Source organism: Silene latifolia, chromosome 6 (assembly GCF_048544455.1).
Source record: "Silene latifolia isolate original U9 population chromosome 6, ASM4854445v1, whole genome shotgun sequence".
NCBI classification, from domain to species: domain Eukaryota; kingdom Viridiplantae; phylum Streptophyta; class Magnoliopsida; order Caryophyllales; family Caryophyllaceae; genus Silene; species Silene latifolia.
The window spans coordinates 8255592-8318955 of NC_133531.1; the positions used below are offsets into that span (position 1 = coordinate 8255592).

Below are 63364 nucleotides of genomic sequence, written 5' to 3' on the forward strand. Positions count from 1 at the left end.
TTCCTCTATTATGTTATTGCATTTTTAAAATGCTAGAAATGTTTCATAAATTGCAGGAGGAGCCCAAGGAGGAGAGTGATGACGACATGGGATTCAGCTTGTTCGACTAAGATGCTCTATCACCGTGTACCTGTTTTTGTTAGTTTGTTAGTGCGCAAACAGTAGCTATGTGGTCTTCAGATTTATCTTTAATTTTAGTTCTGTACCCAGAGAAGACACTGTGATTTTGGCTTGCTTTACTGTTTCTGTTTGTTTTTCATTTAATACACGGGTTAAGAAGTCGAAAATTGCTGTTCTGATTCTCCACTTGGTTCGTTGCTTTCTATACGGCTTAATTTCTAGATTTTTTATATCGAGCATTCTAGCTCTTCCCAGCGTGTCTGGCCTTGTGTCACGGTCCGCTACTTTTGCCGGACCGTGGCGCGCACCCTTGCCCGTCTCAAGGCAAGATGCAAGCGACAAGGATCTTCGTACTAGTGAGGGATCGCCCACTAGCACGATACTCGGGTCTCGGGTCGGTGTGTGTCGGGAATCCTAGTCACGATTATCAAGTCCGGCACACGAAAGCAATAAAAGTAAGCAATACGATTATTGAAAGCAAGCAACAAGCAACAACAAGCTTTTGGATGAGAAGCGGTTTTTCATTGACTAGCACCTCTCAAAGAGGCAAATTTGATTATTTGGTCCTGGTAGCAGGATACATTCAATTTGAGTTTAGTTCGAATAGCGATATACCTATTTATGGAAACCTATTCTAAAACTACTAAGAAAATACTTACTACAAATGTACAAGGAAAATGAAATTACATAATCATAAATAAATCTAAGGGTTCAAGTGTGCGGATCGTCACACTCTCCCCCACCTAATCTGTTACCGCCCTCGGCAACACAAAAATCTCGAACGGCGCTTCAGTGAGACATCCTCGGTGAGCTGTGGCCGTCCATGCTGCATTGTGGTTTGGCTTTCTCTTGAGTCCGGCTTGTAGATACTTCTCGGTCCACACCATGATCGGATTCATCGTCCCTTCAAGAATAGAGTGCATTTCCTTGACGGCGAGACTCCCGAACATCATGTCCTCCAAGTTTATCGCTCGCCTCTGATCATTCTGGAAAGTCCAAGTCCTCGTTGCTCGAGCGGAAATTTTACGAGATCGTTCAAGGTGCTCGCTCCATCGCACCTTCACCTTGTCCATCACCACTTGAGTACCTGCATTCAAGGGTAAGTGAGTTCTCCAGACGCCGAATCGCATTTCGGCGCGGCCCCCGATGGTACGAGGCCTTCTCTCTTGGGTCGACCGACCCGCAAACCAGACGTCGATTCAAAGACATCGACGCGGCCCCCGATGGTATGAGGCCTACTTCTTTGGGCATCTCGGCCCTCATTGTCTACTCCTCGGTGAGGGGTTAGACTCTTCTTTCGTCCCCGTGCCACTTAGCATCGTAGTTAGCCTGGGTCTTGTTCGCCCTCGGCTCCACCGAACCTTTAGGCATTCTCCAAGGTCGCATCTCTTGTTTCGGCGTCGGTATCACCCTCATAGCCGAAATTCGATGCTGCCCCTTGTCTTCGTCGCCGTCTACCGTATTCACTACGATAGACCCCATTAGTAGCATCGATCCGTCACTTGGTTTCAATACTACCAATGCTTTTCGAAAGAAGCGCATCCCGAGTACTAACTTGAAGTCATCCGGCGGAACGGTGGTGAAGTCGAGCTCCCCGCCCACTCACCCACTTGGACCGCGACCTTCTTAGCCACTCCTTGAACGCGTCTCATTTTCCCATTGACCGCTTCAGCGGTGTTAGCATCCCGCGAACTAGCCCCAACCGATCCGCTTCCTCTTTCGTAACAAAGTTATGGGAGGCGCCCGAGTCGATCAAGGCTCGTGCTTGCTTCCCATTCACCATCAAGTCCACGTACATGAGCCCGTTGGATTTCTTGGCGGAGGAATCTTCGTATTTCCCCATCGCGCTGATCCGTTGGAGGGAGCCCATCCGTGGTTGGTCTTCACCATCACTCGAGTCTTCGTTACACTCTTGGTGATATTCGGCCAACGCCCCATCAAGACGTTCTTGAGCCCCTTTCGGCATCTGCTTGAACATGGCATTGAACTCCGCTTTGTTCGGACAATCGGCCATCTTGTGAGGACCCTTGCACACAAAACACGCGAACGGTCTCTTCGTTGTGGAAGCGAAGAGAGTTTCCCACCTTAGAAGACGAGCTTGAGGGCGAGTTTGTAGTGCTCGCCGATGGGCTAGACTTCCTTGCGATCGGAACCGACCGTTCCCAACCGAAATGGCGTTGTTTTGTGGCCTTTGTCCATTGTACCCACTCGTGACGCACCGTATTCCCCGTTGGTGCCACCACTCTTGGTGCCTCTCGCTCTCCGTGAAAGTCGAGTAGGCGCTCCGCAGCCGATATGGCCGAAGACAGAGTTTTGGGATTCTGCCTCATGACCTCTTGTTGTGCCCACCTCTTCAACCCGTCAATGAACTCGAATGTCCTATCCGTCTCGGACATTTCGCTAATCTCGAGCATGCACCCTGAGAATTCCCTCACATATTCTCGGATTGATTTGGCGTGCTTGATTTCCTTCAACTTCTTCCGAGCAACAAACTCCGTGTTCTCGGGGTAGAAGTGATCCTTCAAGATCCTTTTGAAGTCGGCCCACGATGTCACCGTAATCGTGCCCGCATCGATTTCCTTGTACCTAGCCCTCCACCACATCTTGGCATCGTCGACTAGATACATGCTTGCCGTGACAACTTCCGAGTCTTCGTTGAGCCCACTTACTCGGAAGTATTGCTCCATATCGAAGATAAAGTTATCCACCGCTTTCAAATCCCTCGCCCCATCGTAGGCACGAGGTGGGGGTGCCTTCACCTTATGGCTCCCCATAGATTTCCCGTCATTGCCCACCGCTTTCACGAGCGTGGCACAAGTGTTCTCTAACATCTCGACCTTTCGGTGCAGATGATTGATCTCTTCCTCCCGATCGTCGGGGATCGCACCACTGATCGCTTGGATGCGAATGTCCATCCCGTCTACCTTCGTCTCAAGGTCACAAACCGTCTTCTGCAACTCCTCGAGGCTCGCGGCCATCCGCATCACGATGTCCTCGAGTTTGGGAAGCTTGACGTCGATTGCGTCCTCTAAGGCATCCACTCGGTCCTCGATTGTTTCGCCCATTTTCTCGATCTCGATAAACAAATGCGGCTTGCAGACGCCCGTCCGAAGACCGGGCTCTGATACCAAATGTCACGGTCCGCTACTTTTGCCGGACCGTGGCGCGCACCCTTGCCCGTCTCAAGGCAAGATGCAAGCGACAAAGATCTTCGTACTAGTGAGGGATCGCCCACTAGCACGATACTCGGGTCTCGGGTCGGTGTGTGTCGGGAATCCTAGTCACGATTATCAAGTCCGGCACACGAAAGCAATAAAAGTAAGCAATACGATTATTGAAAGCAAGCAACAAGCAACAACAAGCTTTTGGATGAGAAGCGGTTTTTCATTGACTAGCACCTCTCAAAGAGGCAAATTTGATTATTTGGTCCTGGTAGCAGGATACATTGAATTTACAAGTTTAGTTCAGAATAGCGATATACCTATTTATGGAAACCTATTCTAAAACTACTAAGAAAATACTTACTACAAATGTACAAGGAAAATGAAATTACATAAGCATAAATAAATCTAAGGGTTCAAGTGTGCGGATCGTCACACCTTGGCATTACAGAGCAGGTAATGATAACTACCTTGTTGAGAGGGCTATAGGTCAAAGATCTCGGTTTTTTTTTTTTTGATTAGGTAAGAAAACTAGGTTGATCCTCTAGGGTAGGACCAACCTATCTCATCCTTTCGAATGAGGGAGGTAAGTTGAAGCCACCGGCTATCAAACCACCTCGAAAGAGTTGGACATGTATGTCCAACTGAAGCCATGAAGTCAGCAACCTTGTTGGCTTCACGAAAGCAATGTTTAATTATCACTTCATCGAAAAAATGAAGGTCTAATTTCACATCCTTGATAATATTAGAAATTTCCCACGGAATTTGCCAAGTACCTCGAATCGAGTTAATAACACATAAGTTATCACCCTCCACAATTAACTTTGAGATTCCTAAGTATTTAGCTGCTAAAATACCTTCTTTTAAAGCAAGTGCTTCCGCAACAAGGATACTATTGGATCCGCACTTTTTTGCTCCCAACAAAACGACTTTACCATTCTGATCTCTTATAGAATATCCTAAAGCAGCTTTATTACCTTCTATTCTCGATCCGTCAAAATTTAGCTTTAGAAAACCGTTTGTAGGTTTTTCCCACCAAATCTCTTCCTTACTAGAATTGTTTCTAGCCGACTCTTCTACCTCGGGATTGTTGAGATCCTTAAATCTAGTCACATTCCATGTCTTAGTGCTATTATTACATAAAGTAATAAGTTTGCTGATACTTAAATTAACATTATTAAAGATAATATCATTTCTATGGAACCATGCATTCCACCAAATAAAAATAATCTTTATAAAGTCATCTTTTGGAATTAAATCCTTGAGATAATAAGTTTCGTTAGAAAACTTTGACTTGTAATAGTATCATAATTTGACAAAAACTCGTTGAAAGTAATAATGTTCAGGTCTTGGATGACAGACCCAATCAAGGGACTTTCGTAAAAGAAATGATCTTTGTTTTCAATAGGATTGTTGCACAAAACACAATGAGGTGGGACATCAATATGACTCTTGAGAAGTCTACTTTTCGTTGGAAGGCCGTCAACACAAGCTTTCCAAAGGAAAAATTTCAATTTAGGAGGAATATTCAATTTCCAAATCCACTGAAATTCACATTTGACAAGAGCTTGATCGAACAAACCTTGCGCTAACCAAGTTGCTGTTTTGGTAGAGAAATTTCCATCTACGGACAACCCCCAAATAAGGGTATCTGGAATATCATTATGTGGCACTGGAATGTTAGTAATCTGATTAACAATATCGTTATTCACTAAACTGGATAGTTTACAAACATTCCATTGTTTGTCTAAGGTTATGAAATCTTTAACCAAAAGATTAAGATCGCGGTTACTATCATCATCAACCATACTGCTTGTAAGTGGGTGTGAAAAAACCCAATTATCAGACCAAAACTTAATGTTGCTACCATTACCTACCTGCCATCTCAGTCCTTTTCTAAATAGAGTCCGAAGACTCATTAGTTTACGCCATTGCCAAGAAGAGGCTGAATTAGGCTTATGATCAAAGAGTGAACAATTTCTCAAGTATTTTTTAGATACCACTTTGACCCAAATACTTTCCTTATCCATAAGAATTTTCCATAAAAGTTTCATTTGAAGAGCTTTATTAGCCGTTTTGAGAAGATTTAATTCCTAAACCACCAACCGACTTTGGTAAACAAACTTTATGCCAGCCAACCAAATTAGGAGAACGCTGGGAAAGATTCTTATTCCAAAGAAAGTCTCTATTAATTTTATCTAATCTATTATGGATCGATGAAGGGAGGAGGAAACTTTGCATCTGAAAAGTTCCCTTCGCGGCTAAATTAGCATTGACAAGAACTAGTCTACCTGCTTGAGATAGAGAATTCGCTTTCCATTTCGATAATTGAGTGCAAGAAGAATGAATAATGTTCTAGAAAGTATTTTTAGTCACTCTGCTATCAATTATAGGACATCCTAAATACTTACCCAAATGAGCTTCCTCGTTCATATGGAGAATGTCTCTAAATGATTCACGAAGAGAACGCTCAATATTTCTAGTGCATTGGAAAGTGGATTTGTCAAAATTAACAAATTGTCCGGAAATCGTGCAAAATTTATCTAAAATAGACTTAATAGTTCTACAACTCTGGTTAGAGGCTTTAGCGAAAATGATAGTGTCATCCGCAAAAGTGAGAAACGGAATTTTCTCCACCCCGGTTGGCACATTAAACTTGGAGGCCTTGCGATCTACTAGCATTCATACAACTTATTCTTTTAATGAAATTTAAAAATTTATTTTTTTTGGTTACATTATGTAACAAAATCTTCGTTCTCATTTTTCTCCTGGGCTTCTTTCAGCCAGTAAGTTTTATGAGACGAAAATATTGACAAGTATCCATATTGAAGTCCAATTCATGGACTATACAACCAGATGTATATGTTGTACGGTGTAGAACATGAACTTTGTGTCAAAGTATCCGAGCTTTATATTAAAGAATATGAGCTTTATTAGAAAGTATTGAGTTCATTCATTTACACATTAAAAACATGAAATTTAAATTAGCTCAGAAAAAAATACACATAAGCTCGAATTCTTATACTTGGTTGTATCATGCTTATGGTACAACTGGATGTATAATCCTATTTGTGATTGAAGTCCCTATTGAAACAACACACTGAAGAATATTTCTGAGAGGTATTGTTTTGACAGAGCAATAAATCGATATGCTATGTACCACAGGTTACGGGCATGGATATACGGAGTATTAAAGTTGAGCATTGAAGTTCTTTAAATCCTAAAATTAATAAAACTACCAGAACTCTTGAAGTTAAGTTTTTGGAAAGCGAAATAAATGAAATAATAAAGCCTTTGATCCTGGGAGTTCATTGAATTGGATGAGTTTCACATATACGGGTACGCCGCTACGGGTGATAAAAAAAAGTTGGGACATTTATAAAGTAGACGTGAAAAAGAGTAAATATTATGTACACATGGACATGGGTAGCTCGGAAAGGTCGCATATCTAAGCGACTAAACTATAGTTATTCTCGCCAAAAATTTACCAGTTACTCTGCCTACATTAATCTGCTATTTTCTTCTGCTTCCTATCAGATGGATTGAAGTTGGGCCACTGATTCTACTGCTTCTAGTAGACCGTAATTCCAGATACCTTCAAAGTTTAAACCCAACAATGTAAAGGAAACACCGATTTTGTTGTTACTATACACGGGTTTTCTCCTTTCCTGCAAAATAAAATATGGGATAAGTTCACAACCAAAATGGATCCTCTCCATTTTCTTTTGTCTAAAAGTGAGCTATTCTCATTCTTTTTTTATTTATTAGGCTAACAAGTAGCCAACTCTAACTAATTTGGGAAATTAGTGTTGCACTCTTTTGAGGTTGGCCGATAAATGAAAAGCAGCGGCTATAACAACAGGAAAGGCATGACATTTAGACGAATCATATGATAAAACATACCGAATATCTTTGATTTAAGTGGGAACCGAATTGATGAACCTTTGGCTTTAAGATCCCGTAGTTGCCTGTTTTTACTCTGCTTTTCAGAAGCCTCACTACTTCCTCCTGGAAAATGGTTTCTTTTGTTTACTTTGTCGTGGTAAACAGCTGGTGGTGCCAGCCTCAACTGTGGCATGGTATCAGTCTGAGTTGCGCTCTTTTTCGTCTGGAGACTATTCAACATTTCAAACTGCAATCTCCCAAGATAACTATTAATACCAAGTATCAAAAATACAAAATTTATTATACTGTATTGGTATTAAAAGGCAAAATCTATAGAGTATGAAATTCCAAAATAAAAAATCTACAGTGAAGGCAACTCATCATCTTCCTCACAAATTGAAATTAAAAAACCACAGTAGTAACCACTACGTCCGCTCTGCTGGTAGAGACTGCGGAAATGAGCCCGAGTCACAAGTTTACATCCCCCATCACTCACTGTACAGTGTACAGTACTTGTGCCTCGTTTCACAAGCTAAAAGAGTACGTGAAATAACACAGCCAAACAATGCAGAAGTACATGACAGAGAAGACATCTTAATCATCAGCATTTTTTAGCTTCATACTTTAATGGATAGCTGAAATTTGACGAACCAAAATGCAAAATAACAGAACTGGCGAAGCAGATGGAAAAAAACAAACAAACAAAGAGAGCTAGTTTCTTACTCTTGAAATTGGATGAGAACTAGTCAAGTTCTCAAATGCATCAATTTCATGTGAGTGCAGACTGGCTGCCCCTTGTGGTCGCCATGACCTATAGGAAGATGTGCTCACCAATCCTTGCTCGGCCGCTTTGCCTTTAGCTTTATTACTTCTCTTTTTAATCACACAGAGAGGACATACATGGGAAGACCTCTGACTAGATGTACCACTCTCCTGAAGTTCACATTGTAGATGGATCGCATGGCCACAACTGAACATTCGAATTCCAGAGCTCGATGGACTCTTGCTGAAAGAAGTGTTGCATATACAGCACAAAAGACTTCGAGGGGCATACCCCTTAGATGCACCCTTCCTTAGTGTACTCATGGTGTAAAACGCATCATCCTCTATCAAACATTTCGCAGTATCCTAACAAAGACAAGGAAATTATTCTTAGAAAACAAGTAAAAGAAATCTGGTACAATTTAAATTCATCAAGTAGTCGGCCCGGAGCTAAATTCTTTGAACTTAAATTTTTGTTCAAACAAAAGCGCCAGCATTGGGATTTATAATCAATACAACTAGATATCTACTTGACGTAAGACAGTAAAAGGTACACATACCAGAATTCTCATTTCAAAACTGTACGTTCCCAACATTCCTAATATTGTTGGTTTAAAATCACCAAATTCCTGACCACCATTGTCGGTGAGAAGCTTTGACATGATAGATGGAAGGCGAACATATCCTATCATTCCCTCAACTATCTCCTTGATAAATTGTGAAAACAAACGCTTCAGTAAAGGGGCATATCTCTGGGACCCACAAATCCTCCATGTGATCTCATCGGCCTCGGAAACTTTCTTGAAGCTTGAAGATTGAGCGAACATGCCAATTTCAGAGTTTCCTTGAGAAATAAGCAAGGGTTTACAAAACCTGAAACCAAGGGAAGCTGGTTAGTATCAACTATCAAGTAATAGCAGAAGCTTTCAAATGAGACGCTCCAATCACTTAGAACCTTAGTCCTTTTTTTCTGTTTACAACCCCCTCCAACCCCAAAAATATAGATCACTGCTAATTCACCCAGATCTTCAAGTAAATAGGGAAAGTCTAAAATTCACTCTCAGTACATTCACATTAGTGTTGTCCTCTCATTTGATGATTTTAATCCTTTTCAACTTGCGTCTTTTGAATTGACCATATTATAAATAAAAAGTGGTCATTTTTCTTGACAAACCAAAACATAAATGGGTACAGAGTTTTTGTGAAACAAACAAAAATAGAACGCAACAAACTTATCCAAGTTAGTAGTCTATAGCACATTGCTTCCTGCAGACTGCATTATTACAAGCCTTAGCATCAGCGAACCATAACCTTCCAACAATGTCAAAAGATGAGAGGACAAAAAATTACGTGTCTAGCATATGGAACCATAGCGATTCAGCCTCATCTGATTCCAAACGTGGCGTGTTACGTTGGCAAAGGCCAATGCATGCACGTAGTATTCTTTCTACATCTTGCACCTGCATGGAGAAGTTGAACGATCGTAAAATAAATCACGATGTCAAGAAAACTATCCTGTAAAAAGTAGAGGGAAAATTTTGACCACCTCTTCCAATCTTGAGGCAGCAGGCAAATGGTCAATATGGCCATTTTTGTCTTTATCCTTGCTGGGAATCAAATTTCCCACTGCAGTATCAAGCATCATAAACTTGTCATTCAGGTCAGACAGGACAAGTAGAAGAGCACTGCCAACATCGCCCACCCTTTCTAGTAGGAAAGCAGCTGCATCAACAATCCCATATTCTTGGCATAGTTGCAAACAGCGGTCCACTCTATAACTTTCGGAAGCTTCTAAGAACTTAAGAACCGAATCTGGTTCATACTTGCATAACATCTGCAAGGAAAAAAAAAATACACCATATGAATATATTCATAGGATAACAAAAAGGCATTGCCATTAACTGATTCACCAAAGTATCAAAATCAATTTCAGAACATTATGATAAACAATCAATGATGATTGGATATGCAATTAAGCTCACCTCAAGATAAAGTTCAATCATATCATCACTCACTTCAACAGGATTATCACGTATAAATTTTGGAAACTCATAAACCCTTTCGAGGTAAGCCTCAAGACAGCTTTTCTCGCTTTTTTTCTGTCTACCCCAGGGACAATCAAGTACGTTGTCCACATATATACTGGAGAAATTCAAACTGCCTGACAAATGAACGTCAAACAAAGTCTTCAGATACAGGAAGAGGCTTCCAGGATTAGATTGGAGCTCAGAGAGAATACGGCTACTTTCTTTGTTGAAGTAACTTCGGACCAAGAAATATGTGCCTTCTCTGGTACACCAGATAGAACAAGTGAATAAACAGTGTCAGATATGGATTATGGAGTAACTTGTTATGATAAAAGAATTCAGAAGCCACACTTTAAAGTGCCCGAAAATTTAAAAAGAGGAAGGGATGATAAGTTCCCGAAAATTTAAAAATCACCTGCTCAGGATAACTAGCTCTGGAATTCGGGAAATAACTGCTGATCGAAAAGCAATGGAGTCAGTTTCACTCAGCTTCAGTAACATACCATCAATAAAGGAAAATGCGTAAACTGGTTCATCTACATCTTTCATATAGCTATCCAGCGCAGCAAGATAATCACATCTGGTGGCATGGATTAAGCCACAAACCTGGCAAATAACAGGAAGGAAGCTATTACAATTCGATCAGCTAAACTGTTTGATAGATGATCACTTCCATCATGTACTTCTTAGCTTTATAACCTTGCTGATGGTAAGCCCCGATGAAATGAGCATTAAAAATGAAATATACCTGATAAAATTGTGCCTTTTCACTCAAATGCAAGACAAAGGAAGCATTCCACTCAGTCGGAGGAACAGCATCCAGCAGAGCTAACACTTTTTTCTCCCTTCTTTTCTTTGATTCATTCACTTGCTCAGAACTACTTAAAAACACATAATTCTCAGACATCAAGTACTCTAATATCTGGCTCATCACGCTCTTTGACACAGAAGCTCTTTTAGTTGCAATATAACTAGCTATAAACTCAATGATCTGACCGATATCTTTTTTTGAAGGCCATAATCCCATGCTGGTATCATTATTGCCAGCAGATCTAACAGTTTGGGAAATATTTACATCAAGAACAAGAACTAGACCATCAACTGTTTTTTGAACCATGATGTTTTTGTTCTCAGGGATTCGATCACTCACTGTTGGATCATCAACAACTACATCAGGCTCAAAATTATCATCCTCCACAAACGCAATCCTTAAAACATCCAATGTAGCCTCCGTATCCAACTCTAACAAATAATACAAATTCAAGTATGCTCCAGAGAATGATACACTTGCACCCGACTGTGACTTTGGGCGACCAAAATCCTCCAGCAGAAATTGCACAAGCTCTGACCTCAGTGACGGCAGACGCTGCCTAGAGATAGTTCCATGTCCTGCAAATTAATTATTCAGTGTCAGCAGGACAATTTTGATCATGATCACAAGATCTTGCAGATACGCAAGATAAATATCCCTAGATTTGAAGCTTAAATACAAGAGCAGCCGTCACTCTGTGAATACCCATAATATTGACAATATCGCCAACCTAACAAACCATACAAGTATGAAATAGCAACAGGGACATTTACAATAGTTAACACTCCGTAGTAAACATGATGGTGATAGCTTGAAAATGACTATGTTTGCTGTGAAAGATAGTTTAGCTATTAATATGCAATAGCCTACCTGGAGGAAAAGCAAGGCCAGAAAAGCAGTACTTCAGATACACTAGCATCCGGTACCTGTCTTTAAAACCTTATCAGTAATCCGAGATGCACAGGGCTTGTACGTACAAAGGGTAATTGCATATTAATTTCCAAAGTCCAAATCACGTACCCAACAGCAGCAGAATCTCTTTCATGATTTTTCAACACAGACAATAGTTCCTCTAGAGGTGTCTTGTAATCATCTAGGCCTTTATTGAAAAGATATATCAGAGCTCCATACAGGCCATTCTCCCGACATAGCCTGACTACCTAAAATGCAGAAGTATTTGAGAAGCCAAACAACATAGGAAAAAATCAGAACTCAGAACTGCATAAGCTAGCAGCATTAAGCACTTTAAAGATATTCTAGTATTCTTCAACGGTAAAATAGAAGCCCAATATAACCTGATTAAAATCCAAGGATGAAATATCCATGTGAAGAACACATTGTTCGACTCGCTGCAACCATCCTTTGCAGTTGTAATGCTCAACCAGTGCTTGCATAACCTTAAAAGTAGACAATATTTAATTAAGATGACTCAGATTTTCTTCTGTCCCTGGAGATCAAATATACAATTTGCTTCTATCAAAGGTACCTCAGGAGGCAGTGACCCAAGCATATCCTTTAATATATATGGCTCCAGAAGCTCCAAAAATGTATCTACACGAAAAAAGAAGGCAAAGAGAAATGCAACATTACAAGGTTTAACCAAATGACCACCACCAGAGACAGAGACTAGATCCTTCTCCTACAGGGACATTTGAATGCCATGAGAAGCAAACCAGTAACTGCGATGATTTCTTTGCTCAGTTATCATCCAAATCATGTAGAGCTTTTTAATATAATTAGCACAGTAATTCTGCATCAGATCCAAGTATAAACAGGTCTCATCTTATTCTGACAGGACATAAGCTATGGTATGCCATAAATGTCATGGTATGTATTTGAATATATTAGGGAGAGAATTTGCCTCATTTATCTTAAGGCAAAGTTCGAATATGCAGCCTAGTCAGCAGTCAAAAAAAATATTGCACTCAGTATTCGCAACACAATTTTCATGGTCATACGAAACAACAGCCTCCTTGTGCTTTGAACAAAGAGGTAAGGCTGCATACACAACCCCCCTTACCTTGCCATAGGTATCAACCTTGTGAGACACTAGGGAATTGTTGTTGTGGCATACATCAAAGTAGAGTGGTTTGACGTGTCCTTGTGCAATAGAGAATAATAAGGTACGGAGTGGTAGTTTTTAGGATGCTACGTCACAAACTGATCCCCATAAGAGAGATTATCATTTTTCTTTCTTGTCCATCTCTGTACAAAGAGTAATGGACCCAACTTGATAGACATAGTTTTTTGGACTTTCAGTCTTTACCTTTTCAATGCCTGAAACAACAGTTTTGATAATTGGGGGATAAAAGGATAATCCAAATTCAAATAATTGGATTGTAATTTATTTCAAAATATCAACTACTCTGTATAAATATAATAAAACGTCGTGAACAACATACCTCTTTGGTGAACGGCTACGAATCTTGAGAATATCTCATCAAAGAGAATGTCTGTCCTTTTAATATGAACACAGAATTCTACTGCTACACCACCAACACGAGTAAACTGCTCTTTAATATTGGAAGATGAAGAGTTGCTAACACTTGTAGCACCATCCACTTGTTCTTCGTCCACATTGTGGTTGGAAAAAGCGACGGAAATGTAGGAGAAAACTTCATCTACATACGAAGTAAGTAACTCCACCAGATAGGGAGCTAAAGTCTCCTGGATAGCATCCAGGCTTCTGGGAAGGTCAATAACACCATGAGCCTGACCATCATATAGTGTCATTGCCATGTTGAAGGCGCCCATCCAGTCACCAGCATCTCTCAAAACCTGAATTCGCTCTCTCCACAACAGTAGCCGAGAGATAACAAGATGGGTAGGTGCAAGTACATAGATAGACGCTCCTCTAACAGCCAAGCTATTTTGATACGCTTTCTCAGGGTTGCCAAAAACATTTGTAAAGCAAGTGTGATAAGCAATCATATCATCTTCTCCAGTTCCATTAATGTCATAACTAGTTTGGTGGATCAAGGTACCATCCCTTGCATACAAGCAAAGTTGACCGGATAATGTTAGAATGACCAACATCTGCACAAACAAAAATTCATTACCTCTTGCAGTTATATTACCAAAAAAAGTCAAAACTTTAGTATGGAGGACAAAAAAAACAATTAGAACAAAGGATGATGAGCAGAGATCTAATAAGAGAATGAATAAAGGTACAAACCTGATCGTCAAGCCATGCCAAACCAATTGCTGCACTTTCAAGAGTCCAATTTCCAAGGAATGAAAGTTTTGACTTCACTAATTTAGCAACTTGAACCTTTCGATCCCATGCAATTGCAAGCAGTGATATTTTCTCCAAAGCTTCATGACTCAAATTATCTGCAACAAGGTAACATGTTAAATAATTGAAATATAGTTCAGTTTCACAAAGCTCAAGACATCTAAGAGCACCTGTGGAGGAACCATGTGACTGTGTAGTGCATTTCCAAGAAGTATATGGCATAGCACCCTCCCGAACGCCTTTTGGCTTTGCAAAGTTTGCATAGACCTCCAAGCCAGGCCTAAGTCTCACCTGAAACACGTAAATGTTACGTCCCAGGAAAATAGACATATTAATAGAAGTGACGGCATATATCTGCAGAAAAATGGTACTCAGAATTGGTACACTTATATGGGGACCTCATACCACCAGAGCATTCTGATGGGTGGCAAAGATGACAACACCTTCTTCAGACAGGGAGGAACCTTCAGCAAATAGTTTCCAGCCAGTAGCTCCCCCAACTACACCACCCATGACACCACCTAGGCTGCTAGTTGAGCCAGTGGTGTTTCCAGGTAAACTAGCAGAAGCACCTCCGGTAATTTGATCAGGTAGAAGGGGTGAGGCACATAGCACTGTGCCCGTCCGTTGTCCATCAAGAAGACACTGTTTGCAAAAGCATACACATTCATGCAGTCAATTAGACAGACCAAGTAGTGACAACTGCAGAATTTGATAACTGTTACAAAATGAAGCAGAAAATAGAAAAAGCTTTCGAGAACAAGAGATTACCTGTGTTTTGTTGATTTGGAACCCGAATAACGTCACCACAGAGATCTCATGCAACAGTAACAGACCTTTAGAGTCACCTGTAACAGCTTTATATTGACGATTGGCTTGAGAATCCTGGCCAAGAAATAAAGCATGCACCACAGCTGCTTTATGTTCTCCAGGGACAACTTTTGCCACTGTTCCCCTAGGTAAGTTCCAAAATATAATTTGACCATCGCCATAGCCTGCTAAAAGCAAATCACCTAGCTGATCGAAACAAATGGATGTTACAGGACCTTGGGATCGATCCCCTTGTCCGCCAAGCATCAACATCTGAAATATAAACAGCAGTGCAGGGAGTTATTTCCTGATCGAGAATACTATAATCAAGTTGTCATAATTTAATCAGTTGAGATACTTTATAAAGGATCAAGATACGATAATATAGAATAATATATTACTCATATAATGTTCAGAGACATCAGACTATTGAATAAAATCCATATTACAACGACGAGGGGGACTTCACCAAAGAAAAGGAGGCCAGGTTTGAGCTCCAGATCAATACGTTTATTCAAGGTAAATTTTTCCAAAATACGACCACGTTACGCCAACTTCAATCGTGATTCAAATATATTCCATATATAAACTGCTGTCTCAAATGAAAGGAGGCCAGACCCCAGCAGACAACAAATGTCCACCGATGACAACTATTCAAGACTAACTATGGATCGCTCTGAGGAATGAACCTTCTAGTGTTGCTTTCAGTAACTAGCTACAACCAATAACAATGTGAATTAGCTACTGGTAAAGTCAATGAGTTTACGTGACGCTGACTGAATCCAATCCATAACCCCCGGAAACGAAACAAAGTTCGTTCCTCTCAATCACTTTTTGACCTGCTAACTTTTGATGATAGCACTCACCATCCATTCACTCGTAATGAAAATTATGGTGAGAATCCAACCGTCCACTCTTACTTGCCAATATAAAGGTGCAAACATTTAGTGCATCATTTTGATTTATTCATCATATTCTAAAAGCACAGAATACTATATTTTTTCGCTCTATTACATATGAAACTTATAATGGCAACAGTCAAAACACCGCATTAAATAGCTTATAATTGCATTTATACTGTGTGGATCTGCTTCAGCAAAGTCCCAATAGTAAAACAAGCAACAATCACACATAACCAAAGGCTTAAATACGATAAAAGCAGGCATGAAGGCAAAGATAACAACCTTCGAATCCATGCGATCACCATGCTGAACTGAATATTTACTGGGCACAACAATGATGACACCTTTCGACATCCCCAGAGCAATGTAGTTGAGATGCACTGCCAAGACCTGTGGTCTACCATAATCACGCTTAAATGCTTGAGATTTTATAGCTCGGCTAATCGCATTATCAGCATTCACGTCAAAGTATCCTAGAACAGTTGACCCCTTGCGCGCACCTTCTAACCTCATGGGTTGGGCAGCAGCTCCCTCCTCCCAATCTTGTCCAGTAGAAGCCTGCTTTTTCTCAAGTTCTTCAGCTACTTCTAATGGCGTCTTCTTAGCCTGCAACTTCTCCTCCATACTTGCACTATTGCTCTGTAATTCCCCCGTTTTATCTTCAACTAACTCAGCCACTAACTCCCTCACATCATCACTTCCCGAACTCGAATCAGCATCCCTCCCAATACCAAAACGCTCATCTCCATCTCCATTGATTTTCTCTACATTTCCTACCATTGTCATCATACTCTTCTCATTTTCACTCTCATTAACATCATTACTCGTCTCAACATCCTCTGTATCCTTAAACACACTCTTATCTTTATCACTCTCATCTACATCATTACTCATTTCTACATCCTCCGAATCATTAAAAACACTCTTCTCTTTCTCTTTCTCACTCTCATCAACCTCATTACTAGTTCTGACATCATGAAACTTCGAAATTGTACAATCCTCTTCAACCTCATTCCCTCCCTCTACATCATCCAACAGCAAACTCAAACTCAAACTCAAACTCGTCTCTTCCGTCTCCTCAATCTCATTCCCATTCTCGACAAAGGAATCCGCCCTAGAAACTTCCTCATCACTTCTTCTCACCTCATCCCCTTCGCTACACTCTACAACAGTCTCACACACATTACCTCCATCACCACTATCATAACTCGTCAATTTCCCCTCAATCTCACCAGAAACCGACTCAATCCGATCCGAAACATCAAACAATCCATCACCATCACTATCAGATACCTTCCCAACCGAACTCAAACTCATCGCTCTCCTCGACTTAATCGACCGCGACGCCGCAGCCGCAGCCGCAAGCGCCGCACCAGGCTTCCCTGCCGCCCTATATCCGCTGCCAAAAACCGACGCCGGCCGTGAATTCGACGGTTTTCTACTAGTATATCCGGAATACTCATCCGATTTAAACCGCTGAATCAAATTATACTTCACTTGATCGTAATTAGACGAATTTGATGTCGAAACTAGGGTTTGAGAATTAGTGCTTACCGAAACGATGTCGTTGTCGTCACTGTCGTGATCGGAGTTGTTGAGAAGGTCATCCACACGGCGGCGATCATCGTCGTTGTCAGAGGAGGTGGAGGAAGAAGAGGTGGAGTCAACGGCAGCGTTGTGTCTGCGGAGTAATGAGTCAAGGTCGAGTTCGTCCGCCATTGATGTGGGTTTTAGTGGATTGATAACGTTCTTAGTCATTGTTGGTTTTTTTTGGTGCGTGGTCATAGTTGGTATGAAGAGTGAAACTGGAAGTTTTATTGTTGTTTTCGGATCACTCTCTTCCTACATATATCCGTCTTAAGTTTTTGACGGGTTAAATAATAACCATTTGTATAAATAAGATAAATATTTTGTTATTCCTCCAACATTTTGTTTTTTATTATCCGTTTTTTATTAGTATCACAACTTCTAAAGTGGTTGTTGACTTGTTACTCTAGTGATTCAATTGGACTCCTACAGTTTTACAAATGAATGTGCGGTATTAGAACAAATCCATAGAATTAGGCGATTTAATCCTATCACAGGATTAGCAATGGAGATGTAGAAGGACAGTGAGAAGGGGATGGTTACTATCAACACTCTAGAGACGAGAATACGAAAATATTAACAACAATTACTTTAATTTTAAACCAAAGTTGTCAAAAACTATTTTTAGTAGCCTTAAATTTGGTCAATTAGGGGAGTAGTTGAGTAAAATCGGTTATTTTGGAAAATAACTAGTCTTAAACCCGTGCAAATTGCACGGGTAGGCTACTTCAGGTTTTGTTATCTTATAATTATTCTTTTAAAATGTTATATAATTTTTACGTTAATTAGTTATATCCTTTTTAAGGTAGGTATCTATAGTTGCTTTTACATAATTAAGAAAATCTCTCTATTTTTTGTTAAAACAATTATAGATTACAAATTGAGTTATAAATAAGTTTTTAGATATTTGATTATAAATCTCAATAGTTTTAAACCCGTGCAAATTTGCACGGGGTTTGCTATTTCAATTTTGTTATTATTGAAAATCGTTTCGATATGGTTTCTTTGCTGATACGTGTCTGACATGGTTGTTTTGTTTTTAAACCCGTATTAAGTGTACAAGAACTTGTATAATTTATAAGAAATCCGTATTGTATACTTTTATTGACCCGTACTATTTATGAGCTTGTGAAAAAATACGTTTTGGGTTATATACGATAATCCGAATCGAATGTACAAAAACTCGTATAATTAAAGTTGGATACCACTTCATCCTAATAATTATCACTTCATACAATATTACTTTTGAGTTGGTCCATGTAATTGACCCATATGGTGTAAGATCCGCGTATAATTTCTTGCAAAAATCAGCTAAACTCCTTTAAAACGGAGGCATCCGTCTTAATATTAAAATAGGTTGAATATAACTCCAGTCCCCACAATGTGTATAATGGAATATTTTACTTTTCCATATGCATTTTGTTTTCATCCCTTATAGACGTATTTGACTCGCCTTAAACATAAGACATATATACCCGTCTTAAATGAGAATTTACCTTCTCTCTTAAGACGGATATATCCGATTTTAACATTAAAACGGGTCAAATATCATCCCACAAGTGCATAATTGCATATAAGCAAATTTATAACTTTTTTCTATACATTTTACTTTTATTTATTTTAACTACTTCACAGCCTTAAACTTAAAACAAATATACTTGTCTAAAATGAAAAAACATTAAGCGTACATTTTAATCTACCAATTTAGCTCATATAAAAAACCAATCCCTTGCCCCATATAAATACATCTAATCTCTATACTTTTAAACCCGTGCAAATTACACGGGTTTGCTTTTTCAGATTTTATTATTATCAAAATACTTATTTATTAATCTTTTATTTCGATTATGTGTTTCTTATATGTTCTATTTACGTCTCTCTTTTTTCATTTGTTTAGCTTTCATGATTGAAAACATTTATAAAAGTTAATTTGATCATCTACTATCAAAATTATTATATTAGTCTCATTATTCCGGGTTTATTTTTTTTGATGTTTTAATTTTTACCAATTTAATATGTGAAATATCATGTATCTATTAGTAAAATTACTATATTTTAATAATATAACTTACCAATGTAAATAGTTTGTATGAACAAAGTATAAATATTTTAGTTATTTGTAATAGCTCATTTGTCAACACCAAACAATACTACCTAAAAATGCCAAATAATACTACCAATTTGTATCTTTAAGTGGCCCATCTAAAACAATTAAAGAACAAAAATCCATTCATGTTCAGTAAGCCCATAATGTAAATGGTTAATAAACCCAAGTTGGAGTAGATTAAAAGAAGTCTTTCATCTGCAAAATATTACCCTAGCAACTCCACCTAATCACCTCTCACCGCCCCTCTCATTCTCTCCCTCAATTTTTTTTTTTCATTTTGTACCTATTCAAAATTCGTCTTTTATGGATCTTTCAATCTTCTAAGTTAAATATCTCTATATTGTCAAATGATTTCAAGACCTTTTACACAAAATATCCGATTTGACGATGTTAAATTTTTTTTTTTTGTGTTTGATGAACTCATCAATTTGGTAAGTATATGCATGTATGTCAAACTTATAAGATTTGTTGAGCTTAATTGTTTGTATGTCGGATTTTCTATTTTTGAGTAAATTTTCACTCGTTTTAAAATTATTTGTGTTGTTATACTCTTTAATTTAGGAGATCTGATGCTTTCATTAGAATGAAGTTATCCCTAAATTTATTTTTTCCAAAAAAATATTCTTATCTTAAATTAATTTATGTTCTTTAAGTAATTTTCATTTTTTATTGGGTTTTTATTATTCAGATTTTTTATATTGATGAATTATTTTTGTAATTTTTTCAGTTTAAATAATTTTTTGAATATTTTTAAACTGTTATTTTAATTACTTCTCATAATTTATTTTTATTGGCTCTCACAATGTACATATTTAAAGATTAAAGATGTAAGATTGTATATCAATGAAATTTGGTTTTTTTTATGACATTTATTTCGTTTTTTTTTTCCAAATATTTTAAGAAAGTAATTTTTTCTTAGTATTTCAATTTTTTAAAATTATAAAGTAGGTGGTCATTATTGATTTTGTTATTTTTAAATCATGGTTAAGTTGTTAATTGAACAATCTAATAAATAGGAGGATTGGAAATGCAGATAGATATGAAGATTTACAATAGTTGTATAATTTAATTGAGATCAATGTTGTAATTATATTTTATAATTTTATAATGTCGTAATTCAATTGAGAACAATGTTGTAGTTTGTGATTGAACACTTTTGGATTTGGAATTAAACATTAAACCATGTGAACAATACTAAGTCGTAACATTGAACAATTAATTCTCAAATAGTTAGTGGCCCTAAAAATTAGGAAATAAAAATCTGCACTTGACTTATTGACTTTCAACCACAGGCTGACAACTCAGCACTATGGTTGTTCTTTTAATGAATAGGATAATACTCCCTCCAAATTTTTAGACTTGTCTCCTTTGCTTTTTGCACCAAAATTAAGAAAAACAATAAATAATAGTTTTATAAGAATTGTCATTTTGGCAAAAGACTCTATTTTCTACTTGTTTACGCTTGTTCTAATACAATTGTACGTATAATTGTTATTTTTATTGTGATTATTTAAATGCAATCACAGTGCATACATACTCGTTATCAGATTATTTAAAACATCCTAAAATTTTGTTGTGTAATCCGATCTTATATGAATATAATTTGTTCATCCACATTTAAAAAAACTTATTTTTTAGTAATTACACCATAAGCTGGGACCATCATATAGTGTCATTGCCAGCATCTCTCAAAACCTGAATTCGCTCTCCCCGCAGTAGTAGTCTCGAAACGACAAGATGGGTAGGTGCAACTACATAGATAGACGCTCCTCTTACAGCCAAGCTATTTTGATATGCTTTCTCCGGGTTGCCGAAAACATTAGTGAAGTAAGTATGATAAGCAATCATATCATCTCCTCCAGTTCCATTGATGTCATAACTAGTTTGGTCGATCAAGGTACCATCCCTTGCATACAAGCAAAGTTGACCGGATAATGTTAAAATCGCCAACATCTGCACAAACATAAATTCATTAACACTTGCAGCTGTTTTACCAGAAAGTCGAAACTTTTGTATGGAGGACAAGGAAAGCAATTAGAACGAAGGATGAATAAATGTATAAACCTCGTCAAGCCATGCCAAACCCTACACCGCACTTTCAAGAGTCCAATTTCCACAGAATGTAAGTTTTGATTTCACTAATTTAGCAACTTGAACTTTTCGATCCCATGCAATGCGAGCGGTGATATTTTCTCCAACGATTCATGACTCGAATTTTCTCGCAACAAGGTAGCATGTTAAACGGTTGAAATATAGTTCAGTTTCACAAAGTTTAAGACATGTAAGAGCACCTGTAGAGGAACCATGTGACTCTGTAGTGCATTTCCAAGAAATATATGGCATAGCACCTTCCCGAACCCCTTATGGCTATGCAAAAGTTGCATAAACCTCCAAGCGAGGTATAAGTCTCACCTGAAACACGTAAACATTACTTCAACAGGAAGACAGACATATTAATAGAAGCATCAAAGCATATATCCGCATAAAAATGGTACTCAAAACGGTACGTTTATACGGGGACATCATACCACCAGAGCATTTTGATGTGTGGCAAAGATGACCACACCTTCTTCATACACGGAGGAACCTTCAACAAAAAATTTCCGTCAAGAGCTCCCCGACTACACCACCTAGGTCTGCTAGTTGAGCCATTGGTGTTTCCAGTAAACTCGCGGAAACACCTCCGATGAATTTGATCAGGTAAAGAGGTGAGGCACATAACACCGTGCCTGTTCGTTGTCCATCAAGAAGACACTGTTTTGCAAAAGCACACACACATTCATGCAATCAATTAGACAGACCAAGTAGTGACAATCGCAAAATTTGAGAACTGTTACAAAATGAAGCGAGAAAATAGAAAAAGCTTTCGAGAACAAGAGATTACCCGTGTCTTGTTGATTTGGAACCCGAATAACGTCACCACAGAGATCTCATGCAACAAGAACGGGCCTTTAGAGTCACCGAGAATGACTTTATATTGACGATTGGCTTGAGAATCCTGGCCAAGAAATAAAGCATGCACCACAATGCTTTATGTTCTCCAAGAACAACTTTTGCCACTGTTCCCCTGGGTAAGTTCCAAAATATAATTTGACCATCGCCATAGCCTGCTAAAAGCAGATCGCCCAGTTGATCGAAACAAATGGATGTTACTGGAACTTGGGATTGATCCCCTTGTGCACCAAGCATTAACATCTGAAATATAAACAGTAGAGCAGGGAATCATTTCCTGATCGAGAATGATATAATTAAGTTGTCATGATTTAATCAGTTGAAATACTTTATGATAGATCAAGATACAATAATATAGAATAATATATTCCTCATATTATGTTCAGAGATTTCAGACTATTGAATAAAATCCATATAACTACGATAAGAGGCAAACTTCACCAAAGATAAGGAGGCCAGGTTTGAGCTCCAGATCAACATGTTTATTCAAGGTAATTTTTTCCAAAATACCACCACGTTACGCCAACTTGAATCATGATTCAATGCAATATATTCCATATATAAACCGCTGTCTCAAATGAAAGGAGGCCAGACCCCAGAAGACAACAAATGTCCACCGCTAACAACTATTCAAGACTAACTATGGGGCTCTGAGGAATGAACCCTTCTAGTGTTGCTTTTTAAACTAGCTACAATCACTAACAATGTCAATTAGCTAAACAGGTAAAGCCAATGAGTTTACGTGACGTTGACTGAATCAAATCCATAGCCCTCCAAACAAAACAAAGTTTGTTCCTCTCAATCACTTTGTGACCTGCTAACATTTGATGGTAACATTCGCCATCCAATCACCCGTAATGAAAACTATGATGAGAATCCAACCGTTCACTCCTACTTCCCAATATAAAAGTAGAAACATTTTAGTGCATCGTATTGATTTATTCATATCATATTCTAAAAGCAAAGAAGCCTATATTTTTTGGCTCTTTTAAAATATGGAAACTTGGTCAAAACACTGCAATAAATAGCTTATAATTGCATTTATATTGTGAGGATCAGTTTCAGAAGACTATGTGTGATTACACATAACCAAAGGCTTAAATACGGTTTAAAAACAGACACGGAGGCAAAGATAACAACCTTCGAATCCATGTGATCACCATGCTGAACTGAATATTTACTGGGCACTACAATGATGACACCTTTCGACATCCCCAAAGCAATGTAGTTGAGATGCACTGCTAAGACCTGTGGTCTTCCATAATCGCGCTTAAATGCTTGAGATTTTATAGCTCGGCTAATCGCATTATCAGCATTGACGTCAAAGTAAGCTAGAACAGATGACCCTTTGAGCACACCTTCTAACCTCGTGGGTCGAACAACAGCTCCCTCCTCCCAATCTTGTCCAGTAGAAGCCTGCTTTTTCTCAAGCTCTTCAGCTACTTCTAATGGCGTCTTCTGAGCCTGCAACTTCTCCTCCATACTTCCACTATCGCTCTGCAATTCCCACGTTCTATCTTCTACTAACTTAGCCACCATCTCCCTCACTCCATCACGTCCCGAACTCGAAGCAATATCGTTCTCAATACAAAAATCCTCATCTCCATCGTTCTTCTCTACATTCCCTCGCATTGTCCTTGTACTCTCCTCGTTCTCACTCTCAAAAACATCACTACTTGTCTCAACATCCTCGGTATCCTTGAACACGTTCTTCTCTTTCTCACACTCATCTACATAATTACTCATTTCTACATCCTCCGAATCATTAAAAACGCTATTGCCAGCATCTCTCAAGACCCGAATTCGCTCTCTCCACATAATTAGTCTCGAAACAACAAGATGGGTAGGTGCAAGTACATAGATAGACGTTCCTCTTACAGCCAAGCTATTTTGATACGCTTTCTCTGGGTTGCCAAAAACATTTGTAAAGTAAGTGTGATAAGCAATCATATCATCTCCTCTAGTTCCATTAATGTCATAACTAGTTTGGTGGATCAAGGTACCATCCCTTGCATACAAGCAAAGTTGACCGGCTAATGTTAGAATCACCAACATCTGCACAAACATATTCATGAACTCTTGCAGCTGTTTTACCAGAAAGTCAAACTTTTGTATGGAAGACAAGGAAAGCAATTAGAACATACATATTCATGAACTCTAGTAAGAGAATGAATAAACGTATAAACCTGATCGTCAAGCCATGCCAAACCTATAGCTGCACTTTCCAGAGTCCAATTTCCACAGAATGTAAGATTTGACTTCACTAATTTAGCAACTTGAACCTCTCGATCCCATGCAATTGCAAGCAGGGACATTTTCTCCAAAGCTTCACAAGGTAATATGTTAAACAGTTGAAATATAGTTGAATTTCACAACACTCAACATATAAGAGCACGCACCTGTGGAGGAACCATGTGACTGTGTAGTGCATTTCCAAGAAGTATATGGCATAGCACCATCCCGAACCCCATCTGGCTTTGCAAAGTTTGCATAGACCTCCAAGCCAGGCCTAAGCCTCACCTGAAACACGTAAACGTTACGTCCCAGGAAAATAGACATATTAATAGAAGTGACAGCATATATCTGCAGAAAAATGGTACTCAAAATTGGTACACTTATATGGGGACCTCATACCACCAGAGCATTTTGATGGGTGGCAAAGATGACAACACCTTCTTCAGACAGGGAAGAACCTTCAGCAAATAGTTTCCAGCCAGTAGCTCCCCCAACTGCGCCACCCATGACACCACCTAGGCTACTAGTTGAGCCAGTGGTATTTCCAGGTAAACTCGCAGAAGCACCTCCCGTAATTGATGCGAAATGAAATACGGAAGCGGATTTGTTTGGCTGAAACAGTCGGAGTGACTGTTCGTTTTATGAACTTGAGGTTCCATTATCGTAAAATACGCAAATAAAGAGTAGCAAGGATAAGCAGACACCGAATTAGACCTATAATTCGATGAACGAGATTGGCTAACCAAGACCTATTGGTTCCAATCGAGCGATAGATAGGAAACGCGTCCTAAATAACCACTATTTTTGAGTTATCGCAACAACCCGATGAAATTTGTTTAACACAAACAAAAGTCGATTTTCTTTATAAAATTCTTGTCTATCTTAATACATGGTTACAAGGCCATTATATAGCCGAATTCACTACCAAGACATTGTTAATTAAATAAAACTACAAATGAAAGGTCATAATTAAATATAGCCGCATTCAACGTAACCATTGGAACCGAACAGCCCTTCAATTAATTGTCATTGATACGTATACGTGTTGGGTTACGGGTCAATGAAGGAACGAGTTCTTTGAAAGTCGGAAATCAGTTTAATTATTCTCGAGAATAGTTAAATGTATTTCGAGCTTTCATTAAAACGAGTAAGCTTCATTGGATGATACGAAATTAATTAGTTGCTCGGAATATGGCTGCTCGGCTGGGCATTAATAAACTCCTAAATAAATAATAGTTTCATTTGATATGCCATCTCCATTTAGTTACTCTAAGCATGCATGACAATTAATTGAAGGGCTGTTCGGTTCCAATGGTTACGTTGAATGCGGCTATATTTAATTATGACCTTTCATTTGTAGTTTTATTTAATTAACAATGTCTTGGTAGTGAATTCGGCTATATAATGGCCTTGTAACCATGTATTAAGATAGACAAGAATTTTATAAAGAAAATCGACTTTTGTTTGTGTTAAACAAATTTCATCGGGTTGTTGCGATAACTCAAAAATAGTGGTTATTTAGGACGCGTTTCCTATCTATCGCTCGATTGGAACCAATAGGTCTTCGTTAGCCAATCTCGTTCATCGAATTATAGGTCTAATTCGGTGTCTGCTTATCCTTGCTACTCTTTATTTGCGTATTTTACGATAATGGAACCTCAAGGTCATAAAACGAACAGTCACTCCGACTGTTTCAGCCTAACAAATCCGCTTCCGTATTTCATTTCGCATCATATGGTATCAGAGCTTCGGCTCTTGATGTCCTCTCCTCAAGACGATCCAATGGAGAGGATTTTCAATCCTGATTTACCTCCTATTTTCGATGTTTATCAAGATGAAGATACGTATTATTTTAAACCGGAATTACCACCTGTTTTTGATGAGATTCAAGTCACGGAAGAGCCTGTGGAATTCTCATCTTATAGCTACTATAATTGTCCATTGGAAATTCATATGGCTGCAACGTTTCATGGCTACTCTCAAAAGGACTTGGCAAATAACGTTGTCAAAACATGTTGCTCGTTGTTTTGCTGTTCTTTGGCTTCGTTCAACTCACCTCAATCACACGCTCAACCTCACCATTTCTTTGGATCATTCAAAGCTCGTTTCAGCTCGGAGTTTTTAATGAAAATGGCAGCCTATGCATACGTCGAGGCCTTCAAAAGAGGCGTTCGAACCAAATTGGTATTCGATCCCGGTATTGACCAGAGAATGATGGCCATTTACGAACAGCCCATCTCGACATTGAAAGCACAAGAATCGGGTCGATTCTTTTTGAAGAAAGGGAGTATGATACGTATACGTGTTGGGTTACGGGTCAATGAAGGAACGAGTTCTTTGAAAGTCGGAAATCAGTTTAATTATTCTCGAGAATAGTTAAATGTATTTCGAGCTTTCATTAAAACGAGTAAGCTTCATTGGATGATACGAAATTAATTAGTTGCTCGGAATATGGCTGCTCGGCTAGGCATTAATAAACTCCTAAATAAATAATAGTTTCATTTGATATGCCATCTCCATTTAGTTACTCTAAGCATGCATGACTGATACGAATTTGCGGAAGCGGTTTAATAGAAAATAAAATAAAAAGGATATTTGCCTTGAATTCTTATGCCGAATTCAAGTCAATGGGATATTTGCTATGTTAGACCTATAACAATAGCAATGGGGACCAAACTCAAGACCTATTGAGATCAGACAGGTTAATATTCAAAGACGCGTTTGAACAATTAACGGAAAAAATGCCAACAAGCAATTTGTGATTTTTGATTAAACTTCAGAGTGAATGAAAATGACCAACTACAAGACTATAAATAGCCTCAAGAGGACTACCGTTACAGCCAAATGAAAGACTCCTAATGACAATTAAACTTGCTAATTATGGCCATTAATTCTAGCAATTTAAGGCCTACTAAATGTAGTAATAAAACACCAAAATGAATGACAATAAACAACTCATTAAATAGGGTAATAATCACCCTTTATTGGCTAGATAAAATGGAACTAATTGTTTTGTAGGAGCCTTGTACTTAGACGAATCCAAGGCAAGAGCCTAGGCATACGAAACGAACCATTGAAGCTATCCATTATCGGATCATCCCCTCCCTCTTAGAAGAGAATTGACCTCAATTCTTGTAGTAGAAGCCCGCCTGGATAAAAAATGAATATTACTAACAAGAGAGGAAATATAATGACGATTCTAAGAAAAGAGCTCAAACCATCTTCGACACATAGCCGTGTTTCATTTCTCCATTTAAATTTCAGAAATCCCTTGTGCCAAAATGAACTAGACGATTCTAACATAACCACGATACTCCCTTCTGTTTGAAAATCGACCAAATAACAACTTGGTTGATCTTGGAACTCGATCGAGTCTAATTTCTCTTCCTCATGATAGTCATCGAAAATAGGAGGTAATGTCGGATCGAATTGAATATGGTTCTCGTAGATGCTTTCAAAATCGAACAACCACATATCTTTTTTCTCTTTTTTTTTTCGCGGATGAACAGTACTTTATCCGTGAACAGTTTTTTTTTTTTTGGTTTGTTTTTCTGTCCCGCTTGGTATAAAAGTCACTAGAAACTCGCCCCTGAGATGCAAAACCGATTAACCCTCAAACTACCTGCTTGAGTTAAACCTTTGAACTCCAATCGCAATCGGAAATTCAACTAACAACTTGGTTTTGATATGCCTAGGACCGTCTAGATTTAGGAAAATCAAGAGCCGAAGCTCTGATACCACTTATGATACGAATTGAAATACGGAAGCGGATTTGTTTGGCTGAAACAGTCGGAGTGACTGTTCGTTTTATGAACTTGAGGTTCCATTATCGTAAAATACGCAAATAAAGAGTAGCAAGGATAAGCAGACACCGAATTAGACCTATAATTCGATGAACGAGATTGGCTAACCAAGACCTATTGGTTCCAATCGAGCGATAGATAGGAAACGCGTCCTAAATAACCACTATTTTTGAGTTATCGCAACAACCCGATGAAATTTGTTTAACACAAACAAAAGTCGATTTTCTTTATAAAATTCTTGTCTATCTTAATACATGGTTACAAGGCCATTATATAACCGAATTCACTACCAAGACATTGTTAATTAAATAAAACTACAAATGAAAGGTCATAATTAAATATAGCCGCATTCAACGTAACCATTGGAACCGAACAACCCTTCAATTAATTGTCATGCATGCTTAGAGTAACTAAATGGAGGTGGCATATCAAATGAAACTATTATTTATTTAGGAGTTTATTAATGCCCAGCCGAGCAGCCATATTCCGAGCAACTAATTAATTTCGTATCATCCAATGAAGCTTACTCGTTTTAATGAAAGCTCGAAATACATTTAACTATTCTCGAGAATAATTAAACTGATTTCCGACTTTCAAAGAACTCGTTCCTTCATTGACCCGTAACCCAACACGTATACGTATCAGTAATTTGATCAGGTAGAAGGGGTGAGGCACATAGCACTGTGCCCGTACGTTGTCCATCAAGAAGACACTATTTGCAAAAGCATACACACATTCATGCAATCAATTAGACAGACCAAGTAGTGACAACTGCAAAATTTGAGAACTGTTACAAAATGAAGCAGAAAATAGAAAATCGAGAACAAGAGATTACCTGTGTCTTGTTGATTTGGAACCCGAATAACGTCACCACAGAGATCTCATGCAACAGTAACGGGCCTTTAGAGTCACCAGTAACAGCTTTATATTGACGATTGGCTTGAGAATCCTGGCCAAGAAATAAAGCATGCACCACAGCTGCTTTATGTTCTCCAGTAACAACTTTTGCCACTGTTCCCCTGGGTAAGTTCCAAAATATAATTTGACCATCGCCATAGCCTGCTAAAAGCAGATCGCCCAGTTGATCGAAACAAATGGATGTTACAGGAACTTGGGATCGATCCCCTTGTGCACCAAGCATCAACATCTGAAAATATATACAACAATACAAATAATCATTTCCTGATAATACTATAATCAAGTAGTCATGATTTAATCAGCTGAAATGTTTTATGAAAGATCGAGAATTCAAGATGCAATAAAGAATAACATATTACTCATACTTGTTTAGACTATAGAGACTACAATAGAATGAATCCAAATTAATGACAACAAGAGAGAAACTTCACCAAAAGATTGAGGGGCGTGGTTTGAGTCCCTGACCAATACATTTATACACGGTAAAATTTTCCAAAATATTACCACGTCGCACCAACTTCAATCATCATTCAAGGCAATAAATTCCATATATAAACTGCTTTCTAAAATGTGCGGAGGACAAGCCCCAGCAGACAACAAACGTCCACCGCTAACAACTCTTCAAGACTAACTATATTGCTCTACGGGACAACCCCTCTAGTGTTGCTTTCAGAAATTTCATAATGAATGATACCAACCATAACAAAATGCCAACTAGCTAAACTGGTAAAGTCACCTAGTTGTGGGGCAATCACACCCATAACGAAAATTATGGTGAAAATCCAACCGTCCAATGCTAGTTACCAATATAACAGGCGCAAACATTTTAGCGTGTCATTTTGATTTTTCACTATATTCTAAAAACAGAGTAATAGGAATAATTATAATAGTTGTGCCTCAACCATCACCTTAAGGTTTTGGTTGAGATGGTTCATCTATCATGGTATCAGAGCCAGCGTGACCATAGGTCACGGGGTCACGGGTTCGAATCCTGGCAACCTCAATAACTCCTTGATACGAATATGGCTACCATTTCATCTTAGATTATGTTCAATGTATTTTGTTCATTGTTTTTGATGTTGGACTATGTTCAATGTCTTTCCTTCAAGCCTTTGTATTTAGACTACAAGTAGCAGGGACTAGATTCAATATTAGTTGTTATTTCTTTTAGTATAAATAGAGGTCATCATTTGTAATAGAGATCGAGGAGAGAATTGAGATGACAAAAAAAAAAGATCGATGCGTTCGATAAAATTTGTTAGAGTTGACGCGATCAAGCTTTAGCCCGAGTAATATTCAATAGGTCTTGAGTATTCTCACCCATTACTCGTGTTATAGGTCTAACACCGAGTAAATATCCCATTGACTTGAGTTCTACACATGAATTCAAGGCAAATATCCCTTTTATTTTATTTTTTCTATTAATCCGCTTCCGTATTTTCGCATCATATGGTATCAGAGCTTCGGCTCTTGATTTTCCATCATCGAGACGGTCCTAGGCGTGTCAAAGCCAACTTTTTAGTTGAATTTCCGATTGTGATTGGAGTTTAAAGGTTAAACTCAAGCATGTAGTTTGAGGGTTAATCGGTTTTGCATCTCGGGAACAAGTTTATAGTAATTTGTTATTCAAGGCGCGACGGAGACAAAAAAAAAAAAAAAAAAAAAAAATCACTGTTCACGAGCCGTGTCACTTGTTGTAACGGAGGCGTCCCGTTACCCAAACAGTTAATTGATAAGGCGATAAGAACAATAAATAACGAATGTAAATAAAGTTGACACAAAGATTTACGTGGTTCACCAGTAAAATAACTGGCTACGTCCACCTTGCGAGGAGATCAAATTTCACTATTGTGGAGAACATAGTACAACAGTAGACCGGTACACACGCGCTCAATATGAGCCAAAAGTATACCCTATTCTACCAACAAATATAGTAGTCTCAAAGGAACAAAAGAGACTACCCCAATAAGACGAAGGACAAATAATCTTGAGGCCTACCAAGATCTGAACAAACTCCTCCGATCTTCAAAGACAGACGAACACCAATAATAGAGCCCGGAACAAACTGAGTTTTCTTCTTCAGAAGGAACCTCACAAATTGACCCTCTTTATTGTGCTCTCAAATCTCTCTCTTAATTAACCTAGAATAAAACTTGGGTCTTTATATATTTATTTCACCCAAGATAAAATATCTAGTCTAATTAAGAAATATAGACTAATAGGAAATTATTTAATAATTTCCTAATACAAACAAATCCACGAGACCACGAGAAACAAAGTTACCAAAACCAAGAAGTAGAAGTGCTGGGCAAATTCTAATTAAACTAGAAGAGACCAAGTGGGACCCATACCCACAAACTCTCCTAAAAACAAAACCACGCACTAAAGTCAATCTTCTTGTTACAGTAATTCGTGCGTGTTACGGCTGGCTGCATCTTACTTATCCGTCTTCGACACAAATTCAAGGCACAATTTCTAACAAATCTCCACCTTGACTTGAATTATTCAAACACGAACCCAACATAGAAGAACCAAACCCAAAATCAGCTTCAATAGAGTCGATCCTCAAATCACTACCTGTCCCGGTAGTCTCCACTTTGACTTGAACACAACTCCCAAAACGGACAAACGAACCAAGTGTGCAACAAATGTGACCAATATACGAAGTACCCAATGTAGTAAGCTGAAAAACTACCAATTGTACTAAGTACCGAACATATCTTCATACCAATAGGAAGGCCAAACGCAGCAAACTCCGAAGAGGACAAAAGCTACCAAAACGCCAACACAAATATATGAGATACCAAACGTCACTAAGATGGAACGGTGTACCAAAACAACACACACAAGACTCCAAAACAAAATCTCCTCCAAACTACATGGCTAAATGTACCGTCGTACCAAACTGTCCAAAAAGAACACAAACGCCATGAACAAAACAAATGTCTCACTTGAGTATACTAGGTGTCATGACCACCACGAAAATGCCTACACCAAGGCAACAAAACTCAAGTCGAAACCAAACAAAAACAACATTCTAAGCGAGCACAAATTACCTCCATCAAGGTACAAATTGTTAGACAAGATAGTCCAACCCAAAAGCTCCAAAGAATAAACTTCCGTCGAAGTTTCAAATGACCTCTTACGAGGTCCCAAACGACTCTCTTTCAAGAGCACAAATGACTCCACTGGAGCCCCAAACCGCCCCACCTCTTGGGCGCGACCGCCCATTGAGGCGAAGAGACAAAAGTAGATAGCTTGTCTTGAGAACCCCGTAGCTTAACCCTGTACCGGAATAGACTCCACCTTACTGTCAACACTACCATTCTCACTAAAGCTATCCAAACCCGAATTATCCAGAATATCACCAAGTGACCCAAGTGACCCAAACTGGATGTGCTTCAAAGTATCATTCACATATCCAAGTTGCATATGCCCCAACTTAGACTCGAGAGAGACAGAAGAATGATTACCTGATGCTCCAACAGTCAGCACAGTGCCTTGAAGGACATAAATAGTTCCTTCCTTAACACCCCTCCAAGTAACAGAAGAACCCTTACCAACGCACAACGATCCACCATCACCTTGAAAACTGTAGCCCTGATCAACTAACATTCCAAGTGATACAAGATTTCTCTTCAAACGTGGAACATGCCTAACACCTTCTAGAAAGATAACAACACCATCACATGTCCTAACCCGAATAGTACCAACTCCAAGCACCTCACAAATAGACCCGTCACCCATAGCAACATTAGCCCCATGTGAAGCTTCATAAGAAGTAAACCATTCCCTAAAAGGACACATATGATAAACGCATCCCGTATCCAAAATCCAACTATCCGAAGAACGTGGAACAACATCAACAACGAGAGCATAATCTTCCTCAGAATCGTATTTAGCAACCTTTTGTGCAACAGCAGAAACACCAGCTTCCTTCAACTTAGGACACTGATTTTTCCAATGACCGGGTTCCTTGCAGTAATTGCAGACATTCTTACGAGGACCCTTAGACTTTGCTTTACCCTTATTAGAACCCTCCGAATTCACAACAAGCCCTACAGGACTACTGTCTACAACACCACCAGACGCTACTCGGCGCAAATCCCTAGTGTGAAGCGCTGACCTCACTTCCTCTAGGGTCAAAGAATCTTTACCAACAACAAATGACTCCACAAAAGTCTCAAACGAATTTGGCAAAGAAACTAACAAAATCAAGGCAGCATCCTCATCATCTACCTTAACATCTAAATTACGAAGATCAAGTAAAATAGAGTTAAGACGGTCTAGATGGTCCTTGAGAGACGTACCTTCTTGCATACGAAGACCAAACAAACGCTGCTTAAGAAGCAACTTGTTGGTTAGAGTCTTTGTCATATACAAAGATTCCAACTTCAACCACAAACCTATAGCAGTTTCCTCATCGGCAACCTCAACCATAACATGATCAGCTAAACATAACAGAATTAAAGAATGAGCCTTCTCCTCCAAGACTACATCTCGCATCTGTCTTTTGCCGTCTTTCTTTGCATCGACGAACTACTATTTGAATTTGCCTTTGAGATAACGGACCACGCCTTCTTTGTCTAAGCAAAGCTCTCATCTTTAATCGCCATGACCCAAAACTATTTCTCCCAGTGAACTTTTCAACATTCAAAACATTCGTAGGCGACATCTTTTCACCTGAAAATCAAGAAACCCAAATAACGCCTAAAACACAACTAACGCGGGAAGCGCAGATCCCAAATCAAAACCTTAGCTCGGTGCCAATTGTTGTAACGGAGGCGTCCGTTACCCAAACAGTTAATTGATAAGGCGATAAGAACAATAAATAACGAATGTAAATAAAGTTGACACAAAGATTTACGTGGTTCACCGAAAAATAATCGCTACGTCCACCTTGCGAGGAGATCAAATTTCACTATTGTGGAGAACATAGTACAACAAAGACCGGTACACACGCGCTCAATATGAGCCAAAAGTATACCCTATTCTACCAACAAATATAGTAGTCTCAAAGGAACAAAAGAGACTACCCCAATAAGACGAAGGACAAATAATCTTGAGGCCTACCAAGATCTGAACAAACTCCTCCGATCTTCAAAGATGCAGACGAACACCAATAATAGAGTCGGAACAAACCGAGTTTTCTTCTTGAAGGAACCTCACAAATTGACCCTCTTTATTGTGCTCTCAAATCTCTCTCTTAATTAACCTAGAATAAAACTTGGGTCTTTATATATTTATTTCACCCAAGATAAAATATCTAGTCTAATTAAGAAATATAGACTAATAGGAAATTATTTAATAATTTCCTAATACAAACAAATCCACGAGACCACGAGAAACAAAGTTACCAAAACCAAGAAGTAGAAGTGCTGGGCAAATTCTAATTAAACTAGAAGAGACCAAGTGGGACCCATACCCACAAACTCTCCTAAAAACAAAATCACGCACTAAAGTCAATCTTCTTGTTACAGTAATTCGTGCGTGTTACGGCTGGCTGCATCTTACTTATCCGTCTTCGACACAAATTCAAGGCACAATTTCTAACATCACTGTTCATCCGTGAGAAAAAAAAAATTGGTCCCAAACGTTCTTAAAGCTTGTCAAAGTCAAGATGTTGGTTGAATTTCCGATTGCGATTGGAATTCAAAGGTTAAACTCGAGCAAGGTAGTTCGAGGGTTGATCGACTTTTGATAACCCATATCATAAGTTCAAGAATCGGGACGATTCTTTTTGAAGAAAGGGAGTAAATGATACGAAATGAAATGCGGAAACGGATTTGTTTGGCTGAAACAGTCGGAGTGACTGTTCGTTTTATGAACTTGAGGTTCCATTATCGTAAAATACGCAAATAAAGAGTAGCAAGGATAAGCAGACACCGAATTAGACCTATAATTCGATGAACGGGATTGGCTAACCAAGACCTATTGGTTCCAATCGAGCGATAGATAGGAAACGCGTCCTAAATAACCACTATTTTTGAGTTATCGCAACAACCCGATGGAATTTGTTTAACACAAACAAAAGTCGATTTTCTTTATAAAATTCTTGTCTGCCACTAATACAAAATGAAAGCCTTTAAATAGTTGAATTGGCAAGGCAATTCAACGCCTAAATGCTAATTGTAACAGCTAAATTAAAACAATGATGACCCAAATTAAAGACCCATAATGACTCTTTAAATCTAGCATACTAAAGGTCTTCTAAGAGCAAATAATAAGTATGAATTTAAATGGTATCAACCCAATAACTTAAACGTGCTAATTAACTACCAATTTCATGACCGACCCGTATCATATTCGTATCATACCCTCTCCCTTATAAAGGAATTGTCCTCAATTCCTGCAGACTCCCTTGCCTGTATACCACTTACTTGACTTGTTTGTGACGACGGGTTGTGTGCCCGTGCTATCCTCTTCACTTGAGTCGACCCTATTACTTCCAACGGACTCGACTCGACTAACCCAAAAATTTGCTGTTCCGCCCCTGTTTCTCTTTGAATATGGATTCAAACCAACCCAATTGGTGTTCGGGTTGTAATAATGGTTGACATCTCGGCGTTCCGGATTAACCCTTTTAAGGACGAATTTCATGCTTCCGGTTTTAATAAGCCGATACTTAACTTTTGCCCTACATTTCTCGACCCTTTTCGTTGCCTCTGCTTGCTTCCTTCCGACAATGGAGCTTTGATTGTATGGCCCTGTAACGCTGGACTTGGAAACACCCCTGAAGGCGGAAGTCGGGGGTGCGGGTCATTAGTGTCGAGACCAGAGACGAGCCACCCTCCACGGCAGTTCTTTCGGACAGGCTGCAGCTCAGAGAAATGGAAAACCCCATCTTCATTACTCCTTTTGACGCATGGATTCAACCCAATCCAAGGCGGGTGTGGCCAAGCTTCGGACTCCCTCCATTCTTTGTCCCAGTCTATTGGTGACGAAATCAACCAATTCGACGGACAATCTTGCGCTAAATGGTGGCCATCGCATATACGACACCCAACATTTTACATGGCTTGTATATCATTATCAAAGAGATTTTCGCTCTTAACCCGCTTAAGAACAAACTTGAGATCGCTATCTCGTTGAGGAGTGTCTCTAAACGCCTCACCCTTTTCTCCAATGCCTTCAACCTCTTCTCGGCATTGTGACGAGTGACCATGTTCTACGTACCCTGCCATGGAAGCCCTTCGAACTACCCTCGGGCCGCGGTTCTCCTCTACTCCTGGTTCGTCGTTGCGCTGTAATGGCACAGCCTGGTTGTGCACACTGAGTCGCCCCATAATGGGTGGTGTCCCATCATCGTAAATATCAAAGACAGGAGGCAAATCGGGATTAAAAATTCCCCCCTTTGGATCGTCTTGAAATGAGGTCATCAAGAGCCTTGGCTCTGATACCAAATGATACGAAATGAAATGCGGAAGCGGATTTGTTTGGCTGAAACAGTCGGAGTGACTGTTCGTTTTAAGAACTTGAGGTTCCATTATAGTAAAATACGCAAATAAAGAGTAGCAAGGATAAGCAGACACCAAATTAGACCTATAATTCGATGAACGGGATTGGCTAACCAAGACCTATTGGTTCCAATCGAGCGATAGATAGGAAACGCGTCCTAAATAACCACTATTTTTGAGTTATCGCAACAACCCGATGAAATTGTTTAACACAAACAAAAGTCGATTTTCTTTATAAAATTCTTGTCTGCCACTAATACAAAATGAAAGCCTTTAAATAGTTGAATTGGCAAGGCAATTCAACGCCTAAATGCTAATTGTAACAGCTAAATTAAAACAATGATGACCCAAATTAAAGACCCATAATGACTCCTTAAATCTAGCATACTAAAGGTCTTCTAAGAGCAAATAATAAGTATGAATTTAAATGGTATCAACCCAATAACTTAAACGTGCTAATTAACTACCAATTTAATGACCGACCCGTATCATATTCGTATCACTCCTCAATAACTCAGGAAGTGGAATCTCAGCACACGGTATGGGGGAGCCTGTGCACTAACCACTCTTCAGAATACTATGTTTTGTTTAGCTCTATTACATATGGAAACTTATAATGGCAACTTCGTCAAAACACCACAATGCATGATAAAACAGGCAACATGCAACAATCACACATAACCAAAGGCTTAATTACGGTTTAAAAGCAGACACGAGAGCGAAAGCAGCAACCTCTGAATCCATGCGATCATCATGCTGAACTGAATATTTACTAGGCACAACAATGATGACACCTTTCGACATCCCCAAAACAATGTAATTAAGATGCACTGCCAAGACCTGTGGTGTACCATATATAATCGCGCTTAAATGCTTGAGATTTTATAGCTCGGCTTATCGGATTATCAGCATTGACATCAAAGTATCTTAGAACAGTTGAAGCCTGCTTTTTCTCAAGCTTTTCAGCTACTTCTAATGGCGTCTTCTTAGCCTGTAACTTCTCCTCCATACTCGCACTATCGCTCTGTAATTCCCCCATTTTATCCGCAACCTTCTCAATACCAAACGGTTTTCTACTAGAATATCCGGAATAATCATCCGATTTTAGCCGCTGAATCAAATTATCCTTCACTTGATCGTAATTAGACGATTTTAATGTCGAAATTAGGGTTTGAGAATCAGTGCGTACCGAAACGACGTCGTTGTGATCGGAGTTGTTGAGAAGGTTGTCCACACGGCGGTGATTATCGTTTTTGTCGGAGAAGGGGGAGCAAGAAGAGGTGGAGTCAACAGCGGCATTGTGGCGGTGGAGTAATGAGTCAAGGTCGAGTTCGCCCGCCATTGATGGAGGTGATAGTGGATTGATGAGGTTTTTAGTCATGGTTTGGTTGAAGCTTTTTGTTTTGTTGAAGGTTGGTTATGTGAGTCGATCACGGATCACTCTCACCGTCAAAAACAGAAACGTAAACAATTCACTGAAACACTTAATACGAAAATGTAAAAAATTGACCGTCACAGACGGACTAATATAGGAAAGAGAGTTTGTGGACAGGTGGGACTCGTGGGAGTCAGATTGAAGAATCGACTACAACACGGATTAGGAATTAGGAAAACGTAAAGAATTGATCTCCTAAAAGAAAAGAAAAATAAATCGGTAGCAACCCTTACTGACTAGAGTAGTATAGTAGTATGAGACAAAGAAGAGTTTTTTGAGAGGTGGGAGACAAATTGAAAAACGAATATAAAAATTTTTAAAAAAAATTGGAGATGCGGGGTATCGATCCCCGTACCTCTCGCATGCTAAGCGAGCGCTCTACCATCTGAGCTACATCCCCATTGTTGATAGATTATTTCACTGACATTTTATAAAGTCATTTAGCCGTATAATACTACAAAAAATAATAACTATGAATAGGGCCCAACCGGGATCGAACCGGTGACCTATTGATCTGCAGTCAATTGCTCTACCACTGAGCTATGGACCCCTGTTGTTGATACAACAAAGTATACTAATATATATCGTTATATTAGCTTTGACGTTTGGAGAGGAGAAACGTCAAAATTTGTATCTATTTCAACAAGATTGATGATTGATTAATACTTACTTTGAGATTGACCAAAATAACTTCAATTTTATTAACAATATTTTTAAATTTTCTAGGAAAGGTGATGCATTGAAATTTTGTAAATAAACTGTGCCGAATACATATCCCCAATTGCTCGACCATACAACCGTGCTACATTTTACCCAAATGAAATAAAGAGATAAGACGTTCTTCATCATATACCTTTTATTTCCACACACAACATTAACTCTGACTGCCAAAGAAAAAAAAACGTTAATTCTAACTAATTCCTATATAAATGTTTGTCAAACCGATAACATCAATAAACCAAAACATAACCTATGACATAATGTCAAATACATATCTAATTATGCAACTACCAACAAGAAAATAACTAAATAAGCCAACAAGAAAATAGGCTTTTACTCGTCTTAGTTATGTCGGTTATTGTTTGGAGTTTGTTTAGCTAGTCTTTCACTCTTTCTTTTTTTATTAATGTATTTCCGTTCCTCTTCTTAAAAAATATATATATACAAAATCAAACCCAAGTACTTAACCATTACCCCAACTCTTCTAAATCAAAATACTCTCCATTTTCCATCAAACGTTAAGATTTGTCCGAAGACAAAATAAAAGTTGGAAATATTTAACACACTTGAATCTTCACCTCGGTTTTTGAACAATCCAATTTCACATGAATTTGTTACTTTTCATTTAACATTAATCATACTCTGCATCTGCTTTTTTTCGGGTATAAAGCAAGCCACAAGGACAAAATCTGATACTGATAGAATTAAACTCAAATCCTGAACACCATGTCTCATAATTTAACCTGTTAAAGCTACCTGACATCCGCACTCCTAATCGCTAATACCTAATCAATAGTCTAGGAGACAAAACAATGATACACAACTTCTTGTTTACGACAAACATATCCATCTTAAACAATAAAACAAATCATAGATATATGAGACAAAAACACAATGCCTAAAGAATGACATATTGTCGTCCCATCCATGATCCACCTAAAATTATATTTAGGCCTTGTTTATTTGAATTTAATTTCAGCTTATTTCCTCTATTCAATTCAGTTTCATTTAGTTGAGTTCAAGTGTTCAACTATCTATTTACTAATTAACTCTTATTCCAGTTTAATTTAGCTATTTTTAACCAAAAAGAAAATGACTTAATTCGTTTTATACTCGAAACGGAGATATCCATTAAGCTAACTTATGGGATATTGATAACTTGATAAGGATTTAATTCACCTCGTGACCCACAAATGTCCAATATTTGTGGTTGAGTTAGTTCACTTGTTTTTTCTCCTTTATTTTCCCTCATGCCAATTATTATATGATCAAATTCATCAAAAACTCATTTTTTTCTCACAAATCTCAATTCCTTCCTTCATTCCTCATTGTATTCTCCGTCCTTTTTTTTTCCACCCTTTTTATTCCCTCAAACACTTCATTCCTCTCCCATTTTTCCTCCATTTTTCCACAACATTGTGAATTGTATAATTTCAAATTAAAATATTAACTATGGTTACTTCATTGGGTGCTCCAAAAATCATTCAATCTCTCAATATTAGATCTTGTTCTAATGAAAGATCACATTTTGATCATGTTAGATCAATACCCACTTCTTCTTTTCTTGGATCTGTTCAAAAACTTTGTGTTTCTAAATTACCCAATTCGAATTTGAATCAATTTCGATCTGTTTCTTCCTCTGTTAATGCTGTTTCTGAGGTTGTTAGGGAGAAGAAGTCCAAATCTTCTGCTGGTTCTGCTTCTAATCTGGTAATTTGCTGTTCATTTGGTTAATTTTAATTAAATAACACTTAATTTGTTGTTTAAATGTTGTTTTACTTGCAAATTGTTTGTTTTTTTATTAAGAAAAAGAATGGATTTTGATGCTTATTCATAGCATGCTTATTAAAACTGTAAAATTGCGTGATACCCTTCATTGAATACTCCCTCCTTCCCAATAATTTGTTTACCTTTTTATTGTTTGTGAGCGGTATTTAATCAGAGTTAAACAAATGATTGAGACGGAGGGAGTACATTTGAGTCGCGTACCCATCGTTGGTGGAACCATTGTACAGCCCCCTGAACCTCATTTAGTGATAACACTAGTAGCTATATATTGTGTTGCTAACACAAGGGTAAGGCTGCGTACATTTGGCCGCCTTACTCCGCAATTTGGGGAGCCATTGAGGCACTGTGTTGTACACAATAGAACCGTGTTATGTAAGACTAACAAGAAGTGATGAATTCCTTCTACTTTTAATTATAGTGGGTGAAGTTCGAATCTTTTCGATAATATCGCTATGATTTTCATGCAACTGCGATTGGATGAGCTTGATTGTTACTAAAATGGAGTAGAGGTGTTCAAATGCGGGCTTGGGCCGGGCTCACGTTTAATTTTTGGCCCACTGACAAGCGGGTTAGCGGGTTCGGGACGGGTTAATGGGTTGGGCCTTTGTATTTTTCTTAAAATGCCTTGTCCGTACCCGCTTTTTTAGCGGGCGGGATGGGTCGGGTTCAATGGACGGGACGACCCATGAACAACTCTAAAATGGAGGTAGTTTGTACATAACTTTGCGTATCATTCTGGGTAGAATGACTATTTTTTGCTAGTTAAGCTGGGATAGAACAAGATTTCTGAAGGTTTTTAGTGATTTTTGTGTAGCCAATTACAAAGTGAATGACTTATAATTCATGTGGATGGCTTTTGATAGAGTTTCGAGGATTGGTTATTATTTACCCAATGATGTGGGATGATGTGATAATGGTGGGGGGTTGGGTTGGGTTGGGGTTCCTACCGCTGTGGTCGTGTTGACGCCCTTATGGCCTCTTTTACCTCTTTTACTAGTTGTTACACGGTAACTATTTGCTTGTACTAGATCCCCTTGCCTCGCCACAGGCATAAGCTTTTGAGTCACATGGATACGTTCTTCCATTATTAGTTCTAGTGAGTCAAGTTTGAACTTTTTTTGCTTATACCCTTATGCAGTAGCGGAGCTACGGGGGCTAGCCCCGTCACCCCTGACAACAATATTAAAATATGACTTTCTTATAATTTTCGTATTTTTCTCTCGTTATTCTACAACATCACTAGTTTTCCATAACCAAAGTTGGTTGGTGTGAGCGCTAAGAGCTCTCATCTCTTAAACAAGTGGTCAGGGGTTGGGGTTCGATTCCTGACTCTTGCGAATGAAAAAATCAAACTTGGGAGGGGTCTACCCATTAAGTTGCCTTTAGTACCCCGAACGAGACCTTTGATTCCTGGTTGGCCTTATGACAAGTAAGCAATTGGCTAGCTTGGTTCATATTAAATGAAAACAGTCTGAAACTATTGTCGTTAGAGACCTTAGAGTTATTGGTTTTTGTAGTTAATTGGGAAAAGAAAAGAGTTTTGATATTTTAATGATTTCTGTGTGTAGCTGATCACAAAGGAGGAAGGGCTTGTGCTGTATGAAGACATGATATTAGGTAGAGTGTTTGAGGATATGTGTGCTCAGATGTACTATAGGGGAAAAATGTTTGGGTTTGTCCATTTATACAATGGACAAGAAGCCGTTTCAACTGGGTTTATCAAACTATTGACGCAGAAAGATTCTGTAGTTAGTACTTACCGTGATCACGTTCATGCACTTAGCAAGGGTGTCCCGCCACGTCAGGTAATGTCCGAGTTATTCGGGAAAGCAACTGGTTGTTGCCGTGGTCAAGGAGGGTCTATGCATATGTTCTCCAAGGAGCATAACCTTCTTGGAGGTTTTGCCTTCATTGGGGAAGGAATTCCCGTGGCAACGGGCGCTGCATTTACTAGCAAGTATAAAAGAGAATTAGGGGAAAACTGTGATGATGTCACCGTCGCCTTCTTCGGGGACGGGACCTGTAACAATGGGCAGTTCTACGAGTGTTTGAATATGGCAGCGTTGTGGAAATTGCCCATTATCTTCGTAGTGGAGAACAATTTGTGGGCAATTGGTATGTCCCATTTGAGGGCAACTTCAGATCCAGAGATTTGGAAAAAGGGGCCCGCTTTTGGAATGCCAGGGTTCCACGTAGATGGTATGGATGTTCTAAAGGTCAGGGAAGTGGCTAAGGAAGCAGTCGGCCGGGCTAGGAGGGGTGAAGGCCCAACTCTGGTGGAATGTGAAACATATAGGTTTAGAGGGCACTCTTTGGCTGACCCTGATGAGCTTCGTGACCCTGGTAAGACTCTAGATTCCTCAATTCAATTCTTTTGGTCTGTCACAGCGGAATTGTTAAATTACATGTGATCTTTTTACATGGGTAGTCATATATATAGGACACTCCTGCATAATGTATTTGACATTACGTTATGCATAATGTCGAGTAATTGAATGGATGTTAATGACTTAATGACAGCATCAAAGCTGTCGCGGTTGCTCTCTTCATACCAAAAAGGCAAAAAATATTAATTGTGAATCACTTGTGTTTTTTACAGCTGAGAAAGCTCACTATAGTACTAGAGATCCAATAGTAGCCTTGAAGAAGTACATACTGGAGAACAGTTTAGCCACAGAAGCTGACCTAAAGGCCATAGAGAAGAAGATAGATGAACTAGTCGAAGAGGCGGTTGAATTTGCAGATGAAAGCCCAACTCCTCAACGATCCCAGCTTTTGGAGAATGTGTTTGCTGATCCCAAAGGCTTTGGTATCGGACCTGATGGTAAATACAGGTGCGAGGATCCCAAGTTCACTGAAGGCACTGCCCAAGTCTAACCGTTCTTTTGGATCTTTTTCTACTCCGTATGACTTCCCCTTAGGTTTTACCTTTTGTATTACTGCTGAATATTGTCCCTGCCATTCGCAATCCTTTATGTAATGTTTATTTATTTATACAGGAGGAATGTCTCTGTTAGGTTTTTGGTATTCACATCAGTTCTTTTATCTCCTGCAATGTATGAGTTATGCCATTTCTTTTTTGCTGGATATTAATGCATGTATTCAATGCAAATATCTCTAATCTTAGACCGGACGAAACAGCCCCAACCCAAGGCCGAATCAAACCTGAACCGGCCTAATAGAATATGACCTGGATCTTGATTTGAACTGATCCAACACGTACATGGCCTGAACTTTGTTGAACCCGATAATAAAATGCTCAAAATAATCCTACCTGACTTTATCAGGCTTGAATGACTTATGTGCCATGTCTACGTACTCTACACCGTCTGCTGTCCATGCTGCTCAGTAAGATCTTTCATTTAAGTGGTTAGCTGAGAATACACAGCTGAAATAGTACAGGATCTTGGTGACTCAGGCCATCGAACCATGGCCAAATACTGCTAGTTGTTAATGCAAGAGGAAATGTAATTGAATATTTGAATCAACCTTTGCATCTTATATTGGATTCCACTGGCTAACAAAATAATAGGGAGAAAACAGTAACTAGATTACTAATACAATATGCACGAAATGACATTAATTTCTCAGGTTTCAAATGAGCACTCTTCGCAGTTCCTACACAAATATGCGTCCATTTCACAAACAGGGATACATATCGTTGCAGCATGATCTGTTTCACATGCCTATAGATCCAAAATGTTTCGACTTTCTGGTGATCACAAAAATTAAGACGGCCACAATTGGTGAAACATTTGTCCTCCGACTTGAGGACTGCTGTCATACAATCTAAAGCTGAAATCCGCCATAAGTTGATGTTCCACTAGGCAAAAACCATGACTGATTGTTTAGAGTTTGTAGGGGAGTCACCCAGCTTTACACTTTCACTAGAGTGCTCGAATTTAGAGGGTATCATGCAATGTCAATACAGAGGGATAGTCTTTCTGTCCTACACAAGTACACAGTCCTACCGGTTCAAATGGTGACAGTAAATTCTCGCCCAAATATTCACAAGACACGGAAAATTATAGATCTAACAATACCAACAGAGTAGTGTCTATCATATATTCGTATGAGACAATTTCGCATGCGAGACCAATCCAAAGTTCCAGAGTTGTGCACTCTCTTTTAACTTTTTTGTGTACTCAGGCTCCCATAATCAAACTTTCCTCGACTTGGCCTGTATCTTCTTGACAAGATATTCCTCCAAAGCGACACCAGCATCGACTATCCTAGTATAGGGTGTAATCTCAACTTTCAAAACCTCATCCAACAAACGATCCACTCTATCCACTTCCTCCACCTCGAAAATCTTAGGTACCACTTCCTCCCATGTACCGCCATATGGCGTTTCCCCGTGTTTTAACAACTCTCCAAGCACCCCACAAGCTTCCTCTATCCTACCCACATCACACAAACCTTTAATCAAACGATGAGCAATCGAAAAATGAGGAGAAAAACCTTTAGACATCATCTCCACCATATACTTCCTTGCCTCATCATACATCCCTTGATCAACCAATCCACCAACTAAAGTCCTATACGACTCCAAATTCGGCAAACAACCATTCAAATACATATCATCCAAAACCTTAATCGCATCAAAAGCACGCCCCTCTCTACACAATCCCACCACAACCGTATTATAATGTATGATATTCGGGTTACACCCTTTAACTTTCATTCGACAGAGCAACTTATACGCTTCCTTAAGCTGCTTCTTCCTGCACAAACTATTCAATAAGGTCGTGTAGCTCAGTGTATCAGGCACAAAGCCTTTATTCAACATATCATCAAGTAAATCAACCGCTTTCGAAACCTGACTCTTCCTACACAATGCCTGCATCAAAATCCTATAAGATTCAACATCAGGCATAACATCTCGTTTAAACATTTCATTGAACAGCTTATATGCAATACTAATTTGATCATTATAACAAAATGCTTTCATCAAAAGATTATAACTTTTCACATTAGGGTCCACACCATACTTATGGGCAACCCTAAAAACATCGTAAGCCGGCCGAAGAAAACTCCGATTAGCTACAAGTATAGTAAGAAGATGATTAAGGTGTTTTGACGTCGGTTTGCAATTATACCCAACAATGTTATAGAACATATTAAGCGCTTTTTCGGGCAATTGGGCATCACCGTAAATGCAAATTATACGCGAAAAAAGACCCGGAGTTGTCGGATACCCATGTCGTTTTAGCTGCATTAACACATCCTCCATGAATGAAAAATGGCGGGAATTTCCGAGTTTTAAAATTAGGGCATGGAAGGTGGAGTAATGGTGACGGAAATTGGGTTGGCGGGAAGCTAAATCGAAGATTTCTTTGGCTAAAAGAGGATCGGATTGGGAAGAGATTAATTTGTGGATTCGAGATGGGGATGAAATTAGGGTTTTTGGGAAAATATCTGGGTTGTTGTTGATTTGGGGATTTAGGGTTTTGGGTTGTTCTTGTTGTTGTGATTGTGATTGTGCTTGTGATTGTGATTGTTGTTGGTCGATTTGTGAGTGGAAATTAAGGGTGAAATTATGGGAGAAATGTTGAATTGTTCTTGTTTTTGTGTGTAGAAGAGAGCTGAAGGAGAAGAAGAGAGATCGTTTCATTTTGGAAAAGTATTTGAAAATGTTGTTTGATGATCATTAGTAACTTATGTCAGTATGTTAATGGGTGGATACAAGTAGATCCGACAAAGGCAGCCCGATTTAATTGATCCGATCTAAAAAAATTGACCCGAGTTTTGAAATAGACCCGAACCCGAACCTGAATTGATCTGACCCAACCCGAACATGACCTGAACTTTCTTAACCCAATAATTAACCCGACCTAGAAATGACCCGAGCCGATACCGGCTAGCCCGAAAATGACCCGACCAAACATAACTCTAATTGAACCGAAAAGGTTTGAAATAGCTTTTTCTCTATTATCCATTGACCAGGGAATGACCCGAATTGAAATAACCCGACCCGCTTGACCCAAAAATGACATGACTAGCATATCAAAATAGACCCGAAACCTGAAATAACCTGGCCCGACCCAACCCCGACCTGATTGACCCGTTTGTCAGGCCTAGAACAAGTGGATATCGTATCCGTTATAGTCCGGATTCCAGTCGGGTAGAGCTACTAGTACTAGGGCAGTAAAGCTCTCTCTCATAAGTTTTAACACTGATGCATTTCCTGAGGGGTTGAACACGAGACCTCTCATGGGTAAAAGAGCTCTGAATGTACATGTCGCTACTCACTACTAATGACGTGTCTCTAGTATAAAACACACCACTATTAGTGACATGTTTAAGTAAACTAGAGGGAAGTGGACGTTGGATTACATATGCAATAAAACTGAACAGACACGTCACTATTAATGGCGTGTCTTTAGAGGAAAAAAGTGTTGTGTTTGTTTATCCTACAGATACATAGATAGTGACTTATATTCCTCAAAGTGTTGATCAGACACGCTACTAGTAGTGACATATTCCTATATACGTCACTATCAGTGACGTGTTTGTTTATCCTGTAGATCAATAGCTGTTAACTTTATGGTCACGAGTGGCGAATACACACGCTACTGTTAGTGGCATGTCTCTGGAACACATCATTGGTAGTTGTGTGTTCAGGATGACAAAGTTTTGTTTTCTTCTATCTAGCTACAACAAACACGTCATTACCAATCCTGAGTGTTTAGTCCGGTCTCGGCTTCTTAAGAACTATAATTCCCCGCCAACGTAAATACCAATTTGGCAAAAACTTTCAAAATTCGAACCAAAAAACCAAATATCTTATTTTTAAGTACTACTGTACTTTTTTTATTAAAAAAAAGAAAAAAGAAAAAAAAAACAGATTCTCGGATTCTTACACAACCACTTGACTTAACAAAGTTATAAACACTTCGAAACTATTCTTCTTATCGGATAATTGTAGGTGCAAATGTGGCCAAGTTTGCACAAGTTTCAATTTTCAACACTTATGAAAACGAAAACAAACTTATACCTATTCCGAAAAAAAGGGCCGCAACTCTTGAATTATTGGGCAATAAAATGTGGTGGTACCACACTAAGGACCAATTATAAAGTAAAGTAGCATAAAGGCCCAAAACGACAGCAAACGACGGCAGCATCCCCATAAGCCACAATTTATGTCCAATTGCAAACGACAGCTTGTGGGTCGGGTCAACAATAGGTCCATCAAGGTACGGGTCAAGTCGGTTTATTTGGGTTATTTCCGGGTCAGGTAAGTCACTTTTTAGTCTCAAATCATCCTTATCAGATCATATAATTCAGGTCGAGACAGATTTACCAAGTCTAATTACACTCCTAAAACGTTATTCAAATCAATTATTTCCCTAAAAACTATTAAAATTACGAAATTTTTCGTTTAATAGTAGAATATTCCAACTTAAAGTCTACAAATAGTATTTTGTTTTCCAATTTATTTTTGTAAAGAGAGATACAAAGACGAATATGAATATATGTTGCCAACGAAATCTACTTCGACTGGTCTTCTATAAAACCGTCATACTCCGTATATCATAAAGTCTCGTACTCTCGTTTTAAATTCAGGACCCTCCTCAATAATTACCCTCGAGAAAACTGTCTTTCCGCAAATACCCTTTTTGCCAAAAGAATCCGACTGGCCAAACAAATTCATGCAGTGATTCAGTATTTCAGTCCTATAAATTGCATTGCATACAGTCTGGCACCAAAACAATTTATTGACCAAAAATCATTAAATTTGTTACATCTTTCTATTTTATTTTACTTTTTTCAACAACCCATCTTTCAAAAACACAATAAAACCTTGATTTCATTCAACAAGTTTCAATCTTTTTCACCAATTATTAAACCCTTTTCCGCATTCTTCCTGTAAGTCATCTTTTTCATTATTTTTCCGTCTCGTATTTTAATTAAAGATAAACATATGACAGAGACGGCACGAGTATCAAATTTAATCTGCCCCGTGCATGTTTAAGTTTTGCTGTGTAAAGCCACCTTTTTGAGTCATTAATTAATGATGTTTTAATATGTGTCATTGATTGATTTGACAATTTCTGTATTCCTATCCTTGTTGAATGATTATTATGTTGTTAATTATTATTTGGGTTCGAAGTGATGTCCATGTCTTTTGATGTCCTTTTCATCTTAATCTTTTTGTAACTTTTTTGTCATTCTGTTATTAGATACTCCTATTCATATTCATTGCCCTTTAAATACATAAATTCTCCGTTTAAGACGGACATATTCGTTTTAAAACTTAAAACGGGTCTATTCATCATTTGCTTTAAATATATGCTCCTGTGTACAAGTCTAATCATATCTTACTGAAACATCAACTGCTATTGCTGGTAAATTTGTGTTTTTTTATTTGTTTTGATATCTGCTTTGTTTTTATAATTATGATGAATTGCTGCCTATTGCTGATAGACAGTCCCTTTGTGTTGTTAGTACATGGGTAAGGTTGCGTACATTCGACCCATCATTACCTAGCAATTTGCGGGAGTCTAGGGCAATGTTGTTGTTGTTGTTGTTGTTGTTGTTGAGGCATTAGGGTAACCTTATTATTGATGATGAATTGAATTGCTGCTCAGTGTTTTTTTGGCAAATTGATCAAAAGGGTGTGTTAATTTGATTGTTTTGGGAAGTAGGCAGTCTGCGCTAACTAGCAGTCCTTCGATACAATTCTCAACTTAATTTAATCTTGGGTCATTCAGAAACAACCTCTTTGTGTTGCTAACACAACGATAAGGATGTGTATATCCGACCCTCTTTACCTCGCAGTTTGCGGGAGCCATTAAAAAACAGCATCTAAATAATTGAAATAAGGTGGGAAACAAAAGCAAGTTGATTTATTTGATTTTTTGTCATATTGCATCAATGGCTTTCTGTTATTGGGTACTTTTTGGCTGTTCATTTTGTATGGTCTTTTGAGATTCCACTTTCGGTTGCTTGCTAATTGCTATCTCGCAATTATGGCTTGCTGTTACTATATGTTGGCATAATGGCATTATACATTGATGGATCTTGCTTTTGTGATCCTTTAATATTCGTTATGATTCATGTGATTACCTAACATGAGTAGGTTTTAATGTTCAATACTACAACAGCAAAATACTGTGTGTGGATGTATGGTACTGTGATCAACAGTTTTAACTCTGTATTACTCACTTAATGTTAGGATTAGTGGCTTGATTGTTGCATACAACCGTCTCACACAAACCTCGATGATTATATGTAGCTCTGCGTTGAAAAATGTCAGATAGAAGTTTGATTAGGTCTTTCATTCGTGTTTTATGAGCCTTGGAATGGGTATAAGTGCACTTTGCTTGTGTGGTGGTGTGTTAACAAAAATTACACTAAGTGCATGTGGCTTGTTTATTGTTGCATCATTCTATGATTTTCTCAAGGAAATATATTTATTGCCATGTTTACTTTCTTTAGAGTGGAGGTTTCCCCTTTTTATGACGGTTTGTTGATGCTGAGATGTACCTAATACTTCAAAGATAAAGGATGTAAGACATTGGGCTGTGTGATGTTCAGGACGCGCATAATGTTAAATTTTCAGATTTTCTGGTTTGATTTCTCTGTTGTTTTGAATAGATACATACTAGCTAACGCGATTTTTATTGCGTTAGGAGTGGCTTATGCTTACAGTGTTTTACTGCATTTGCATCTTAATAGTGGTTCTGACTTCTGTATGACAATCCATATTAGCTGACGGCCTGACGCCAAATCATTTCTCAACCCATAGCTCTTTCTTTGTCTTTGTTTTATCACTTATGTTTGATTATGAATGCTCTTTTTAATTATATGGATGTAAACAAAGAGGATAGTCTTTTTTCTCTTTTTAACCCGGAACATCTTATTAAAAATTGTTTCTTAGTCATAGATATAAAAAAGAACTTAATGTTAGTTGCTGGTTTCCATTATCCTGGTATAGTCTCATCGGCTTTGGAATCTTTCTTTTCTGTCTGACTTGGAAGCGTACATGCTTCTACTAACAGGAAGCATACAGTCTTCTAGTGTCCTATTATTATAAATAGCTCATAGGAAGGTGTCTCAGAGAAGCCTTGTAGAGCTGCGCAAGTTTGTAATCGACTCCTCCACTAGTAGGAGAAATGTTAGTGGTAGGTCTAGGACTCCGCCCTTGTACCAATAGCAACGGGTTTCGACTGCACTAGTTATATTCCAGTGAGCTGTTTAAGTAAAAGAATTGACCTGTTGGTGTTATTTATGGGAGTTTTTTTGGCGTTCTGCCACACAATTAAACTTTCTCTTATGTGTCGGAATCATCTTTTGGTGTTTGCAACATATATGTTTGTTACAAATAATGAATTTCTCGTTCTGTTTAAAAAGAAGCTCCAGTATCTAAATTGTTTGCGGGTAGTGACTGTTTACATTCCCATTGCAAATAAATATGAATGTTTTGAGTTATCTGGAACACGTAGTTTATATGACAGTAATTTCTTTTATGCAGTAGATCCTGAATCCTGAACTTTTGCTGAGATGGAAGTACACAATTCTCATGACACACACATTGTTGAGATACAAAGAGACGCTGCTAATGGAAAGAAAGAGGTTGCAGGAGGAAGAAAGTTCTGCGGTGAAGTTCACTGTGAATTCAAAAGTGCCGGAGCAAGCTCAGAAGACAATGCCGAGCGATCAGCTTCTATGAGGAAGCTTCTTATAGCCGTTGCACTATGTGTTGTATTCATGTCAGTAGAAGTTGTTGGTGGAATTAAGGCCAACAGTCTTGCAATTTTGACTGATGCCGCCCATTTGCTGTCAGATGTTGCTGCTTTTGCTATCTCTTTATTTTCTTTATGGGCCGCAGGCTGGGAAGCTACTCCGCAACAATCTTATGGATTTCTCCGTGTTGAGATATTGGGTGCCCTCGTATCCATCCAACTTATATGGGTTCTTGCCGGAATTTTGGTTTATGAAGCCATACAAAGGCTTATAAATGAGACTGGTGATGTTGATGGCTTTCTTATGTTTTTAGTTTCTGCCTTCGGTTTGGTGGTCAACATAATTATGGCCCTTGTCTTGGGTCATGATCATGGTCACGGTCATGGTCATGGTCATAGCCATGGGCATGAACATGAACATGGTCACGGACACGGACACGGACACGGACATGGACACAAGCATGGGAATGACCATGGACATGTCCACAAACATGATCACTCAGAGCCACTTATAAAAGACTCTCATGATAGCGATGAACACAAAGTAAATGGCGGTCAGGGAAAGAAAAGGAGGAATATAAACGTCCAGGGTGCGTATTTACATGTTCTTGGCGACTCAATTCAAAGTATTGGTGTGATGATCGGAGGCGGTCTTATCTGGTACAAACCAGAATGGAAGATAGTTGATTTAATATGCACCCTTGTATTTTCAATCCTTGTTCTCGGAACAACTATCAAAATGTTGAGAGATATACTAGAAGTCCTAATGGAGAGCACACCTAGAGAGATAGATGCATCCAAGCTTGAAGAAGGATTATTAACAATGGAAGAAGTTGTCGCAATCCACGAGCTTCATATATGGGCCATCACAGTGGGAAAGGTTCTATTGGCCTGCCATGTCAAAGTCCATCCCGAAGCAGATGCTGATATTGTCCTCGACAAGGTGATAGATTACATAAGACGGGAGTATAACATCAGTCATGTTACAATACAAATTGAGCGTTAATCTACTCTTTGATGTCTCGGGGTTAACTAGCTAAATTATTAATCCAAGTAGTTTTATTTTTTGTTTCCTAATTAGTTTGCCTGTTGATTAGACTTAACAATCTCTCTCCCTGGGAGGATGTTTGCTGTGCAAGTATGAATGATAAAATCTTCTGTTTGCCCATATTTTTAAACGTAATTTTTTTGTTCCGTATCTTCTCCATTTTCTGTTTTCTTCCCTTTAATGCTGAAAACGTTGCAGTTAAGTAGTTTTAAAGTGCAGTAGGCTGGGAAGGAAGAATCAAGTAAATGCTCATTTTGCAGACATCATTCCATTGATGTTGAGGGCTATACATCATCTATTCACTAATTCCGCAGTTCGTTGCAAGAACTTTGTCAGGTACCTTCTTTTCAGTTAGCGGTCACAGCTAATTAGATGTCTGCTTTTTTGTTTGAACCTCGTCCTGGCATATATTTGCTGGCATTGAATATCATCTCTAGTGATCTGTGTTCTGCTTCACGGCTGAGTTTCTTGCCGTGTTTTTGTCATGAAGGGTTGGCGGATAGTGTCAGGGATATGCATGATATCTAATACTCGCATTAGGTTAATATACTATATCAGCCTAAGATACACATTATGACTTTGTTTGGATAGAGAGATTTGGATAGAAAGGAAACGGAAAGAAAAGTAGTCGGACTAGTTCCAAAACTCAATTGTTTGGTTAGTGAATTGGGTTAGAAAGTATCGAGGGAAGCGAAATATAGTTATTCATTTTCCTTCCTACAAACCAAATTAGCGGGTTTGGATAGTGAATAGATTTGATTTTTGAAAGGTATACAACCCCTTCCTTCTCTCGTAGACGGGGTACACCGTACACTAGGTAAAATATAGTCGTAGGTGTATAAATTGTGGATGATTGCTTGTTTTAGTTATTATGTGATTATTCGATGGGGTTGACAATGTATATTTTGTGTAGATTAATAATCTTCCCTGTTGGTTCCTCGGACAGGAAATGCATAGAGACGGAGAAAAGAGGATACGAAGCCGAAAGTCACACCCCTCTTGGATAGAAGATAAGATTTATGGTATGCTTTCGGCTTTCCAACAATATGCAGAAATTCACTGTTCTTGTCAATAAGGAAATAGTGTTCCCTTGCCTATTTATCGCAGGTGGGCTGCGGACGTGGGGCCCTGAACCGTCTCGGGTCTAGAAATGGCTTGGTGAGGTCGTACATTCACTTATGACTTGTTTTTACCAGAAAGCTAGGTTTTACTACCGGTGTCGTCACTGTCAGGTGTTCCTGTTCCTGTAACCGACCCCTTTAGTTCTATGGAAATGTCTCGTTCGGTTTGGGCACATGTGTTAACGTATGTGAATGGATTACGAGTTGGACAATATAATGTCCGTCAAAAATGAGAATTTGTGTACAAACCACTAAACCAGGTTACGTATAGTTAAATTATGATGAAGCAAAGTACAAAGTGATTTGATAGAACCTAGTATCGGGATCTACAAGAAAGTGTACAGTATTATTTATATGCCTTTGTTTATCAGCTAAAGACCATACAATGCATTATGCGTAGTCCCATCACGTAAGCCCTCAGGTGTATCAGGTCCGTCCTTCCAGACATGTTCATTACAGAACAAGCCCACAGCTTCTTGTCTTTGACTACACCTCCCCAATTTCGACCCGACCCATTTCGCTTAATTGACCCGTTTTGTATTGAACAGAACATAACTTATAGAATAAATTCGTCTTATGGTGTGAAACAGTCATTTTATTAGTTGAACACTCATTTATTGATATCAATAATGTGTTTTTATAAATGAAATGAGTGTCTAACACGGTAAGACGATTTTCTACAACATTTATTGTTTTTTTTGGTGTGTACCATCCGGCTTATTCTGAATTTAGTTGGGTAAAGTTCTCCCTTTTGAGTTTTAACATGGTTGCATCCTCCTCAAGGCTCGAACCCGAAACCTTTACTTGCCCTGAATTTTTTCCTCTTTGGAGTTTTAACATGGCTGCAGAACAAGCCCACAACTTGTTGTCTTTGACCACACCTCCCCAATTTCGACCCGACCGATTTCCACTTAAATTGACCCCTTTTGTATTGAACCGAACATAACTTATAGAATCCGACCGTCTTATGGCTGTAAAACGGTCATTTTATTGGTTGAACACTCATTTGTTACTATCAATCAATAATGTGTTTTTATATATGAAATGATTGTCTAACACGGCAAGACGATTTTATACATCATTTATTGTGTTTTTTTTTGGTTACCCAAGGGAACACCAGAATACCTTGCAAACCCGGGACCAGGTAAGTCATCAAGGTTGCCCTTGATGGCAGGTGGATACCGTAGCACTCCCGTGTAGGGAGTCGAACCCGGGATCTCTCAATTCGTTGCCATTTTGCAACACTTTGAGGCACTCCCGCGCTCCACTACACTCAAGCCACTACATTCGTTGCCATTTTTTGTGTGTGTACACCATTCTTGTTTTGTCTGAATTTAGCTGGTAAAACCCTCCCTTGTGAGTTTTAACATGCTGGGTTCTAACCCGAAACCTCTACTCAAGCAAAAATAATCTCTACGAGTTGATGTAAGAGCATCTTGATGGTTTGGGCAGGACTTGCTTTTGCGATTTCATAAAATCAAGTAGTCAAGAAATTTCAACCATTGGAGTGGCCATGTAGACTAGCTTTGCCCAAAAAATTTTAAGCTAGTAGCTCCATGAGCTACTTGCTTAAATGGACCCACAAATGTAATTTAACCAATAGGAAAATAGTTATCCTATTAATAAAGTTTTAATTTTTTTTTGGAAATTTGGAAATTGAATAAATAAATAGAGAAGTATATTAAGTGGGTTTAATTAAGCTAGTAATAAGTTGGTTAAATCATTGGAGTAAATTAAATTTTTAAAATGGTTTGTATTTAAGAAAATGATATGTGAAAAGGTAAAGTTTAGTGGCAGTAACTAACAATTGTAGATCTTTCTAAGTCTTCGTGAATATACATTTATCATTTTATTCTGACTAGAATAATTTGAATTATGCCGAAAAACTAGACATAAAACATCCCAATCTAATGTGACTTGGCCGGATTTTTTTCCTCACTGGAGTTTTTTTCCTTCCTTTTTTCTGGTTGTAACCTTTTCGAAAGCACTTGAATTACAAACGTTTAAATTAATACTATATGTTTTTTCAATTGTATGTCGCTTTCGCTTTTCAAATTAAGATGCTGAATTTCAATGTCAATTTACTCAATAGTAACATTTCCAAAATTCGCATGGAAATGCGGGTCTGAGAAATTTGTCATTTACATGAGTACATGACAAAAAAATCAAGTACTTTTTTTTTGCAATAAAAAAAATAAAATAAAAAAAATCAAGTACTTAAACAAGTAGAAACAGTAAATTTGAGGAGCAAATACTTCGTACAAGTGAAGAAGGTCTAGCGCACATGCTACTTCCTGACATAGGTTAAAAGTTGAATAATTTCTTCAGATGATGGGAAAAAGTTACCGTACTAAATTACTACTCCGTAACAAATATGGGCAACGTTAAGATGTGGTAAATATCAACAGTGCAAGATCTATTCTGTTATAGAAGTGTACCGGGACTAAAGAGATACTATGACATACTCCAATATAAACATGACCAAATTTACGAGTCATTTGAATCGGGAACAAATTGTGTTAGTGGCGGAGTTAGGGGAGGACTAGCAGAGTAACAGGGATGCTCGACGCTCGTTTCTGCTGAAGAATAGAAACTTCAAGGTTTTTAGTAGAAATCTTCGAACTTTTTAATTTTCAAAGTTTACTTTCTACAATGATCTATTTATCCCCGTTGAAAATTTTCATCCCGTAAGTTCAAATCCTGGCTCTCCCCTAAATAGGGTCATTTCAAACTGGGTTATTTAAGTTTTGATATGGTACGACTGTACGAGTATGTTATTATTATTGAGCAATTTATAAGGAAGCAATAAAATTTGGGTTATATCAGATCAATTCGAGTTGGAGTAGCACCCCGGGCCGAAGCTCGGTTTACTTATCATTGAGCCATTCTAGATAGGGTAGAGAGTATATAGAGAAGTGTAAAGAGTCCCTACAAGTGTCTGTCCTCAATGCTGGACAATCCTGGCTCACCAATAATGCTTAGGGGACCTTTGCATGTCTCTTTAATTTTCTTCATCATCTTTTGTTAGATCATCCATAATATACATTTGTGTTTGATTCATTTGAAAAAACCGATACTCCGTATAAACGAAATCGTTACGTTAATTATCCGACTATACAGAGTTATCTGTTAGCTTAGTTGTTAAGGACGAGCTTAATGAAATAGTGAAAACGATAGGTTGCAAGTTTAAATCTCATTCAGTGTAATATCGTACATGCCGAGAGCCCTTCTTTTACGAACAAAAAACATTAGACAACTTATTATAGATACAATCAGGGGTGGAGTTAGGATTTGAATTCAGCTGGGGTGAACAGATAATGATATAAAGAAAATTCGAAAAACGATGGAAAATTTAATCTAAAGACTTTGGAATTTTCATCTGTCAGCGGGAGCTAGCACCGCTCTGTTATCTCCTAGGCGAGGGATGTAATATCTTTGATAGCAGTAACAAAGTTAATATTTTATTTTTAGGTCATGTTCTTTTTTACTTAATTTCAGCTCATTTCAATTCAGCTAAGCTTTGTTCAGTTCAGTTTTGTTCACCTTCAGTCAGTTCCGTTCAGCTTTTCTCTTCACAGAATTAACTCTTACTTCAGCTGAATTCAGTTCACCTCAGCTCAATTCAGTTCAGTTCAACTCAACTCAACTCCATTCAATTTAATTTAGCTAAAAAACAGGGCCTTACTATACTATACTATATTGAGTGAGTTTGCATTTTACTATACTAAAACATTGTAGGAATGTTGGTTTTCTTGGAAAAAAAGCAGCAAGTCTTGCTATAGACGGATATATCCGTTTATAGCAAAAGACGGGTCAAATACCCTTAAAGTGGTGATATTTTTGGGCCCCATCACGCAAGTTGTTGTTTGTCTTATGTGTAATGTGGTATGTTACTTGGTCCGTCTTTAGTTATAGACGGATAGTTGCCGTCTATAGTGAGATTTTGTGGAAAAAAAGAAAGAAATTTTCTAAAGGCATTATATATAGAGAGTGAGAGAGTATAGTGAGAAAGGACTTATTTATTGCTTCACTGTACTTTAGCTTCACCAAACTCATTGCTTAGGTTTTAATGGAGAAGCTCCAAGGTCCCATTACTCCATATGTATGTTCTCTTACCATAAAGTCTATTTTCATCAGTAATTATTCTGTGAGACGGTCTTACACCGTCAATTTGTGTATGTTCATTTATTTGCATTTCTTATTGAAGATGTAGCTTTCTTGCATTTACTCCACCTTCCCCTTCTTCCTTAATTCCTTCATTTATTGCTTCATATCTTTCTAGAATTTGGAAAATATTCCTACTTATAATTATTCCTCTTTTTATTCCTTGTGTGTTCCATGACAACCATATTGATCTCATGTTCTCTATTTCAAGATGTTTTTCATACTTTCCACATTTTTCACCCTGTGCCCGACTCTCAACACTCTGATATGGATATGACACTTGAACACTTTAATTTAAGCCAATATAAATAGCCGAGTCTGGCACTTTGACACGTACCTGTTTAATTTTGATTATATTTCTCATTTCTTGGTTAAAACAGTTGATTGAAGAAGATTTGGATGTGGGTTGGTTGGAAGAATTTGTAAGCAACTTTGGAAACAATTATAAGTTTGAAGATTCATACAATAATGAAGGTTCATTACCAAATTTAGAAGATGAAATGCCATTTTTGCAAATGTTACAAGAAGTTGAAAATGGAGGATCATCAACATCATTTCAACAAATGCAATTACAAGAGCCTAATTATTTCCAACTTCTCTTGAAATTACAACACCAAAAAATGTCACTCATGGAAAACCATCATAATATCAACTATGATGTCGAAAACCCGGCTAAATTAGAGAGTTCTAATTTGAACATTGACCTACACTACCCTGTAAAACCCGAAACCGGCCTAGAAGAAGAACATGTACATGTTCAGAACTCCCCTAAAGGAGAAACACCCTTGGCAAATGCTGGTTCAAAAGAAAGGAGAAAAAGGAAGAGACCAAGTAAGAGTAATAAGAACAAAGAGGAAGTTGAGAATCAAAGGATGAGCCACATTGCCGTGGAGCGAAACCGCCGTAAACAAATGAATGATCATCTTAATGCCCTCCGTTCATTAATGCCTCCTTCTTATGTTCAAAGGGTTAGTCCATTTTTCTTTAAATTTGTTAAAGAGTTAGTCTTGTCTATTAGCGCGTAAAAATGGTTACTAAATGATCTGTTGTCTGCGATAAATTTGTGTGAAACCGTCTTTGCCAAGTCTAGTATGTTTTTTAGAAACCCTATGCATTTCTTGGTTTTCAATGTATCAGATTTTACAGTACTTGTGTTTTTTCCTTGATAATCTTGTAGAAAAGGTTTCTTCTTTTTGGCATTTTCTATTTGTAATTATTCTCATTGGTAATCACTTTAGATTTTGTCTAATCTATTAAAAGTTTAAAAAGTGGAAAGAGCTAGTTGATTGAATTCAAGATGGAGTATTACTTTTATATGTGATGAGTCAATTGGTTAATTTCCGACAACAGGAAAGATAACATTTCCCCGGTGTCTCAATTGTTTTTGAAATATAGAGAGACTGTTTCTAAATAATCCATAATTGAATATTTTTATTCTATCGAAGTTAGGAATTACGACTTCATAAGGTAAATTATGTACAATGCAGGGTGATCAAGCATCAATAATAGGAGGGGCAATAGATTTTGTGAAGGAAATGGAACAAATGCTACAAACTCTACAAGCTGAAAAGACAATGAGGCAATTAGAAGAGAATAATGGCAATGCCTCGGCCGCTTCCTCCTCTACCTCGTCCTCGCTCGTGACATCTCCAACATCGACATTTCAGTTTAGTAACTTTGACGAAGGGTATAATGGTAATTCCACACAAGTTAGAAGAAATAACAGTAATGAGGAGTTTACTGCAGAAAATAGGTCAGCTTTGGCAGATATTAAAGTGGTTGTGATTCAAAATCATGTCAATTTGAAGATTCAATGTCAAAGGAGACATGGTCAACTTCTTAAAGTCGTTTCGGGTTTCGAAGAACTTGGGCTCACTATTCTCCATCTCAACATCACTTCCTTGCATACCCTTGTCCATTACTCCTTTAGTTTAAAGGTACATTGTCTAATCCCTTACATCTTTCGTTCTCGATTAACTGAAGACGTAGTGAATTTATCGAGATTTTAGCATGAAGTTTTGAGGTTGTCGGGTTTTAAACCAGAGTCATGAGTATGAACGCTCATTGACTTACCAATTGAACTGACTGACATCAGCAATCATGCACATGGTTTAGTGGACCTAAAAGGCTGTAACTTTTGTAACTTTAGTTAAAAGAAGACGTAGTGAATTTATCAAAATTTTAGCTAGCTTGAAGATTTCGAGGTTGTCAAGTTTTAAACCCCGAGTCATGAGTATGAACGCTCATTGACTTACCAATTGAACAAACTGACATCAGCAATCATGCACATGGCTTGGTGGACCTAAAAGGTTGTAACTTTTGTAACGTTAGTTAAAAGAAGACGTAGTGAATTTATCAAGATTTTAGCATGAAGATATCAAGGTTGTCAGGGGTTAAAACCTCCGAGTCATGATTCATGAGTATGAACGCTCATTGACTTACAAGCTTAACTAACTGACATCGGCAAACATGCACATGGCTTGGTGGACCTAAAAGGATGTAACTTTCGTAACGTTGTGGCAGTACCGTGGCAGGGTAATTCCAAGTGGTCACATATCATAATAATGTACAATTAATTGCCACACAATTATTTTGATTTGTACAAAAAATTATTGATATATTTTGTTTATATTCAGCATAATTACAATTATTGTTTTGTAAATGCAGATTGAAGATTACTGTAAACTCGGATCAGCTGATGAGGTAGTAAAGGCTGTGCATCACATATTCAGTTTAATCAACCTCGGTTAAACCCGGTTAAGGAAGTTCTTAGTCTAGTTTCTAATTATGTAGCTTTAGTGTAATTTCTGCATATAATTCCGAGAAAAGAGAAAATATTTTATGAAATTTGATTGAATTTAAGGAACAATACACTCCATGCTATTGTTGATGCCTTTTTTTATTAGCTTAAGCTCGATATAACTTTTTAAATCGTACAATTTAGTCCAAATTCAAGCTTAGACCCGACATTATTTATATGTGAAAGGCAGATACTGAAACTCGATACCGTTTACTGACTCCATCTCATTTTCCGTATGTGTTTTTTCACGAAGTTTGATTGTTACTAATCTCATCATTACAAGGGAATGATAGTTTTTTTGTCATATTCAATTATTCATGGGAGTTGTCTACATCCCAATTTTTTTCTTTTTCATACTTCATTATTTCATTATTTTAGATTGTCTTTACCCCTTAAAAGCCATAAAGACTTTTGAAATATATTCCCCTATGCCCCTACTAGTTATTGTGGGGCCATTATATAATACAACAGATAAAAATTAACCACTTTATAATTGTTAGAGTTTAAAACCGATTTTAGAACTTCAATCATCGGCTTATGACTTTTAGTTGAGATGGTTTCTTAACATGGTAGCCAGTATTACGAATAAGTCACGGGTTCAAATCTCACCCCCTCAATAGCAACACAAATTGGAATATTAACCCCCTCACCTCCTTTACTTGCTTTCCCCTCTTTGATTTTTTGTTTGGTTTTTAGTCATATAGTGTGTCTAGTCAATTTCTTCCTATGTAGTACTAATATTCTGTTTAATTTTGGGTATATTTCACATCCCACATCCTACACCCTTTCATTTCCATTATCCATATTTGGTGTGCAAACATCAAGTTAGCTATGACTCTATGAGATAGATCATAGTCTCATAGATCCCCCTTAGACACAGTATTTACCTCACCCATCAAAACAAAATAGCGGAAATACGTTGTTTACGCGAAGGTATTGTAGGATATTCGGTCGAGAATGATGAATACCGAGAATTAATACATATCATGAAATTTTTTATTTCTCGACCATTTTATATCTTAAGTTAACATAACAACCGCATGCCGTTGTACAGCATACAATGTCTTCAGAATCGCTCCCGTACTATTTTGACCAGTAAGTAGCCTATACAACCAGTCGTACTTGTTGTAGACTGGTTATATAGAATATAACCCGAGCTTTATAATATGTTTACTTGAACTTAGACCTATAGTTCACGAGCTTTATTTGAAAGAATCTGAACTCCATTATAAAAATATTAAACTTAAAAAAATTATAATTACTCAAAAATAATATATATGCACTTAATTAGATTTTAATTTTTGACATTAAAAAATTAAAATATTAATAAAAAAATTATAAAAGCTTGAAAAAAATATACATAAGCTCAGTTAAATTCAAACATATCATGAAATTTTTTATTTCTAAGCCATTGCAAATCTTAAGTCAACATAACAACCGCATAATGTTATACAGTATATAACGTCTTTATAATATGAGTAGCTCATAAACTTCAATTTTAATGACAATATAGAAAGTCAAAGAAACCATGTGCAATTATGCATGGCGCAATGTTTTCACTCTTTAGCTTCTATGTCTCGTCACAATTTTGTCCCCTCTTCGTTTTTGAACCGTGTGTATCCAATTTCTTACGCAATTTGTAATCCAGATGAACAAAATAATTTTAATCTCAGTTGACCTCTTTTAAAAAGAATATATTTATTCCTGATCAATAATTTCAACTTTTTTAAGTTTGAGATTATGTAGTTATTCTTATGTACTCGTAACTAACTGATACGAAGTATGTCTTTGTTAAGTTTAAGGATAGAGAAGTATGACCCGTATGAGTCACCCTCACCCTACATGCTACCTCTCGCTGGTTTTGGAATTCAACATTATCATCAATGATCGTTCTCGAACAGACTCGGTTTGATCGTTTACTCATCTATCTTAATTTGTCTTAATCAACGATGTACGTTTCTAATTTAGATATTTTGGGCATAAAGAAATGAAGAACCGATATGAGATTCTTCAATGTAATTACATGCACAAATTTATTATTTATTGATACACAAAATCTCATTATAGACGGCACAAATCCGTCTATAACATATTGATTGGTCAAACATTCTAAAACCCTTGAATATGCTAAAAATTGGCCAATATGCCGTTAGCCATGTCAATTGACTTAGTTGATAAAGTGGTGCTCATAATCTGAGTTCAAACCTGTTAAAATCGCACTGCGGCTCCCTTCGACAAAAGAAAAAAAAAAACCTAAAAAATCACAATAATATAGTAGTTTGAAAAATCTATTGTAGATTACCTGCAAGGAAGCCGAAAATAGAGGAAAGAGGCGAGATTAATTATTTAATTAAGACAGGAAGTTGTACAAGAGAACAATATGCAATAACAAAAGCAGAATGCTGAATGCTACTCCCAAGACATCATGTTTTTGTCTTCAGCTTGTGACGAATATGTCTGTCTTCAATGAGACTTGCTGATTGTAGATTACATGGAAGGAACCCAAAAATAGAGGAAAGAGGCGAGATTAATTAAGACAGGAAGTTGTACAAGAGAACAAGCTTGACCGCAGTTAATTTGGGAGTTTGGGACGAATATTTGTCCAAAATATAATCTCAAGTTTCAACACTGATTGTTATTGCATAATGTGCCATACATCAAAATTTGCACATTTTCTCTCTTTGATCGAAAAATCACCGTAATCATAGTACGTAATCTTGTTTAGTTTAATCTAACTGATCAAAAAGGTCTTTTGCTTTACAAGTAGATTAACCGGGCTAATCGATCGTACGCAATACGATTGACATTAAACTAATCCTCTAATTTTA

At 38.0% G+C, this 63364-nt stretch overlaps 7 protein-coding genes and 2 non-coding genes across 13 annotated transcripts in view; 4 read left to right on the plus strand and 5 right to left on the minus strand.

Annotated features, from left to right (window-relative positions):
- LOC141586218 (large ribosomal subunit protein P1-like) overlaps positions 1-306 on the plus strand; it is a 2743-nt gene extending 2437 nt beyond the window's left edge. The window contains exon 4 of the mRNA XM_074407384.1: positions 57-306. Coding sequence (XP_074263485.1) covers positions 57-110 — 54 coding nt within the window. The 3' untranslated portion in view covers positions 111-306. The remainder of the gene's footprint in view (positions 1-56) is intronic.
- Positions 307-6474: 6168 nt separating this feature from the next.
- LOC141586212 (uncharacterized) lies at positions 6475-17535 on the minus strand. The gene is made up of 19 exons (XM_074407373.1): positions 15996-17535; positions 14773-15084; positions 14407-14646; positions 14172-14292; positions 13942-14099; positions 13169-13802; positions 12253-12317; positions 12062-12163; positions 11787-11926; positions 11637-11692; positions 10704-11344; positions 10371-10561; positions 9911-10217; positions 9475-9762; positions 9279-9388; positions 8489-8801; positions 7890-8294; positions 7185-7413; positions 6475-6949 (listed from the first exon to the last, which is right to left on the minus strand). Exons 1-19 carry the CDS (start codon positions 17496-17498, stop codon positions 6927-6929), a joined length of 5838 nt encoding a protein of 1945 aa, XP_074263474.1. The 5' UTR covers positions 17499-17535; the 3' UTR covers positions 6475-6926.
- An 11472-nt stretch (positions 17536-29007) lies between these two features.
- Positions 29008-37593, minus strand: LOC141587469 (uncharacterized). The gene is made up of 3 exons (XM_074408952.1): positions 37505-37593; positions 29233-29544; positions 29008-29109 (listed from the first exon to the last, which is right to left on the minus strand). The coding sequence occupies exons 1-3, from the start codon at positions 37574-37576 to the stop codon at positions 29008-29010; spliced, it is 486 nt and encodes a 161-aa protein (XP_074265053.1). The 5' UTR covers positions 37577-37593.
- A 941-nt stretch (positions 37594-38534) lies between these two features.
- On the minus strand, positions 38535-38607 carry TRNAA-AGC (transfer RNA alanine (anticodon AGC)). Its single transcript has one exon. It is a non-coding gene; the product is annotated as a tRNA-Ala (tRNA).
- A 78-nt stretch (positions 38608-38685) lies between these two features.
- On the minus strand, positions 38686-38757 carry TRNAC-GCA (transfer RNA cysteine (anticodon GCA)). The gene has a single exon. It is a non-coding gene; the product is annotated as a tRNA-Cys (tRNA).
- Positions 38758-40070: 1313 nt separating this feature from the next.
- LOC141586216 (pyruvate dehydrogenase E1 component subunit alpha-3, chloroplastic) lies at positions 40071-43764 on the plus strand. The gene is made up of 3 exons (XM_074407381.1): positions 40071-40637; positions 42284-43058; positions 43315-43764. The coding sequence occupies exons 1-3, from the start codon at positions 40380-40382 to the stop codon at positions 43590-43592; spliced, it is 1311 nt and encodes a 436-aa protein (XP_074263482.1). The 5' UTR covers positions 40071-40379; the 3' UTR covers positions 43593-43764.
- A 517-nt stretch (positions 43765-44281) lies between these two features.
- LOC141586213 (uncharacterized) lies at positions 44282-46361 on the minus strand. The gene has a single exon (XM_074407374.1). It carries the CDS (start codon positions 46327-46329, stop codon positions 44875-44877), a length of 1455 nt encoding a protein of 484 aa, XP_074263475.1. The 5' UTR covers positions 46330-46361; the 3' UTR covers positions 44282-44874.
- Positions 46362-48295: 1934 nt separating this feature from the next.
- LOC141586214 (metal tolerance protein A1) lies at positions 48296-52597 on the plus strand. 5 transcript variants are annotated; one of them, XM_074407375.1, is made up of 2 exons: positions 48296-48584; positions 51193-52597. In XM_074407375.1, exon 2 carries the CDS (start codon positions 51222-51224, stop codon positions 52407-52409), a length of 1188 nt encoding a protein of 395 aa, XP_074263476.1. In that variant the 5' UTR covers positions 48296-48584; positions 51193-51221; the 3' UTR covers positions 52410-52597. The 5 variants fall into 5 exon arrangements, with proteins under 5 accessions (XP_074263476.1, XP_074263477.1, XP_074263478.1 ...); XM_074407376.1 differs by having other exon boundaries at positions 51196-52597; XM_074407377.1 differs by lacking the exon at positions 48296-48584 and adding an exon at positions 48844-49063.
- A 4945-nt stretch (positions 52598-57542) lies between these two features.
- On the plus strand, positions 57543-60626 carry LOC141586215 (transcription factor bHLH57-like). Its single transcript, XM_074407380.1, has 4 exons — positions 57543-57674; positions 58117-58704; positions 59224-59673; positions 60404-60626. Exons 1-4 carry the CDS (start codon positions 57642-57644, stop codon positions 60485-60487), a joined length of 1155 nt encoding a protein of 384 aa, XP_074263481.1. The 5' UTR covers positions 57543-57641; the 3' UTR covers positions 60488-60626.
- Positions 60627-63364: the final 2738 nt, after the last annotated feature.

What these genes read in the sequence shown, in the direction of transcription:
- LOC141586212 (XM_074407373.1), bottom strand. Translation starts at nt 17,498, where the DNA reads ATGACCACGCACCAAAAAAAACCAACAATGACTAAGAACGTTATCAAT. An exon ending in CATCCTTGGATTTTAATCAG is followed by an intron (nt 11,927 to 12,061) that starts GTTATATTGGGC and finishes TCTGCATTTTAG; the next exon opens with GTAGTCAGGCTATGTCGGGA. An exon ending in CTGCCTCAAGATTGGAAGAG is followed by an intron (nt 9,389 to 9,474) that starts GTGGTCAAAATT and finishes TTCTCCATGCAG; the next exon opens with GTGCAAGATGTAGAAAGAAT.
- LOC141587469 (XM_074408952.1), bottom strand. Translation starts at nt 37,576, where the DNA reads ATGTCGAAAGGTGTCATCATTGTTGTGCCTAGTAAATATTCAGTTCAG. An exon ending in ATGATCGCATGGATTCAGAG is followed by an intron (nt 29,545 to 37,504) that starts GTTGCTGCTTTC and finishes ATATATTTTCAG; the next exon opens with ATGTTGATGCTTGGTGCACA. An exon ending in TCCAAATCAACAAGACACAG is followed by an intron (nt 29,110 to 29,232) that starts GTAATCTCTTGT and finishes TTTTGCAAATAG; the next exon opens with TGTCTTCTTGATGGACAACG.
- LOC141586216 (XM_074407381.1), top strand. Translation starts at nt 40,380, where the DNA reads ATGGTTACTTCATTGGGTGCTCCAAAAATCATTCAATCTCTCAATATT. An exon ending in CTGGTTCTGCTTCTAATCTG is followed by an intron (nt 40,638 to 42,283) that starts GTAATTTGCTGT and finishes TTCTGTGTGTAG; the next exon opens with CTGATCACAAAGGAGGAAGG. An exon ending in TGATGAGCTTCGTGACCCTG is followed by an intron (nt 43,059 to 43,314) that starts GTAAGACTCTAG and finishes TGTTTTTTACAG; the next exon opens with CTGAGAAAGCTCACTATAGT.
- LOC141586213 (XM_074407374.1), bottom strand. Translation starts at nt 46,329, where the DNA reads ATGAAACGATCTCTCTTCTTCTCCTTCAGCTCTCTTCTACACACAAAA.
- LOC141586214 (XM_074407375.1), top strand. Translation starts at nt 51,222, where the DNA reads ATGGAAGTACACAATTCTCATGACACACACATTGTTGAGATACAAAGA.
- LOC141586215 (XM_074407380.1), top strand. Translation starts at nt 57,642, where the DNA reads ATGGAGAAGCTCCAAGGTCCCATTACTCCATAT. An exon ending in AAGGTCCCATTACTCCATAT is followed by an intron (nt 57,675 to 58,116) that starts GTATGTTCTCTT and finishes TGGTTAAAACAG; the next exon opens with TTGATTGAAGAAGATTTGGA. An exon ending in ATTACTCCTTTAGTTTAAAG is followed by an intron (nt 59,674 to 60,403) that starts GTACATTGTCTA and finishes TTGTAAATGCAG; the next exon opens with ATTGAAGATTACTGTAAACT.